The sequence below is a fragment of the Arachis hypogaea genome, chromosome 3 (genome assembly GCF_003086295.3).
Source record: "Arachis hypogaea cultivar Tifrunner chromosome 3, arahy.Tifrunner.gnm2.J5K5, whole genome shotgun sequence".
In the NCBI taxonomy this organism is placed as follows: Eukaryota; Viridiplantae; Streptophyta; class Magnoliopsida; order Fabales; family Fabaceae; genus Arachis; species Arachis hypogaea.
In genome coordinates, this window is record NC_092038.1 from 134210039 (window position 1) to 134282127 (window position 72089).

Consider the following 72089-nt stretch of genomic DNA (forward strand, 5'->3'; position numbering starts at 1 on the left):
TGTATCTTCATATATTATTGTTATACAAAAATGTGATGTGGATATAAAAAATAATATTTATATATAAATATGTGTATTATTTAATTTATTTTTATATATAATTTATAAGAGTGACTAATTTTTTTTTATATATGTAAGATAATTGATTTTAATGTATTTATATTATATGAAAATAGTAAGTTAATGAAAAATTACAGTTTCTCTTTTGGAGGGATAATAATAAAAGGTTAATATTTATTTATTTCTCCCTCCCAAAAATATTTTCATTAGATTAGCTTATAATAATTTTATATTCATCAATCTTCTTTTTTTTTGTGTGTCTTATATATATAGTCACAGAATTAATTTATATTTGTATAAGTAGTAAAAGATTAATTAATTGACGATTATTCTTTTTAAAAGACTGAAGCAATGAAATTCTATCCATGTGGGAAAAAAAATTAGACAATGTATGTGATGTATTTTAAATTGACAATTATTTTGAAAAGAAATAATTTTCTAATAATAATGTAAGATAAAAAAAATTAAGAAATAAAAAAGGACGTAAGACAAATAGTTAACTAAAATAGTTTGTGTTGGAGTAATAATATATTTTAATTAGAGATCTAATTATATATATTTTCTGTTAATTTAAATTTTTAGGATAAGTTAATAATTTCAGATCATTTGGAACGGACTAGGGATAGAAGTGACCATTCATTTCTTTCATGTCATTTTCATCGATCAAGTCCATTATTCCTCTTTTAGTAATTTGTTCTTTATGTATTTATTTATTTACTTTTTGCTCAAATCCATTATATGATTAATTTTTTTGGATATTGGATAAAAATTGGTGTAATCTTTTAATATTGGAAGTTATGGTGTTTTACAAAATTCTAGAAGTTATAGAATTTGCAGAGTGCGAATTACCAAATTAATTTATTTTTAATTTATAAAGACAATACACAGACTGCGTATTGTATTATTTTAATATTAAATTACAATACGCAAACTGCCTATTGTATTATGTTAATATTAAATTACAATACGCAGTCTGCGTATTGTGTTTGCCTAGAACAGCGCCTCCATAACACTGTAAAACTCTATTTTTTGTAACATTAACGTAAAACTCACTTCCCTCTTCCATATTAAAATAAAAAATCCCCATTATATGTCTGTCTTTAAACCAATTGAGATGTTCTTGTTGTCCTTAACCTAACTTGTTAGATTCGACGACCAAAATTGTAAGCACTAGGCATGCTATATATGTGAATAAATACAAAAAAACAATAAGTATATATACAATATTAATTAATTAATATAAAATTTTAAATTTCATTTTGTTTCGGTTAGTTTTCATGGTTTCACTAGTAAAACTGAGTGTGTATATATATGCATGCAGTGACAACAATCTGAAACTATCCCCACTTAGTATACCTATTTTTGCACTTAATAATATTAAAAACTTTGTAGTAAAAAAGAAAGAAATCAAATAATGCCTAGACTCATGCATGTGCCACATTTAATGTGAAAACTGTAGCTCAGGGTCTACTTGTATTTTTTTCTGTAATACTAAAAAAAAGACAAAATTTATTTTATTTATTATTCATTAATTATTACTAAAATTAATAAATATTAAATAAAATAAATTTTTATTTTTTTTATTAAATTTTTTTTATTTACAAACATTTCCGTTTTCCTCCATTGATGTCTGCCCAAACCATCTTCTCCATTGTCTCAACCACAGGGGCAATAATAATTGTATAACAAATTAAACAACTAATTAGTGACACCTTATTATTATTTATTTTTATCTAACATCATATATCTCTTCAAAAATATTTTGAGAGGTACTTAAAATTAATTTTAGAAGTAATTTAAATTTACTTTTATATATTTGGCAAAAATTATTTTGAGTTAAAAATCTAAGCTGAGCATATTATTATTCCTATATAAATAAGTAAACATGATTTAATAATAAGTTTACTTTTATTGTACACATCACCCAAACAAAATAAAAACATTTAAAAAAAAGAATTATTTAATTTTAAAATAGAACCAAACACAAATATATCCGATACTTTCAATATACATATATACTCTCATTTTTATTAAGAAATATTTTTTCAAAATTAATTTTTTCCCAAAGTTAATTCTCCTAATATATAAACCCTAACCCAACCATATAGTACTACTCTAATTATTTTACAAAAAATAATAAAAAATAATCATACTTTATTTTTTTTATTATTATTTAGTCATCCATTCAATTCTCTTAGTCCAATAATTTAACAATATATTTTATCTTTCGATTAAAAATTGATCTAGCAAGAGAGAGAGAGTACCAAAAGAGAAGCAAAGGAAGCAAAAGCAATAGTCCTGAAGCGACCAAAAAAGGCATCAGAAATGAAGGCACCGAGCAAGGGACCAAAGTTGGTCAACCCAAACCAAATATTCAAAACATTTGAAGCGCTGACTTGGTTTAGATGAAGCTGTGTTGTCAAATACACCATAAAGTTCAGAAGTAACCCAAACACTGCCAACCTCTCAAACGTTTCATTCCCTGCACTCATTATTGCAATGCAAATAAATTAGCTTACCAAACATATAATATTAAGCATGCACCACTTAGATAGTTACATATATAATAATATATAAGCAATCTTAGTATAGCTTATAAAAACGGACATTAAGAGCACTTGCAACTTGTAATAATAGAGCTATATATGATGAGACACAACACAGAATTTGTCAACCATCGCTCATAGAGGATTATTCTTTAATTTCAAGCTTTTATATATAAGGGAAACAAATTTTAAAAAATAAAAAAAGACGGTCACCCCAGCACAGCACTACCGGCACAATTGTGATATATTATTTTTTATTTTCATAAAAATAACAAATAATATATATATATATATATATATAAAAACATGTAATGTTTAGGAATATATATGGCCGGGTGAAATCGAATTTGTCTTAATCTAGACTCGATTCTAAATGTACACCGAGTCTATTTTTTAGATTCTAATGATGAAACTTAAATATTTTTGGGCTATAATTATACCTGGTCTAAAACGGGTGAAAATCGGGCTTTTGAAACTTTAACAATAATTTATAAAAAAACTTATTTATGATACACTTATTTATAAAGAAAAAACTTATTGTCGAGAAGTTGATAACCATATTTAAATTTGAATTTGTTTATAAATTCTAATTTGATGTTTCTTTGTTTTATTTTCTAATTCAACAAGTGTGATTAAAAATAAAATAATAAATTTATAATTAATATAACATAATATTGGAGTTAATTTAAAATATATATACTTTTTTTAATTTTTTTTATGGTGTACATGGGACAGGTAAAATCGAGTTCGTTTTGATCCAGACTCAACTATAAACATGATAAAATCATACTAAAATAGCCTTTAAAATATTCGTGGACCGGATCATGATCACCTTAGTGATATCATTTTGACAAAAAAAAATGTTTTTTTTTAATAAACTAATCAGTTAGTTTTATATAAATGGGTGATTGTGAATTGATAACTCGATCTGATAGATGAAAAAGAATGAGAATTATAAGGAGAAGAAGAAGTAGCAGAGTTGATTGAAGAAGAGAGAAATTGACCTAAAATAAAAGGTACAGCCTTCCAGCCTCCATATTTCTTGTTGGTTTTGGTAGCTGAAGATTCTGAAGAAGATATTTTTTCAATCATTGTTGCAAGTTTTCTTATTTGTGCCGCCTGTGATGAACTCAATGAAATGCAAACAGTTTCTCTAAGTAATTAAGAATAGTGATGAGAGAAGCAGAAGCAGTTCTATGTGTATTGGTCGTATCAACAATCAATATAAGATAACTGAGCACTTATTCATCATATATTATATGATCATAGCCATATTATTAAAGGCTAGAGCAGAGAGAGAGGGAACGAGAGAGAGTAATATGCTTCAGGCGTTGGAATTAAAGATTTTCTGAGCTAAGGCACACAATATCATGTGCCCAACAACCTCTTGCATTTATATGCACAAAAAACAAAGATTATATATAATGAATATTAGCCAATGAGTAATAGCTCAAATGGCATAGTCTCCCTATACTCAATTAAGAGGTTGCGGGTTTGAGTCTCCTATCTTTAGTAAAAAATATATATATATATATATATATATATATATAATGAATATTATTGAATGGCCAAGCTTTGTTTTTGGGCACGTATGTATGTATGTGCTGTAGTAGTCTACTGAGTTCCCAAGGTATAGCAAAATATAAAATAAGATTATGCTAGGTAACCAATAATTTTTTTTGAATAACATAAATAATCACTAATTAAATTAAAATATATTATATTTTTTAAATTATTTATCTAAATTTTAATATTAGAATAATTATCTGCATACTTAATAAAATAAAAATTTAATATATTCATATTATTCATATTGTTTAATATTTTCATTGTCTATCTATATTTTTTTTTTAAAATATCTTTATTATTTACACCCTTGCTTGTCCTAGTGACTAGTGAGTCAGAAAACGTCAATAATCAACAGCTATAGCTAGTAATCCCAGTTTAAAATAGTAAATAAGTGTAAGCTTCAATTAATAATATTAAATAATTGACATATATATGGTCATCGCACTTTGAATAGCAAGTAGTATTTTATAATTTATAGTCAAATCATAAATCCCTAAATGAATAATATTCCCATGACACTATATCTACCAAAAATATTTATTTCCTTCCTAATGGAGAAACCCTTCCATTTTATGGAAAACATCCGAATTATTACCAACAATATGCGTAAAACTTTTTAGTCTATTAGACCATAAAAATAAAGTGTATATTAAAATTAAAAGAAAAAGATAAATAGATTTTTAATTTTTTTATTTGTAGATATTTAAATTTTCGATAATTTAAAAATACATTTAAATTCTTAATTTTTTTAAAATTTAGATATATCAATCTTTTATATTCACTTGGATCTGTTAGACCGACCTAATAGAAAAATTAAACGTGACTCTTGTTGTACTGATTTAGTTGGTATGGATGCACACGTAAAATAATTTTTAAAATGGAACAAATTAGATATAAAAATCAATGTGTCCAAATTTAAAAAGATCAAGAACTTAAATATATTTTTAAATCTTTAAAAATTTAAATGTTTACGGACCAAGAAGTTAGAGACCGATTTGTCATTTTTTCTAAAATTAATCACTAATATAAAATATATATTAAAATATAACATATTAAAAATAAGTTAAATGATACATATATTTATATATAAATAATTAAATATATGTAGTAGTTAATTTTAATATAAATGGCATTTTGTATAATAATTATGTTAAAAAAAATCTAAAATTATTTTATATAAAATAATATTCATAATCTCATATACATAACATCTATAATTACATATTTATTATATTACAAATTATTCTAACAATAATTAATATATATTAAATAAAATAATTTTAAATTATTTAAACTATTTTTTTATTATCTTGTAAATGTTATTCCTTGTAAAAATGATAGTAATTGCGTGGTGCGTTTGCCATGCTCATACATTCATTAATAGTGCGTGGAACAGTGGGGACCCTATGCTCCTTTTCTAGATCGATCTATGTGTTTCTTACTTTCTTAGTGTGGTGAACCACTGAACCAGGCTAGGTCGGTCAATTTAAATTTGGTCTATTAAATTTAGAAAGATTTTCAAGTGTACTGTTATACTGGTGTATCAGTGATTTTTAACAGTTGATCTTAATTATATATATTATATATATTTTTTATAATTAAGATCAACGATTAAAAATCACTGAAACGCCGGTATGACGACACACTTGAAAATTTTCTTTAAATTTATAGTTTGTATACGGATTGATTTGCTTATTTTTATTTATTCATGGGACTTCATTTTCAGTTTTGGAACATTTATATATAATAACTAGTTTAACGAATTATACGGACTATCTATTTATTTTTATAATAAAAAAATAAATAAATAATTTAATTTTGGGTTCCAAAAAAATGTTGGACAAAAAGACTACTTTTGGAATAAAAATCGTAAACAAATAAAATTGTTTCAATGGGCGGGTCTTCAGAACGGAATAGATGAAATATTTAAAAAATGTTATTTTTAAAAGTAGTCCCGTTTAAACGGAAACACGGACTAATCCAATGAGTTTGATCCATTTGTGTTTCTATCTCTATTTTCTTCCAATTTGTTTTAATTTTGATAAATATTTCAACGTGCGTATACTTGTCTAATAAACCAATTCGTAATGATGACAACCATTATTGGACCAACTAAAGTACAAAGATGTATTTGCATGTGTTCACAGCTCTTTGCCATTGAAATCCAAACGTAACAAGACAAACAAATTTAAGGTACACGAATCTATATATTAATCTAACCATCACTATGATGTTGTCCCTATTAACAATAATTGACGCAAATGAATTGTGACCATTCTTTACATTACTTTTCTCTGATCTTAATCAGATGGATATAGATGTGAAACAAATCTTAATATATTATCTGTTAATTTATTAATAATAATAATTAATTATTATATTTTAAATATATATTTAAAGAGATATATCTAAAAAATATATCTATAAAAATATTTTTATTAAATATAGTTATAAAAAAAATATTTTTATTAGATACATCTACAAAAATATTTTTATTAAATATAATTATAAATAAAAAATAGCAGAAATTGACAAAAATAATATTAGTAACATAACAAAATTGGTTAGTTTAAGTTTAATTTGTATGTCCACACTACCAAAATTAAAACACCGTCTTTAATTTAGCCATGATTTCGATTATGACTAAATATATACAGGATACGGAGGGGGGACATGAAATTAATTAGACAGGCGCGGTTACGATGACGTGACCAATGAGTAATGAGACATGCGATATATACAATATACAAAAAATAATAGTTAAGATGTAGAGTATTTATTTATTTTTGTTTTCAATAAATTTTGGACCAAATATTTTATTTTTTAACTAAAATTAATTATTCGATTAATTTTTAACAATTAATTTTGTTAGTTATTTGAATTTTTACTCGATTAATTTTAATAGGAGATAAAATAATGCCTGATAAAATAACGCGGATAAAATGGTTCATATCTCATTTGTTCGAAAACGACGCTAATCTCCTCCAATTTTTATCGTATTTTGCATAACTCTAATATTTATACTCTCACCTTCTTCACCTTTATAGTCTTCTTCTCCATCTTCTCCTATTTCTTCTTCAACTCTAAGATCAAGCTATGGTGTAACTGTCATGCATGTCGCACCTACCTCAATATGTCATGTACCACAAACTTTCCAAATCTCTGTGACTTTGACTAGTACACCCACCTCCTCTACACTTTACCCACTATAAACATCCACCTCCACGTCCTCGATAACAATATCACCTCCAACCCCGACAACGTCCACCATATCCTTAAGATCAAGTTCCACAAGTATTCCAAAGGCACGCCTTTCTTCACTTTCCGGCAAGCAATATAGATTGTTGGACATTAGAACATCATCAAAAGATTATCCTTCGACATCATATGCAAAATCTCATTTAGAATGGACCCCGAGTGCTTCATTCCTTCTCTCCCGAAGTCCAAGCTGGCAGACAGTTTCGATCTCGCATCCAAGCTATTAGTACAACGAGCAATACCGCTGTCGCCGCTCATATGAAAACTAAAGCGATTACTGGACATTGGTTTAGAGAAGAAGTTGACGGAAGCGATAAGAGTAGTGGACAATGTGGCTATGGAGATGATAGGGCAGACGCGAGGAGGAAGATGACGACTACGACGCCGGGTTTTAACAAATCAGACTTTGCTGTCTAAATTCATGGGATCCATCGCGAAGACGACAAGTACTTGAGAGATATAGTCATTAGTTTTCTGAGTATGAATTGGTTGAGAACAAGTTGAGAATTTTTTTTCTGGTGAACATTGAAGTTGCAGAGTGTACATTGTATAGCTTGAAGTTGCAGTGTTAGGCTGCTGAGGTTATGCGAGATATGATGAAAATTAGGGGGAGAACAATATCGTTTTCGAGTAGAGGGAGTCAGAGACCATTTTGTCTCTCGTTAGAGTTGCCAGGAACCATTTTGTCCTCCATTAGAGTTGATGGAATAAAAGACCTAAATAACTGCTGACAGAATTAATTATTAGGAACCAACTAAATAATTAATTTTAGTAGGGGTGTCCGCGGATCGGATCGGATCGGATATGGCCGAAAATTCGATCCGATCCGCACAATTTCCATCGAATCAGATCGGATATGATATCCGCACATTTTAGTGTCGGATCCGATCAGATCCGATCCGCACATTTGCGGATCCGATCGGATCCGATATCGGATATATCCGCATAATTAAACATTCTCTTTTTAATCATATTTCTATGTAAAAGAATTCGATAAAAATATTTCTTTTATACTTTTAAACTTATTTATTCCTAAAATATTTTTAATCAAACTCTCTCTAAATAACAAAAATAAAATAATACAATATATGAATAATAATTACTAACTAAAACATACAAACAAGTAAATATAATACCAAACATATATATATTTATTTATTTTTTAATTATTATAGTGCGGATCTGCGGATCCGCGGATCGGATACGTGGATGTAGAGCAGATATCTGCGATTCGATCCACAAAGGGTGCGGATCGGATCGGATCGGATCCGATCAATTTGCGGATCGAATGCGGATATTTACCGCGGATCTGCGGATAGGATCCGATCCATGGACACCCCTAAATTTTAGTTAAAAATTATATTAAATAATTAATTTTAGTTGAGAATTATATTAAAGTATCTAATCTAAAATTCTTTAAAAACTAAAATGACTAATACTCTAAGATATATGTCAATGGATATTATATTAAATAATTTAATATATTAATTTATTTAATATTTTTCGAGCAATTATCATATTCACATCAAAATATAATCACCGAAATGTATTATCAATTGTAAATTTTACTATTTTAGCCTTCGGTATTGTACGTCTAACAATAAAAATTTGATTTTTCTACAAATGCCAAGATGATTTTTAGTTTATTTTTGGATTAATTTAAATGTATCCAATTCTAATATGATATTAGACTAAAAAATAAAAATTGTTACCCCAACATATACAAGCTTAGGTTACGTTGTTAAATTTGATATTTCAAATCTTTATGTAATCTGAAAATATTATAAATATAGAGTTAAATCTCAAAATATTTTTAAAATTGGCGTCGTGCATTAAAATTGTTTTTGAAATTTTAATTGCATAAATTATATCTATGAAATTGATAAAAGTGTACCACGTTAATTTTTGGACCATTTTTTGTTAACGGCGTGATGACATGATATAATAACGTGGATTGTTAGTGAGATATCACTTTATGGTTTGACCATGTGTAATGGTACGATGATGTGTTGATCAGTTACATATGACATTACTGATGTGGACGGTTGTGCCATGTGTCGCAACAATATTCGTCCACGTGTCATTCGCTATATCATCATTGTAGATGCGCTAAATTAGTTCTTCATTTTACATTAAGTGACTCATTTTAGTCTATGAAATTAAATGTCGTGCACTAAATTAGTCCTTTTATTAACTTTTTCTTTTTTATATATAAATTTAAAATTCTCAATATATTTAAATGCATTAATTTTAACTCTATTTTTTATATGTTGTTTAAATATAAATATTTTTATAAATATTTTTTTTCTCTTACAGTACTCTTAATCGCCGTCTTGGAGCTGATGTGAAAACATTTTAAGTATCCTCACTGTCATTTAATTGCAAGTTCTTCAATCTAACCCATTTACATATTACTGAAACGTGTATTTTATAAGAATCGATAAAAAATATTTTGATTCTTAATTTTTCGTTAAAAATATGTATTTTTAGATGAAAAAAGTATCTAACTAATCATATAATTGTTTTTTTTTATAACAACATATTTATATATTACAAAATTTATTAATGTTAAATTATTGTAAAAAAATTATATAATTAAAATTAAAATCTTAAAAATTTTATAAAAATAATTGTATTTAAATGATATATCAAAAAATAGAATTAAAATTACTGAATCAAAGATTTTGAGAATTTTGAATCTTTTAAAAAATGAGAAAAGACTAGTGAATGGTCTAGTTCGGTGTACGTCATTTAATTTTATGGATTAAAATGAGTCACTTAATATAAAATGAGAGACTAATTTAGTGCATGTACAATGAGGACATAACAGATGACACGTGGAAGAATATTATTACGACACGTGACACAACTATCCACGTCAGCATATCACTTGTCATTGATCAACACATTATTATACCATTACACGTGGTCAAATTATAAAGTGATACGTGTCACTAACAATTCACATCATCGAGCTATGTCAACATGCTGTTAACAAAAAATAGGTCAAGAACTAATATGATAGACTTTTGTCAATCTCAATGACGTAATTAATACAATTAAAATTATAAAACGATTTTTGTAAAGAAAAGTATATGGAACCAAGAAGTTACCAGCAAAAAACTAAACAAAACCACATTAATTTATATTAATAATTAAAAAATTTTAAATTGATTAAGTAAACCTAATTAAAACCTATAAAAACCTTCCTTTTCTCTCTCACATTAACCTACCCACCTCCAACAATCACATACAGACCTCTCTCTCTCACCGTCCGGTCCTCTCCGCCTCCCCACCGCGACCCACTCCTCTTCTATCACCGACATCTGACTCGTCGGATTCGCCACCGTCGACAAGAATCGCTTCCTTTCGTGAACCAGATGTGTTATCGGAGCCGCCGTTGCAGTTGGAGTTAAACTTGAGCAACAACATAGTGTGCAACTCTCTCATAAAACTTCAGTGGCTCTTCAATAAGAATAACAGGATCATACCTGGCTTCCCAAAGGTTTCGTTTATTCGTTTTGCGGTCGCCTTGGACTCAGCCTGCACTTCCTTCGCATCCTTCCCTCTTCCCCTTGCAGGATTGGCTATCTGAACCAACACAACCTTTCCTTGCCACTCAGGGTGCTGAATCAGGAGCTGCTCCATTGCCAATAGCTTCAAACTTATTCCCTTAAAGATATTCATGTCATCAACACCAAGTAACATTATCTTGCCTTCATTAGTAAACTCTGTAATGAGCTCAGAAACTTTCTCTTCAGTCTTGGACATGCTTAAAACTTATTGAAGCTGTTCCAAGTGAATCCCAACCAGAAGAATCTTGATACTAACAGTTCTACCATAATACTCAATCCCAAATATAAAAAAAAAATATTCATTTAATATGAAAAAAAAATATCCTAATACTTAACAAAAGAAATATTTAGTTATATTTTAGCAAAAATAATTAAATATCTATAAAATTTAAAAAAATATATGAAATTTTTAAAGAAATAGAGACATTTACATTTGTAATATAAAAAAATTCGAAAAATATATAAAAGAACATTCATTTAGTATGAAAAAGAAACATTCTGATACTTAACAGAAAAAACATCCATATATATTAACTCATAGAGATTTCGAATTCACCTAAAGATATTTTGGTTGGTTTTTAGCTAATACCCTTTCGATTCCCTAGCATTATTCTTTTAGTAATTTCAACGACTATTTTAGAGTTTAACTCTATAAATGAGATAACTCTTACTGCTCATTAATTTTGGGGGTTAAATGTTAAGATGATCAATGTTGTATAAACTTTTGCTTTCGTTCGGCTTAGTAGTGTTGGTTTTGACGTCAACGTTTTCATTTTTATGTTGAATTGGTGCTACTCTCCTTCCCATGTTTGAGTGGCCGGGTCAGGGTAAACCACTGATAAATTAAAATAAATAAATAAAACAATAAAAGAAGAAACACTAAAACGTCTTATAGATAAGTAGTTAAGTACTTAAGTATGACTTTAAATTACAAATTTACAAGTTATCTATATGCAGGGACGGGCATATCAGGAAACAAGTGGAGGCGTCGGTCCCTTCCAGTTTTTTTAAGAAAAATTTAATAATAATAAATTATTAAATATAATTTAATTTTTTTAAAAATTTATTTAATATTTAATCTAATATAAATAAAAATTTAGTCTAATTTAAGTCTAACTTAAATATTAATAATTTCTAATATTTAAAAAATAAATAATAATAATATTAAAAAATTTAAAAAATATTATTACTAATATTTTTTAATTAAATAAAATTTTTTAATTTTATAAAATGAATTTTTTTGTGACCGTTTTTCTTAATTTATTTCTTGATTTATTTGATATTAATTTTTTCTATTTCAACTGCTACAACTGAAAAATCTTTTTCAAATATGAATATTGTGAAAAATGACTCAAAAACAAAATAAAAGATAAATTTCTTATTAATTGTCTTTTAATTATATTGAAAAGAAAATTGCTGAAAAATTTGACACAGATTCTATTATCGATAAATTTTATGATACGAAGAATCGACCACTTCATTAGTAAAAAGTACACATAATTTTTTGCACTTTAAAATATATTCTCTATCGGTATATTTTTGTAATACATCTTACATTATATAATTTTTTTGCATAATTTTTAATATTATATATGTTATTGACTCTCCATAATAATATTTCTACATCTGTCTATACGTATTATAAATTATAAAGATGATAAAGAAGATCAGAATGTTTGTATTTTAATAATTACTTTTTAATAATTTTTAATTTATATAGTTTTTTATTTCTGACAATTTTTAAAAAAAAATTACAAATGTATATCAATACTAACTCTTCCATTTTTTTTGGCTAAAAATACTGATTTCTAGTATTTACTAAAACTATTTTTAGTGAAAAATCAGACATAATTCTCTTAACTTTCCAAACGTTTGATAACTGAGTTATATTGCATTTGTTGTGTCAAAAAAAAAAAAAAAAAAACAGTGGCCCAAGGGTCGAAAAGATCTTTTTAGTTTTATGCATGACCCCAAAAAAATCCTTAAATCTCAAGTATAATAATAAAAAGGCAATTATTTAAATGAAGATGGCAAAAATATCTTCTTATGAAGATGTTTTGTTTAAAAGTGTGGTTTATTTATTTAGCCACACTTTAAATAAAAATAACACTTTTATAAATATCAAAATCTAACCATACAATGCATCATCCAAAGATAAAAAAAAAATATATTCACATAAAGACAAATATAAAATCTTCATTGTAGTATCACCTAATAAAAAAAGAGCACTTTATTATTACATAAATTAGTCCACTCAAAATTTATAGAGAACACATACATATTGAACATTCTCACATGTGAATGCCTACTAATTATTAAGCATAATAATATAATAAGATAAACTTAATTAAACAAACACACACTACCATATATGTTTATGTTGATTGTTAAATTCTCTTTCTTGGTCCTCTCACATTGACCTTGTAACTTTGTAAGTATAGCGACGAGCACAGAAGATGAAATAGCACATATTCAACATCATGAACCCTGCAATGATGAAATAGAAATACTCCAACCTACCCTTATTAATATCACTATAAAGCCAACCATGTTGACCTCCTTTCTTGCCAGTGAAGTTATGCACAACATTTATTATAACATTGCTAAGGTTACTAGTAAATGACAAATTTAGACAAAGCAAAGAGTTGCTTATGCTTCTCATTCCCTCAGGTGATTCTCTATTGAAAAATGTAGTGTTGCCAACTTCTCCGAACACATGAATGCATCCAATTAGCATTGATTGAGGTGCAAGCCACAGGACTGACATTGGTGCAACCCCGTCCGGCGCGTCTAGGGCTATCGCGAGACGCCTCCTCCGGATTTCTACAAATCCGGCTACTATCATGGCCAATATCCCCGCGCCGTGTCCCAGCGAGACTCTCTGGAGGACCGTGAGGCCTCCTTCTTGTTTAGTGAGTTTCTCGAGGGCCGGCGCGAGGAGTTGGTCATAGATAGGGAGGCATACGCCGATTGTTAGCATTGTTATGACGGATACTGAGGCAGGGTGCATTTCAAAGTTGTGTGATAGGTGCCTGTCCATTTTGAGGGCTTGTGAGACTGGGAATATTGATTGTTGTACCACTGGAAGGAAGATTATGATGGTGGATATCCATATTGGTATCATTTTGAGCAAGCATTTCAGCTCTTCTACTTGTTGGATGCTGCATAGTCTCCATGGATCTCTTCTTGATTCATCCATGTTCATTTCATCTCCACCAATAAGAGCAGCCTTGTTTAGCCACCTAATAATGAAACAAATTCAAAGCAAATCAATGACAATACCAATTGCATGTGCAACTAACCCTGAATTATTATTATTATTATTATGGTATAGATCTAATTAGTAATTGTTGAGTGAATAGATGAGTCATATTAATAAGTAGCAATTGTTGATTGGAGTATATGTGCATGAAAAACAGAATTAGACCAAATCCAAACTCAAATTAAAACCAATTTAGGATTAGAGTAATTTTTTCTAATTTTATGCTAAGTATACATCAAAATTAGCTATTAAAGTTAATCATCAATATAAAATACAAGTTGAAATATAAATACATATTAAAAATAAATTAAACTACATATGTATTTATACATAAATATATTAGTTGATTTTGGTATACGAATAATATTTAAAAAAAAATAATGTAACACACAACTAATACCAAGGCAAACTTCAAAATTAAAATTGGGTTGTTAAATTAGTTCAAAATTTAAAATAAATATTTTTTTATTAACATGGAAAAAAAATATTTGACCTACCTGAAGTTATATGTAAGAGGTAGGTTTGGTTCTCCATCGTTCTGAAGCGGACGATCATAAAAAGCTTCCTGAGTTTCCAAATTAGGAGGCAAAGAAAGGTGGCGCTTGTGCACCGCCGCAACCACCACCTGAGCAATCTTAGAGAATATACTTCCCTGTGGCTTAACAAAATCATAAACCCTAGTCCCCGCAAAGAAAACAAAAATGGAAACCAACATAAACATAACTGGCAAACCATAACCAAGAGTCCAACTAACAGAATCCATGATGTAAACCAACAGAGTCTGGTTCATCAGCATGATCAATGTTTGTGTGGTGTAATACACATTAAAGAACCGTGTCGTTCCGCGCCGTCCATCGACCGTTGTCAAGTCGAATTGGTCGATGGCGAACGGAATGCTGCAAGGCCTGATTCCTCCTGTTCCTATCGACAGGAGGAATAGGCCTATGAGTAGGACGGTTAGTTGCAATGTTGTGTGCCCTTTGCAAACACCATCGAGTTGTTGTTGGAGAGTGCATGTTGTTGGATGAATGTGTGGCACCCATGTTGTTAGCATTACTACCACCATGCCCTAATCAATTTTTATCGCCAAATCTTATAATTAGCGACGGATGTAGAAAATTTGAATCGACAAAAATTATATATTATTGTGAATTTAATTTTGATGCGCCATCAGTGTATAATCATTTAAAACAATGGATGAAATTAGATGATGTGCATCAAAATCAAAATTTACTATCATAATGTAAGAATAAAATTTTTTATATTATATTATTATGATAATAGTAAATTAGTAAATATTAAATAAATAAATACCGTAAGACTGGCAAAGGATGCAATGGCAATTGTTGGGAATTTTCCTAAATAGGCATCAGCAAGAAAGCCACCAAGGACTGGAAGAACATTGGTGATGGCATACCAATTGTTAATGATGTTTGCAGCAAACACTTGATCCATGTTATAAACTTTCATCAAATATATTGTCAGGTTTGCTTGCATTCCAAATGTTGCCAACCTCTCAACAGTGTCATTCCCTATACACACATACACATATGTCAGTAATAATGCTAACTATATTAATTTCAGATTATGTATCTTTATCAATATAGAGACATATCAAAACTGTGACAAATTTTATGAGGCATTGCTTACCTAAGATATAAGGCATTGCTTTCCATCCAGGCTTCTTTGCCATCTGTCTTTCTTCGTCTAGCAATTTCTCTTGCAATGACGATTTTGACCTGCATTTTGTTGAACAGAGTAGTGAGCACACTCTTCTACCGTTCTCTCTAAGTAGCCCCATTATATTGTTTGTTTCTTTTTCTTGTTTGTGGTGATGAAATAAGAATGCTTGGGCAGAAAACATTGAAAGCTCTATACATTCTTTTATAGTAAAAATATCTAATTAAAATAATGGGGATGGCAAAATATCTCATATAAATAGCTTGTTTTCAGGGAGATTGATGACCTCAACAATAATGTCCATTTAACTGATCCTTTTGAATAATGTTCATCCAGAGTGTAAGAGAAACTTAGAGATCAATTATTTTTAGAATTTTTTTGTCATCATTTAATCGATATAAATACTAGAGAAAATGACAAATCGATCTCTGATTTTTTAGTCCACGGACATTTAAGTCCCTAAAAATTTTAAAATACATTTAAGTTATTGACCTCTTCAAAATCTGGATATATCAATTCCTGAGACTAATTTGTTCAATTTTAAAAAATCTCTCACATGTGCATCTATATCAACCTGGTCAATAAAACGGAAGTCACATTTGATTTTTCTGTTGAGTCTGATAGTAGCCAAGTAAACATAAAGGACAATATGTTTAGGTTATGAAAATGTCAGAAACTTAAATGTATTTTCAAATTCTTGAAGACTTAAATATCTGCAGATCAAAAGGTTAAGAACCTATTTGTCTTTTTCTCTAAATATTAAATTACTTTTAATAAATAAATTTTATTAATTCTTATGTATAAATTTTGAAAAATATAGGTATTAAACTATATTAGTTTATGTATATAAAATTCAATAAATATAATTACAAATTATATACTTGTTATGTGCAGAATATTTATAAATATAAAAACAAATTATTACTAATCAAATACTAATAAAAAATAATAATATTTATTAGCCATATAAAATTACTTAGAATATAATACTATGCATTGACTTGATCTTCCAAAGTGAACGTTACTTTATAATTCATTACATTATGCATGGACAAAATAAAATATATTATTTGTTTATTTATTTAGTTTTAACTTTGACCAATTTGTGTTTTTTTTCTTTGACCATTTAAATTTGTCCGTACTTTATGAATGACTTTATAGTTTATATTGATATTTATGTAGTAACTTAAATATTAAAATTATTATAAGATTGACTGTTTTTCTTGTGTATATTTAATCTATGTATTATAACAAAATTTTCCTAAAATGTACTTGTTATAAAAAAATAAAATTTTCTGCAATAATCAGTTCTACTACTATCAAGTTTTTTAGATATATTATATTTCGTATAAATCTATTGTCTCTAGATTTATCAACCCTGCAATGATGAAATAGAAGTACTCCAATCTTCCCTTGTTGATATCACGCTATGAAGCCAATCAGGTTTCCTTTTCTTCCCGGTGAAATTATGAACAATGTTTAAAGGTTACTGGCAACTGATAATTGGTTCAGATAAAGCAAAGAGTTTCCAATGCTTCTCATTGCAACCGGGGATTCTCTGTTAAAGAATGCAATGTGTCCAACATCGGCAAAAACATGAATAAACCCTGTCAACATGAATTGTGGTGCTAGCCACAACACCGACATGGCCGCAATGCCGTCTAGCGACCATTGACATGATCGCGGACAAGTGTCCGGCCGAGACCCTCTGGAGGAGGGTCAGACTGCCTTCTTGTCCGCTGATCTTTTCGATTTTGGGGGCGATGAGTTGGTAGTAGAGAGGGAGAAAGACACCGATTTGTAAGAGGCAGCTTGATTTCATCGTTTGAATCAAATGGAGGATCATAATAAAAAGCTTCACCATGTGTGTCTTCCTCCTCATTGTCCTTCTCCTTAGCCTCAACATCAGTGGGCAGATAAACGTGGCGCTTGTGAACCGCCGCAACTATCAACTGAGCCACCTTAGAGAATATGCTTCCCTCTGGCTTAACAAATGCATAAACCCTAGCTCCAGAAACAAACACAATAATCGATTCCGACATAAACAAAACCGGTAACCATAACCAAGAGTCCAGCTAACAGTGTCTAGGAGATAAACAAGTAGGGTTTGGTTGAAGAGCATGATCAAATTAAAGCCTGCGTGGTGTACATTGAAGCACTTGGTTCACTACAAGAAACAAAGGGTGTAGCCACGGAAAAATCGTGACTAAAGATAACGGTAATAACTATAGGGCACGAAAAAATATTTGTGTCCAAGGATTTAATTTTTAATTTGCTACGATTTTTGAGTTATTAGCCACGGTTTTAAATATTATGGAGATCTTCGAAGAGTCACGATTTATATGTTATTACCCACACGTAATGTCGTGGCTAAATAAAAATAAAAAAAATATAATGAGATTTATTTATTTTTAAATTATTAAAATAATTATATTAAATGTACACTAAAATTAGCTATCAAAATTAACTATTAGTATAATATATATACTAAAATATAAAATAGGCATTAAACATAAGTTATATAATATATATATTTACACACAAATATATAGTAATTAATTTTAGTGTCTACTTTTAATATACAAATAGTATTTTTTTCAAATTATTAAAACATAAAAAACGAATAAGCAAGTTCATGTGATCTCTATTTCAAATTATATTTCAACAAATAAATAGAATATATTTTAATATATATATATATATATATTAAAAATAAGTTAAATAATATATTTATACAAAAATATATAATAAATTAATAACTAATTTAGTAGGTAATTTTTTATATATAAATGATATTTTTATATTCCAAACATCATCTATCATATCACAGTTATATTTTTCAAATAGATATATATTCTCTAACATAAATCAGAATGTAATTAGAGCATATTCTTCTGATAAAATTGTTCTAACAAATAAATAATCGGATAATCCTAACTATTTAGCACTATATAATGTTAATTAACGAGAAAAACAATTAAACATACCGTAAGACTAGCAAGAGATGCAAAGGCAATGGTTCGAAATTTCCCAAAACAGGCATCAGCAACAAAAGCACCAATTACTGGGACAACATTGGAGACAGCATTCCATGTGTTAATGATGTTTGCAGTAGGTACTTGATCCATCTTATAAATAATGCTCATCAAGTACACCATGAAGTTTGCTTGCATTTCAAATGTTGCTAACCTGTCATCCGTATCATTCCCTTCCAATTAAATTTATTTTACTCCATGTTAATTCATAGTCCAACATCTCGATTAACATTGCTTTGTCATCTATATATGTATTCAACCTTATTAAAGGAAAAAATGTCACAACTATAATATATCAATTTTATTTAATTTAAATCTGAAAGAGTTTTAATAGTAATCTAATCATATATTGCCAGCTAAGTAAAATTAATTAATTTATAAATTCATTACTTAAAAAATTATCTAATCATATAAAGTTGCTTGAATGATTGTATAAATTTTTTTTTATAATAATTCGTATATTAAAATTATTCGAGATATAATCATTTATATATTTTTTTATCAATTTAAGTTAAAAAAAAAAGTTGTGCTATATTATAATATCAAAGTTTTTATGACTAAAAGTTCAAGAGTTGGATCTCTCTTATACCCAAAAAAAAAAAAGAATATAAACAGAAGACATACAAAAAGAAAACCTATACAAAAAAATTTAAACAAATAAAAAAATACTCTTGTTAAAAAGAGTATATTAAATATATAATATAATTATTTTTGTGCATTCTCTAATATGTCGTAAAAAAATTAAATTCATAATATATATTATGTTTGATAAAGTATTTAAAAAAAATTGGAATGGGATTCTAAAAGAGAGACATAATATAAGGAAATTAATTAGGGTATAGGCAACGAAAGATATATTGATAATCCATATTATTAATGAAATGCATAGCCAAAATTATATACGAAGGTTATTTAATTTATTTTCTTTGAGTAATGTTACACATTAATTTTTTTTTATTAGGAATCAAGTTCGATCAAGTTAAATAATAAAATTTAAAATAATATTACTCTTAACTAATTTTTGTTAATATTAAATTAAATTAATTTAATTAAATTTAATTAACAAAAAATTTAAATATGTATTATTATTCATTTTATTTGTCTGAAAGAATTGAATTTAACGTTTATGTGTAATCACACAAGGATATGTTATTAATTAGCAGTAATATATGGAAGATGCATGACAACCTATTCTTCTAAATACCCGTTGTTGTATGTAAGGCTCAATAGGCTATTAAGTTATTTTTTTATTATTTTTAAGAGATTAATTTTTATATTTTTATTTTTAAAATTATAAATTTAATAAAATAATTTAAAAATAAAAAATAAAAATATTTAAAAATAAATATTAAAAAATTTATTAAATTATTATTATGTATAATAAAATTAAGATAAATATTTATAAAATAATTATTTATAAATATTATATAAATTTCTTTATTTATTTTTTAATAATATTTAATTTAAAACAAAGACAAATATTTATATTCAAAATATTTTTTATCTTCGTGCATAATTTTAACAGATAAAAAATATTTTATTTTTATAATTTTATATTAAATTTATTAAATTATCTTTAATTTTGTTACTTATTTAAAATTATTAATTTATACTTCTATTATATCTTTTCATTGTATCATAAACTATTATTTTCTCTTATTATTATTTTCTATACACATACCTATTATTGTCTCACTCTCACATATTGTCTTGTTATATATGTAGGGGGTGGAAATCGGTTGAGCCAAGTCGAGCTTTACCTTTAACGAGTTTGACTATATCGTAAATAGATGGCTCAAGTTAGGGGTGAACGCGGATCAAATTGGATATGATCAAAATTTTGATTCAATCCACACTAAAATCATCGGATCGGATATCGGATATCGGATGTCGGATATATCCGTAAAACACAAAAATATTTTTAAAAGGTTATTTTTATTAAAAAAATCAATAAAATTTATTTTTTTATTCTTTTAAATATGTTTATTCTTAAAATAATATTAAACATACTTTTTTTAAATAATAAATTAAAAGAATAAAACATATATAATAATTAGTAGTTGAAATAAAACATAAAAAGAATATTTATTTTTTTTTATTTTTGCGAATACGCGGATATGCGGATACCTACATAAAATCCGCAATCCGATTCTATTAGTGTGCGGATCGGATTCATATCCGCAATTTTCGGATCGGATTCGAATAAACACCATGGATAATGCGGATTGGATCCAATCCATGGATACCCCTAACTCAAATCTAGGTTTGTTATCTCTCATAGACTTTTTTCTAGGGTCGAGTCTGGCCTGGTTAAAGCCCGCAAACCTACGAACCTATTTAAAAAGTCTGTTTCGTTAATTATAACTCAAAAATTTGTAAAGCATAATTTGTTTAAATATCAATCATTAATCACGTATCATAACTATATTTACAATCCAAAAACTTTTTTAAGAAAAAGTTGAAACTTAAAAATCTAACATAAGAATAATTTATTTTTATAAAAAAATATTTTAACGAGCCGATTCAACAAATTTTGTAGGATTTTTTTAAAGCTTATTATTTAACTTTTTTTAACTAATAGACTTTACAAAAAATCAAAACTTAACTTATTTAATAAAACAAATTAAACCAAATCAAACCTAAAATAAACCTAACCATGAACTTCCGATAGATAACCCATAAACCCGACCTACTTCCACTCCTATATCCTTGCATTACATTTGCTAAATGCACAAACAAATAACAAAGAGAAAAGAAAATTGAATTTATTTCTTAATTACCACTGTGTGGCAGGAACAAAATGAGGCATCCAAAGTTTCCAAATAAAAATGGCATCTCTGAACATCATCATCATTATTATTATTATTATAAAATTAGATGGTATCATGACTTACTATTTTTAAGCCAAACATACTTGTAGTGGAGCGTGGCAATATCAAGAAGTAATTTATCTGCTCCATTGTTTTTGCCTATGAGTTTTGTTGGGAACTTGGGATGTCATTTTCTGTGTTATGCGTTTCAAATAATGGCTAATTACCTTTATACATTTGCTTTCCGACTTTATCCATTTAAATATCGAATATTATCTTATGGGGAATGTTGGCCTGTCCCCCCAATCTTTCTGTGTTCTTTTCCTCCATCCACTTTCGGGGTTGGCAAGCTCACTCAGCTCCTACGTTACCCTTAGACGTTGTTCTTTTTTCGATAATAATAGATGCTGTCTTGGAATTGGAACTGATGAACCTCAAAATAAATAAACAAATAAAAAAAAATCTCTCCATATGTCTCTGCATATATATATTAAGAGCACCTCCAATGGTGAGTTCCTTTTTGACTTTTTTCTAACATATAGGAACTCTAACCATTGGAGGAGAGAAGGAGTGAGTTCCCGCACAAAGATCAAGGTAAAGGAGTCCCTCTAAGCAGGGACTCAAATTAACCAATAACAACTTGCCATTTGGCAAGTTATTATAAAAAAATAATAATATAAAATTTGAAATAATTAAATAATTAAATAATAATTAAATTAATAATAATTATAATAAAAATTATATTAAATAATTATATTTTTATTTAATTAATAATTTATATTAATTATTTAAATAATTAATTAGATTAAATAATTAAGTTTTTATTTAATTAATTATTTATATTATAATTAATATTAAATATTATTTATATTATTATATTAAATTATAATTAATTAAATTTATTTATATTAAAAAATAAATTTAATTTTTATACCTTATAAAATAATTTTTAGTTGAGTTGGTTATTTTTATTTTTAAAATTTAAAATGCTAATGATATTATTAAAATTAGCAGTTGTAAACACAAAACTATAAATTAGTATAATCTTGAATTATATATTGTGTATTATTATTATATATGAATTTATTTAATATTAATATCTTTTAATAATGAATTATTTTTAAATTTATAAATTTAAATAATATTATTGAAAAAAAATAATTATATTAATTTTAAGTATTTTAATTAATTAATTAAGTGGGATCACAATAGGGACTAAAGTTAGTTCCTCCTAATGGAGAAGAGAGAGATGCTTTGAGTTCCTATTTATTGTTTATGACGTAAAAGCTGATGTGAAATTACTTTTTATGACAGGTGGGCCATAAACAGCAACTGGGATGAGTTCCCTACTGGAGATGGTCTAAGAACATATTCTAGAGCCCGTCCCCATGACACATTTTTATAAATAATACCGCTTATGAAAACTAGCCAAACCTTTATTGGCATTGTGATTTTAATGGTTTCTATTTTTTAAAAAATTGGTTGCTGGCCTAAATATGTGGTGTGCGTCTGTGCGACATGATTTTACTATATAAAAATACTATTTTACACTAAAATTATCTACTAAAATCAGCGGGTAAAAAACGGTTATAAGCAAAAGGGAGAGTATAATTACCCAAATCAGCCAAATGAGATTCTCGTTCAGGTATCAACCAAAGGGAATTATTATGTAATTCGAATCAATAAAATTCGAACTTCACTTCAACGTAATTCGAATCGACCTATGTCGAATCATGCATGGCACTGCTTGTAAGTAATTCGAATCAAGTTCCATCGAATTACACTATCATAGTTCGAATTATATCAATTCGAATTACATGGAACACGTGACACATAGTCATATTGATTCGAATTACTCATTTTTCGTTTCATTAGGTAATTCGAATCGAGTTGATTCGAATTACAAGGGTTTCGCCTATATAAGGAGTTCGAACCAAGGTCATTCGAATCACTTTTACATTCTCATACCCCACAAAATTCCAGAGAAAACGACCAAGAATCGGGCCGACAAAGACTGGAGCGACATATTCAGGCGATGGGGGACGATCCGGGGATACTGTATCGTTTGGATGAAGTTGCTCATATCGCCGGGGTGATCAACGACGAGGTTAGTGGTTTCTGATATTGTTTTTTTGATAGTGTTTTATGATAGTGGTTGATGACAGCGGTTTATAATAGTGGTTTATGTTAGTGGTTTTTGTTAATGGTTTATGATAATGGTTTATGTTAGTGTTAGTGGTTTATGAAAACGGTTTTATCGATGGTTTATTGCAGTTTATTTGAGTTGAAAGGGAGGCTCCATGATGCCCTCACAATCTATCACCTTGGTATTTCCAGGTCAGTGCTGTGTTAAGTCGAATCTTCAATACTTGGTTGTTTTGATATTTCAAGTTGGGGTGCCTTGACTGTAATTTTAGTTATTTGGGTCAATGTTCAATAGGAATGCAGAGCCAATTGAGTGGTTGAAGAAGGCACAGGCATTATGTCACCAGAGAATATCTGAAATTTGGAAGGCTGCTGAAAGGCAGAGGGTATGCCTATTCACAAAAAAGTTAGTCCTTTAGGCAAAATGAGCCAAACTAGTAGGAAAGGAAAGATAAATAAAAATAGAGAAAACACCAACTTCCTTGTACTCTTTTATTGAATAGGCTTTGTGCTTTGTGATCGTTGGTAGGCAATTTATTGCTTCCCAATTAGCCAAAGGTTTGTTCAAGTAGTAGATGAATCAAACACTGCCTTTGCAAAACACATTATTTATTTATTTTATTTCTCACATTGACATATTTCCTCAATGTTGTGTTTCCTGAATTGAGATTTACTAACACTGACTGCGTTTACAGTTTAAGAATTCTTTTGTATATATTTCATTTTATTTTTTAATTTCAGATTGATTATAAGGGATCCACAGAGTTGGGAAACATTGGCATTAATCCATGGGATTCCTCCATTTTGGAAGACCTGATGAAGAAGATAAATCCTACAATTAAAAAATTTTATGTGAGATATTTATATGCTTTGTTATATACATGTTTGATTTACTGCAACTGACAAGGATTCAGGTGCTTTATGCTTGTATAAATGCATTTCAGGGGTATCACTTGAGCACTAAATCTTATACAGGAAAAGTGGCCTTATCTACTTTGAAGAATGCATCAAGGAACAAAGTTATAGAGATAGGTAATATTCATATCCTTACTCTTGTCTTCATCATTGGGACGTAATTGTCTGACTGCTCCTAGCTTTATGATCACTCTGAAGAATTCATTTATATATGAATTTAGTTGCTTTATCTTCTTGTATTTCTGACGGAATAGGAACAGTTGTATCATATATAAATTAATACCATAAATTTCATAGGAGATGCTAAAAAATTGTGAGTTCATGATATGTGCTAAAAATTGACCCTGCAACGAAATTTCCATTGAATCTTAGTTTATGATGTCTCCCCAGAGTTGTTAGCTTGTCTTCCAAAGACAATGTTGTTGCAGATAGTTTCTACAAAACTAGATTTATCTATTGTTAGAAATAAAGAGTGTATATCTTTTTGGATCTCAATAAAAAATCTTAGGAGTAGTTTTGGTTCTTTCTATTATTACATCATCATTTCCTTATTTGTCTAGGACAAGGGTTTTTCCTATTATCAACAGCAGTTAGTGTTCATCTCTTGTAAGACACCACAACATGATCATATCAGTGTATTTCATATAGTTTCATAGTCTTTATTCTTTTTCTTTACTGGCTTCATTCATTCTCTTGATGGTCCGTATCATGATATCCAAAGGCGGGAGGAAGTACCATATCAAAGGTTGCGCTGGACAAGGTGGTTTTGCTCAAGTATACAAGGCCTTTGTCAACAGTGATCCAAATGATGTTGTTGCGCTAAAGGTGCTGATGGTCTTTCAGAATCATTTCCTCTTAAAATGTGATATTTGTCTCATTTGATTGTACTTTGAACCTTAAATGTTAGATACAAAAGCCAGCTTTCCCTTGGGAATTTTACATGTATCGTCAGCTTGATATGCGGATCACTGGCAGAGAAGTATGTGATATTAATATCAATATCAAATTCAATATTTATACCATCAACCTGCCTTTTCTATAAACATCCACATATACTGAATTGTCTGATATCTAACTATATCAGAGGTCAAGCTATGGTTTGGCTCAGAGAATTCATCTGTATGCAGACTGTAGCATACTCATCTGTGACTATTTAGCTCATGGAACGCTACAGGTCAGTTATTTCTACTGATATCCCTTATTATCTTGTTCAATGTTATATAGTGTTAATTCAAGATGAACATACTATGCAGGATGTCATAAACAGATATGCGGTCCAAGGGAAACCCATGGAAGAAGTTTTATGTATTTATTACACGATAGAAATGTTACACATGGTTGAAACTTTGCATGATGTTGGCTTGATTCATGGTGATTTCAAGCCTGATAATCTGCTTATTCGCTATGCTAGGTAAAATTAAGCTTCTCCTTCGTTACCATTAGTTGGTTCGCTTGCACCTTATTACTTGCAGAATGTCATTGTAAAGCTGGTTTCTCATTCTTAATTAATGATTATGATGACATGACTAAGTACATCGTCTTGTTATTATATACTTCTATATCTAAGGAGGACTTTGGGTGTAGAATTGCCCTTTATCTCTGGCAAAGCATCAACTTATGTAGTATAAATAAAACAACAATCAACTCTTCCTACTAAGTAGACGAGTTATACAAACAAAAAAATGACATTTTATTGGAATTATGTGTATATATAAATAATCTTAATCTATATTCTTTTTTTATGGCTTCAGCAGTAGTTTTGTTTTAGTTTACCTGAAGGAGTTCATGACTTTTACATACTTTTTTTTTTTTAATGCATGGCCAAACCACCTGAGATGATGTTTTTCCATTCTAATTTTATATTGTCTAGTGTAACACTTTTCCAGTGCTATATTCTGTTTTATGGCAGCGTTGAAGTTATTGTTACTGCGATTTTCAGTCTCAAAAAACCACAAGTCCTACAAATATATAGTAAAATTAAAACTACCACTTAGATAAAACAACCTTGTTATGTTTACCACTGAAGATCCAGACCATGACGTTTTTACTTTTTAGATATTGATTGAGATAAAACTGACATGCAAATGCGAGCAAATACGAGCTGAGAGAGTTTCTTGTTGTTTAGTGTTTATATTATGCATGTTCCAAATAAGTACTTTGTAAATGCTTTGCTTTTGTAGACAGTGCTCATTCCTGGTTTTGCTACTTTGCAGGGATGACCTTACTGAAGAAGGGTTCTTGGACCGAAGTGGTCCTTGGTGTGATCAGGTCAGTTTTTCTCCAGATGATGATACAACTAAACCGTTTCTGGTTTTAGTACTTTCTGTTGTTGAAAGTTGTTCTATCCATAGGGTCTTTGCCTTGTAGACTGGGGAAGAGGGATTGTTCTGGATCTCTTTCCAGATGACATAGTATTTAAGGGTGATTGCGGAACTTCTGGATTTCGCTGCATTGAGATGCAAGAGGATAAGCCATGGAAATTTCAGGCAAACCACTTCTTAAAACTACACTACAAATGTAATTAACTTCATGATTTACTGTCTTTGAAGTTGTTCTTCTCCATCACTTACCAACAGGTAGACGCATACGGCCTTTGCGTTGTTGTCCATATGATGTTGCATAATTGCTATATGGAGATTGCCAAAGAAGAATCATCTGATGGAGGCTACATGTATCTTCCCAAACAACGCTTTAAACGGTATATGTCCATTTACTTTTTGTTTATCTTTAGTCATGTGATTCACTGTAATGTTGGTGAAGTCAATTTGGAAACATGATTCTACATTTGAAGCACCCTTAATTTGCTTGTCGAATCAAATAGTTACTGGAACGTTGCGCTCTGGAAGAATTTCTTCACCAAGATGTTAAATCAATACCCTGGCAATGATGATAGAAGGTTGCTGCAGGAGTTGAAGAAGTCCTTCCAGGACTATATAAGTTCCGATCCAAAGATGATAAAGACACTAAGGGAGTTACTTGCAAAGCAAAGGACTTCTATGTGTTGTGCTTAGAGTTTCAAAATTCTTTTCTGAACCTGTTTCGTTTTACTTAACTGTCTTCAGCTGCAGGAGGCTATATATATATATGTGTATGTATATTTGAAGGAATATAGAAACAAATGCAAAATGCAAGCAATCCCAGACAGGTTCGGAAGGTGAACATCGATTCATTTTTCTTCTGATTCTGATTTGCATGCTAACAACTGCTCTTTAATGCACTTATCCACTTACATTTGCCTCTTTAATGCTAATATTTATTGTCCTTTGTAGTTTGAGTTGTCTGAATTTGACTTTTCAAGTACTCATGTAGATACATGGATGAACTGAGTGCTGTTAGCACTTAGCAGGTCTAATGTTGTATATGATAATTGTTTGTTGTAATTGGGTGTGAACTGTTTGTAATATCTAAATAGTTTTCCTTGTTTAGATAGTGGATTTTAGCTCTGAAGAGGAATAGAGACAAAAAAAATAGATGAATATTATTTTTTGTTTTTTTTTTTGTTTAGAAAATAGATGAATATTAAAATATATTAAGAGAGACATAGGCTTCACGTAAAAGCCCAAATATACTTAGTTTCGTTGATGAGTACCACCAAGCTCTGGATAGGGCCGGACCACCAGAGTCGGCTCACATGTCGATTCAAGTTTAACTCATTAATAGTTTAGTAAACCGGATTTATGAACTTGTAAGTCGAATTTGAGTATTAATTTGAATTTATATATTAAATGATAAGGGTTGAACTCGAGTAAGTTCAGGTTATTAACTTATAAGTTGGAGTGATTATATACAAAGAATTATTTTCATACTCAATATAAAAAAGCTTGCAAATATAATTGTTCCATGAACAAACCAACTTGGGTTGGTCGAATGGTCAGTCATTTGTCCGTTTAAGCAAGTGTCGAGAGTTTGAATTTTCTCTTATGTATGCAGCAACTCATTGACTAGCGGCGGACCTTTAATACTTGAAACATTTAAATATGTGAATTTGTAGATAATAGTATACAATTTTTTACGTTTTTAGTAGGTTACACATCAACAAAATAAGTTAAATGCTTAAAGACATGTTACTTTATATTTTTAATTTATATCAGATACATATTTGTTAAATATACGAAAGTAAGATATCTCATCAAGTCATATCAAAACAGAAACAATTTTGGTTGTTTTTATTTTTTAAAATTATATGTGAAATAATTGGTGAATTAGAATATGACGTGTCTAAGTAATTTTTTTATAGAGAAAAGTATCGTTTTTATCTTCGACGTTTGAGATAAGTTCCAAAGTTATCTCTAACGTTTCAATCGTTATATATAAGTCCTTAACGTTTTAAAATTGATTCAATGTTATCCTACCGTTAAGGGATCCGTTAACAGGATTGACGGTGGAACAAAATTGAGATGATTTTGAAACCTTAGGGATTTAAATAGGACGGAAATGTTGGGGACAAAAACGATACATAGATATAAATTTTAATTTTATCCTTCAATAATATCAATTTTTTACTGTACATAGTATTCAATTATTTTTTAATCATATCTAAGTAAATTATAGTTAATCACATTACTTTCATTCTAAATAAATTAATTTTTTTATAATTTTATACTTAAAGTAATGTAATTTTTTTATAAATAAATAACTTTTACACTTTCATTCAAAATAATGTAATTTTACTTTCATTACTTAGTCACATTGCTTATAATTTTTTTTTTAATTTTATACTTTCATTCTAAATAAATTAATTTTTTTATAATTTTACTCTTAAAGTAATATAATTTTTTTTATAAATAAATAAATTTTACACTTTCATTGTAAATAATGTAATTTTACTTTCATTACTTAATCACATTACTTATATTTTTTTTTTTTATAATTTTACACTTTCATTCTAATCACATTACATTCAGTACCAGAACTTCATTAAGACAATGGGGCCATAATCCCCCAAATATTTTATAAAACTAAAACTTTGACTATTTATTTTATTTGGTATAAGTTGTTCAATTAATTATTATTTTTGTTGTAAATTTTTCACAAACTCCTTTTTGTGTGTGTAAGACCCGTATTTTTTTAAAATTAAATAATTAACTATTTATAAATTAATATATTATATTAAAATGTAATTTTTAAGAAAATTATTTTTTTTTAACAAAAATAATTAAATAAAATTTTATAATAATAATAATAATAATAATAATAATAATAATTATTATTATTATTATTATTATTATTATTATTATTATTATTATTATTATCCCTTGGCCGAAGCCTTAAGGGAGTTGAGGATTAAAAAAGTAAAGATAAAGAAAGCAAACGTGGCTTGCATGTAAACTTATATATATAAAATCATGACACATATTCATATCATTGTATTCATTAATCATCTTTACTTCATTTGCTTCTTTGTATCACCGAATTAATATGAGGGAATAAGAGAAAGAAAATTGACCGAGAGAGAAAGAAAGAGAACCGAAGCTCCTTTGATCTTCCGGCCTTGATTTCTTGAAATCCGTAAATCCAATAAAAAATTTAATTCGATAAAAGTGTTCGTATTCTTCTCTTCTACATATTGGCATCATTTTTGTTCGATGGAGGCTGACGGTGACGTAGCTCTTCTTCCTCTTGAGTTCGGCTAACTAGATTTTTAGGAGGCACAGATGATTTCTGACGCTTTCCTCTTCAGCAGCTCAGTCAAAAAGTTTTTCTAGAATTTTCGTTGATTTTAATTTCATACGGAGGTAGGGAGTTTGTTTTTAAAGTTAAGTTTTTAATTTAGAATGCCTACAAAGTTAATTGGATAATTGCAAATATATATATAATAGTAATGATATTGAGTATGGATTATTGCTGTGAATGTGACTGGTTTGGTTGTTATGAGAGTTTAATTGGTCGAATTAAGTTTGGATTGAGGTTGTAAAAATGTGATTGTTGAGGAATAGGGAACCCGTAAGGGTGGTTTAGTTCGAATTTTAGAGAAAATGCCGCCGAAATTTTATAAAATCTGAGGTTTTATTTGAAAAGTTATTTTAAAAGATTTGGTTTTGGAAAATTAAATTATTTAAAATATATTTAGTTAAGAAAAGATTTATTCTATTTTAAAGTTTGATTTATTAAGAAAAATATAATGTTTTAAACCCAATCTTTTAAGGAGAGATTTTGTTTTAAGTAAAGATTTGAGCTCGGTTTATTAAGAAAATGAATCTCTGCCACAAGAGAGCAGAGAACAAGGATTTAAAGAATATATTAATTAATAAAGTGTCTGCCACAGGAGAGCAGATGTGACATTGTTTGGGCCTTAGTGCCAAATGTAAAGTGGGGACGCCCACACACTGAGAACTGTTTTTCAGATGTACGCTTATTGATTTGGAAAGTCACACTGATGCGGCCTAGCCGTACGACTTAAAGTCACACTGATGCGGCCTGGCCGTACGACTTATAAGCACACTGATGCATCTGGAAAACCATATATGGGACTTGTGCCCGGATAATGTTGGGAGCGGGTAGGCAACCGACACATGAGCTCATGGCCTGTGTTAGGGATAGACATGCATCATATTGATTGCGCATTTGCATTTGATTGCGCTTGCCTGTTTTATTACTTTGTGATTGTATTGTTTGTCTTGTTGTGACTTGCTTGTACATTGAATTGAATCTCTTGCTTGCACTATTTGTTTGTGAGTATTTGTTTGTGAGTGTATTAAAGTGATTACGAGTTGACATTTGACTGAGGATTAACTATGTGGCTGAGAGACAGAAAATGTGACTAGTTTTATATTTAAAATTTGTTTTGAGTTTATAAATTTAAAGAAAAGTAATTATTTATCTAAAGTAGAAATAAAAGTATTTCCAAAGGGTTAACAAAATAGTTTTACTAAGTAAGTTAATTATTTGCATTAAATTCATTACTTTTACGACATTCCCATTCCCTACTGAGAACGTGTGGTTTGTTCTCACCCCAAAATCTTCCACCCTTTCAGTGACACAGGTTCGAAGATTCAGTTAGAAGATGCAGACGACTAGTAGTTTTACTTGTGATTCCTGTTATTTTTATAGAGTTCCCTCGCCCTTGTTGCTTTAAGTTTTATTTTATCCAGAGGGATAGGTATTGTATTTGAGTTTTATATTAAATTCATTTGTATAGCATTTATTACTATTAATAATTGTGTGATTTTAATTACTACAAAAAAATTTCTGGTATTTTCTTATAAACTGAAACGCGATATTGACCTAAAGGCTCAATATTAAATAATAAATAAGGAGAACAGGTTAGTAACTCCCTACTTTTGGTACGATCATGACGTGTTAAACGTTAGGGTGTTACAGTGTGTATATATATTCTTTTCTTTTTACTTTTAAGGTCAACAAATTTTCATTTTTTCATTTTTGTTTGTTATGTTTATAATAAAAAGATAATCTTATTATTTTAAAGTATAATGAACTAAATAAAATTCAACTATTAAATAATAAATAATACAAATAAATGATTTCATACTATTTTATTAATTTTAATGTTTTATAAAACAAAATTATTTTTCAGCTAAATTATACAATAGATAAACTATATATAAGTATTTATTAAAATTAGTCTAATATTTTAATTTTTTTATATCACTACTATCTTTAATATATTGCACAATATAGTAATTGGTATCATAATATTAAATAAAAAAAAGTCTTATTATATTTTAAGTTTGTCATTTTATATATTTTTTATTGATCTTCAATATTTTTAAAAAAAATTTATTTGGACAAAAAAAATTATATATTTAGTGTAGTTTTAGATGCTATTATGTTAATTATAATTTTTTAATAATTTATTTTTATAATTATAAATTTATAATAATTTAAAAAATAAAAATTAATATATTTAAATTGAATATAAATACTCTTATATAATACACACATATATATATATATATATATATATATATATATATATATATATATATATATATATATATACCTGTCAACTAAAAATATTCGAGATATTGAAGTTAAAAGAAAGAAATGATGAAAAACACAATTATGAGAGAAAAAAAAATATGAATGTCTCTCATCTGTTGGATTATTTATTTTATATAGAAAGAAAAAAAAATTTTTACTATAAAATAGTCAACTTTAGTTACAAATAATATTATATTATTACTATTTCACATACAACTAGAAACTAAAATTGTCAAATTAATCTGCTAAAGAGTGTTTCTCTTTTTTTGCAAATCGTTGTGCATAGTCACTTTTGCGAAAAATACTTTCTTCTAACTTTTTGCAACTAAAAAGTTGCGTTTTTAATTTAAAAAAAAAAAACACCTAAAAAGCATCTTGTTATTAGAAAAAAAAATTTACAATTAAAAAAAAAACACCTAAAAATCATCTTTGTAATTAGCAAAAAAAGGATTTTACAATTTAAAAAAAACATCTCACTCTATGTCAAATAAGTTGAATTCAAACAAAAAATTATATTAAGTCTTTTGGCGATAAATGAGAAGGCCAAGACCACTACACTCAGACATAACACCCTCCGATCCTATCTTGGGGCATAACTACAAAAGTATTTTCATATCAAAATTTTTTGGCCAAAAAATTTTCGGACACCAAATAACAAATGTCCAAATCCCAAATAATCTAAGACAAGGTATTAGTATGAGAAAATATATATATGGATAAAGTATTATTTTAGTCCCAATATGAGTTAGATTTTTATTTAGTCCATAATATTGTAAATGTCTTATTTCAATCTAAAAAAGTTGTAAACGGTTTCAATATTATCCCACAATTAAACTTAACATAAAAAAATTAACATTTAAAAACTAATATAACATTTGATTTCAATACAGAAATAAAATTGACCCATCAATAATTACTAATGTAAACTTTTTTTGTTAATTATTCGAATCAAATTTAATGGTAGGATAACATTAAATCCATTTGAAACATTAGATTTCGATCTCAATATTAGAAACTAAAATAGTACTTAATCCTATATATCTTACATTTTCAGAAAGCAGTTATACTCCACATGATCAGTCTCATTCTTGTTGAGTTCTTGGAATTTATCCCAAATTGATCCAATAAAAGAACACATTTCATCACCTTTCAAACTTTCCTGCAATACTATGAGTTGAATTACATAATTACCGTATTTTATATAATACAAGTTAAATGATACACATCGAAAGTACCAAGCATCAAGCATGCTTTGTATCGAATACTATGGCTTTAGGGGATAATGATCCAGATTCGCGTGACTAAGTATATCGGTATCCATCTATAGTTGTCATTTTCATTATCATTTGCTTCATCAAAACTCCATCAGCCATTGTCATAGTTTGCAGCCCGTTTGGGAAGTAGCTTCTTTGGGAAGTAGCAAAAGCTACTCTTTTTTTTTTTTTTTTTTTTTTTTTTTTTGGATTATGGAAAGTCACAATTTACGTGTTTGGCACCAATTTAAAAAAAGCTTTTAACTTTTTGAAAAGTTAATTTACAGCTTTTTGAAAAAGTAGAAATATATGACTTCTTTACTTTTTGATAAGTCATTTTACCACTTCCTTAAAAAAAATTTAATTTCAAAACAAAAAAAAAATATACTTTCCTTCTTGACTCAGAAAAATACTGACCATTCACCACCATTTTCACGCAAGGCCTACTGAAAGCACTGGCCTTCCACCATCATTCTCACACAATGTTTCAAACCTCATCATCTTCATTGCTTCTGAACAACCTATATATTCCTTCTAAGTATTTTTTTTTATCATTTTATCACTTTATTTTTATTATTTTGTATTTAACTGTGGTATAAATTTCAGTTTTAATTATTTTTTTTATCATTTTATCACTTTATTTTTATTATTTTGTATTTAACTGTGGTATAAATTTCAGTTTTAATTTTATTTTTTTTCACATGTGATTTTATAGCTTGCTATCATTTTCATAGTTAATTATAGCAAGTTTTTTACTTCAATAAAAGAGAAAGAAATTCTAATAAGAGTAAAAAAAAATAAAAAACAACAAAATATACATTAACATACATTTTATATTTATTTTTTATTTTCACCTACCATATCATACACAATATTAGTGATTAGGTTATGTAAAATCAACATTCAATATTGGAAAGTATTTGTTATCATCGTTATTTTAATATTCATTCTCTTCTGTAAAAAAAATTATTTTTTGAGTTATTTATCCAAACGCTATAACTTTAAAATAAGTACTTTTATAACTAAAAATCCAAACACAAAATAACTTATTTATAAGCTGCTATTAATAAAACTCCTTAAAAAGAACTTATTTAAATTATTTATCAAAACTGGGCCTAAGTCACTCTAGCAACTTTTCTCTTTTTCGATAGCCCATTTTTTTTCTCAAATCTCTTTCTCTTCTTATTTTGCTTTTGGAAGGATTGTCCAACTAAGGATGGTTGTTGTTTCAACGCAAAGCTTTTGGCCACGTGCCCCAAGTGAAGTTTCTTGATCATAAATATTCTTTTCAGCTCACCACGATGTGCTGTGTAAGCACGGACCCAAGAGCAAAATCCCTTCCTAGCAAGTTCATCCATCTTGGGCTGAAAAAATGACAACACAACAGTTAGCTTATGATACACAGAAACTAAGATCTCTATATAGAATCGTATTTGTAAACAAAAATTGTCAGTGAAATCATGAGGAACAAGGATGATTGCGTTTTGGAAATTATCATCCCTCTTCGTTATTAGATGTAACATGATTTCAATGGCTCAATTTCGAGAGAAATAGTATTTGTATACTTGACAAGTTGACATATGAAGAGTACAACTTTATTGATGTTTACTGTTACAAGTCATAAGATCAACCTGCAAGTCTAATTTAACCTCTGTGAATACATTAGATGTATAACCACCTAGGTAAACGCGGCATAGTGAATGATCAAACATCCTACCTAGAGCAGCTCACCTCACATGAACAACTAAGATGCAGCACAAAGGCCCTTTTTGGTGGCATTCAGCACAAACGATGATCAAAGGGAAACAAGGCCAATGCAGAGATTCGGGAAGAGACATAAATATGGGGAAATAGATGAAGAGTGGTTTGTAGTTACCGTTATCTAAGTCTAATCGTTTTGGAGTAGGTTAGATTTTTCTCCAGAATCTGCCACCATAAACAATGACTCAACAGCAGCAGGGATCATCCAATCCCACCACTTCAAAAAGTTCCCTTATCAATTCCACCAAACTAAGTTGGTGGCTGTGATTAGGATTGAAGAGCCTAGCAGAAATCATAGAACATTATGAGTTGACATGTGATTTTGACAACCATGACCCATTTCCCTGTCAAGACCCTCCATTTCCTTTAACTCAAACCTATCTGGCATTAATTTAGATCGTCAGCAGTTCATAAGTCCTCTTGCTTAGCATATGCATAAAACCAACACTAGCAACTCCAAATGTTTCATTGTTGTAAAAGCTCTAAGCCAAACAACAATAATGGCTCTAGAGTTAAATTTGGGCACATTTTTCCAAATCAAAATAGGATTAACATGTTAAAATACAGGTTTCTCATGTATCATTCAGTTAGATGGAAATGGAGTATCTATATTAAACCAGAATTCAGAAAGATCAGCAGTGTATCACCTTGGAAATGATGAATGACTCGAGTGCCTTCTGGAGACAAAGGACCCAAGGATGCAAGTCAATGAAAATAGACTTCTTTACTTGTTTGTTATGTCCGTGTAATGTAAAATTATCCAACACTTTGAGAAGAGGATACTCTGCTAGTGAAACACCATGTTTCTCCAAGTCCTGTAAATAATCTATTTCAACTGGTTGCAGAAATAACAAGGACTCTCCCCTTTCACCCAGACGAGCAGTTCTACCAACTCTGCATCATGAATTCATCAAGGATCACAAATCATAGTCTTAACATCATGCTTTAAGACTTTAACATAACATAAAAGACAGCATGGGAGGATCCTTTTGAATCTAGAAGAGATATCCATGAAACAAATTCCACTTCCTGATAGATATTACATTATGTATGTTTTCATTTTCAAAGTGAGTCCTTCTAGGGCTATTTATTGCAGCAAATTTGGATACAATGATATGACAATCATTTAGTTATTCATAATATTAATTGATTTTAAAATCCCTCATGGAATGGATAAGACATTCTTAAGATGCTAGAGTGGCATAGCTGTTAGCCCCTGAATATTTACGAGTGACAAAGTTCTCCATTAACAGCATTGATCTAACTAATTGAAGCTCGGAGATCACTTGTTTTATAAATAAAAGATCAAATAAAATAAAATTATACAATCGATATAAAATGATCCGGGGAGGTTTGTTTGGACTGCAATTAGCATAAAAAACTAAAATTAAAATAAAAAAAAATGCCTTCCACATAACCACCCCTAAAAACATGGTAAAAGAAGCCAAAACAAAAAATAGGTATACATACCTGTGCACATATTCAGTAGCTTCCCCAGGAGAATCATACTGTATGATGCATCGAACCTTAGGAAAATCCAGGCCTCTAGCAGAAACATCAGTGGACAAAAGCAAAGCAGATTTCTCAGTTTTAAAAGCCTGAAAAGTAGATCTCCGGTCTTCATGTTCCATATTACCATGCAATCGAAAAGTTTGGCATCCAAGAAACATCTGTATGACCCTTTCTTTTGTTTGAGGATCAGTCGAGAAGTGGAACTCACTTAGTAGCGAATGGTGAAAGTCTACCGCATCACATGTCGAAAAGAATACCACAACCTGTAAAATCACTAGGTCAATTATGTGAATCTTAAAGCATAATATTTGAATAACAGCATGTTCAATCGGCAAGGGAAAAATAAAGTTAAGGATCGATGCATGCCAAATATAAGTTCCAGTCGTATAAATAAAAAATAATGCCTTCCATTTGTCAACTGTTTTCAAGGGATATCGACAAGCTTTTGTTGTCCCCATCACATAATTCTTCATAAGTACACCAGAAATATTAAATTGTTCACGGTCATGTCAATATTTGCCAATGATAAGAAATACAGCTACTAAAAGAAAGAGAGAATGCGGAGAGTTAAAAATCTTCTAACTCCAACATCCTACATATAATATAGATAAGGAAAGTATCTTTAGAGCAAGTGACGCCTAACCTTTTGTGAAGTGTCTCTTTCAAAAAGATGCTTTAGAATTGAAAGAAGAACAGCAAGCCGAGAACCACAAGGCACTGCTTAGCAAAATTGTATTCCAATTAGGTACTTAGCATCTTGAGAATATTAACCGCGAAATGCAGTGAAGGAAAGATAAAAAAGAAACTAATTATCACATACCTCTCACGTATCTCTGAATTAACTGTGTGGGGATTTTATAATCTACAATTGTTGGTATTTTACTGGAATACTTGACTTCGTCTTCTTCATCAGACTCTGAAGGATCAATGCTTTCAATTGTTGATACTGGTTTTCTTGTTTTACCCTCAAGACCAATCATCACTGGATTGTGTAAACTTATTTTAGCAAGATGGTTCACTTTCTCATTTAAGGTGGCAGAAAAAAGCAAATTCTGCCTTTGAAATTCAGAGTTTCTTGGAACTGTACTCTCCTTGTTATCATTTGCTGCTTTCCTTGAACCCAAAAGATGTAGTATTTCCTGTATATCTTGTCCAAATCCTAATTCCAAAATCCTGCAGAAAACCATACATCCAGCTAACCCTTTTAAAAAAAATACTTGGCAAAAAAAAAAAAACACTATATGCAGAATCATTATCACACTTCCTATGCCAACACATGATAATTTCTATAGCATCAATAGAAGCAAGCCATACCTATCAGCTTCATCAAAAATTATCCAGCGCAATTTTGTGTACAAGAATGATGATGTATTCTTCAAATGATCTAAAAGGCGCCCAGGTGTTGCTATAAGAATTGATATGCCTATAATAATAACCACAGGTTACAAATTTGACCAGGTACAGTGAATGTCCAACCTTGTTCCTCTAACAAGCTAAAGCATATTTTATTTCATAATGTTGTTGCTATCAGTTTGATAATTCCATCGCATGAACAAAAGAAAAAAATTAAAAAGGGACAAAACCTTAAATATGAAAAGATAATAGGAATGCTGTTCTTTTTTTCCCTATTAAAAATGTTATTGATAAATATACTTGATTTCTACCTTTGCGTAGCCTAGCTTTCTCCTTTGATCTATTTTCACCACCCATAACATACCCGGGAACAATCCAATGGAATCGATGCAATAGCTTTTGAAGAATTTCATAAACCTGCAAACATAGCTCACGCGTCGGTACAAGAACCAACGCTATTTCCAACAAATCAATTAAATCTGTAACTGATTCAGACTAAATTAAAGAAAGAAATGCAATATTAATTTGTGTTACAAAAAGGGGAAAACAAACGGTCAGTACAATATTCCCATAAAAAAAATTAACACAACTTTTAGATGATGCATTATCATTAAACTTCACATATGTGCTCCTCAATAGTAGTAACAAACAACACATTATTGGTGAGGAAAAGGCAGGGGGGGAGGGGGGGCAAAAACTCTATATTCAGTGAAGTATCAAAAACTTACGAGCAAGATATATATCACGAAGAATATCATTGAGACAGATAGAAGAATATTTACAAGATGGAGCGTAAGAGATCCTCCATATAAGAGCAAAAACAATCCAAAGGAGAGCTATCGATGTAGTGTAGCTTTAAAATCTCTCAACATGTCTGGGAGGAAAAGACTTATATTATGAGCTTTATACAAAATAGATGCTAGAAGGTCTAATCTTATCCCATAAAACTTGCTTGTCGAGAAACTTTCTATGTTCACCTTTTCTCATTTGAAAGCATTATTTCAAGCTATAGCAGTATACTCAAATCCAGGGCAATATGACATGATACACAGTAACAAGCATGCATAATTGTTATCTGTCTGTGACAAATAAATGGAGAGAAATTGAACAAATAGGTATCAAAAAAAGACTTACCAAATGTTCCATCAGAGCGTTGTATGCAAGTATCATAATTCTGCAAGTGATGAATAAGTGGAGCTAAGTAGGCAACTGTCTTCCCTGTGCCTGTGGCAGCATTAATAAGTCTAAAATTTTATCATTAAGGAACCCAGAAATAAGAAGATATAGCATGTGCTAAAGAAAAGAAGATGAAGGAAGATTTCTAAATCCAGAGAGAAGGAAAAAAGGATACGCATGACGGCCAGCGAGAATAACAGGAATGGCTTGAGCTTGCACCAGAGTTGGAACCTCGAATCCCAATTTTTCTATCAACAAAAAACATATAAACTCTTTTCCCATTTGGAACAAAAAAAAGGGAAAATTGTAGGTTACTCTTAAGCTCAATTCTAACCAGGCATGCTTCTGTGACGCTAGGAATGAAAATTTATGAAAGAAATAAAAATCAAAGAAAGCGGGAGAGCAAGAGTGGAAATACCACGCAGTTCATCGCATAAGGAAGGGCGAAGGCCAAGGCTAGAGAAGGAGCAAGAAGCAAAAACGCTGTCATTTTCTATGGTTGCATTGCTGGCAGCACTGCCAACATCTTTCTTCTCATTCTTCTTATTTTCCATCACTTTTTTGCTGTCTTTTTCACTCTTCTTCATCCCCATTTCTTTTCTTTCAAATTCTCAACTCTATAGCACCATTACACCAAGAGTTTAACAAAAATTAGAGATGGCAGATATTGCAATAGATTATTTGACTTTAACAACAACAACAACAATAATAATAATAATAATAATAATAATAATAATAATAATAATAATAATAATAATAATAATAATAATAATTGTAACGTCCCGTCCAGCAAAATACCTTGCTTAAGTCAAGGTATTTCTGCTAGAAAGAACATTACATAACCTTTTCTAGTATTAACTACTTAATTATGGAGCCTTTGTATCGAGTTCGCGTTTCAGTTTTAAGAAAATGCCAAAAAATTTTGTTTTTATTCATTAAAGTCATGTTTCAAAGATTTCCAACAAATAATAATCACATAAATATTATTAATAATAGTTCTTATACAGAAGAAACCAAATGAAACTCAAATACAATATACCAAACCTACCCCTCTATGTAAAATAAAATCTCAAGGGACAAGCGAAGGGACTCTATGAAAGTAATTAAAACCATAAAGAAAACCCACAAATCACTCGCAGCTTCATATTGCGTCTTCAACATTTTAAGATTCAATCCTTCAAATATTCTCTAAACTCAATTCCAATCAATCACCAAGTCCACCACCATTACAATAAAGAAATAACCAGCTCAACAGTAACAAATTCAATATAATCCATCAAACCCAGAGTTCTCAGCAATCACTCATCAACAATTCACAATTCACACAATCAATCAACTTCACAAAATCCACAAATTCAATCAATCCCCAGCCACAATTCAACATCCATATAGCCAATCAACTAATCACAACAATTAAAACTATTTGCAATTACTCAATAAACTTTATGGGCATTCTTAAATTAAAATCGTTTAAGTTAAACCCCCTACCTCGATTAGCTGAACTCACACGAATTAACCACGATAAGCCCGCTAATTTTGAATTCACAGCATCATAGACAATTTCAACGTAATCCCGCAGCAACAACATTCAGTAGTTCTAACTAAGGGCAGCGGCACCGAGCAATGACAATAATGACTCTGGTAAATTAAACGGATCAACACTAACTGCCTAAATAAAATGGCACAGAGAAGAATCAAGGCGGTCTTACCCATGAACTTACCAAAATGAAAAGTGGTGGCTACAACGTCTCTCACTACAATCAATCAGCAGCAAGGACACAACCTGGTTCATCACCAACAACGACAGTAACCGCGAGCTCCGGAACACCGATAGTAACAGCAGCAGCAGCGGAGGTCTCTATCGCCACCTTCTTCCTTTCCTTGCTCGGATTCCTCCCTGCGACGAACCCAACAGCAGCAGCAACGTGCCCTAGGAACAGCAGTGGTAACAACCCCCTTCGGCTTCAGGCTCCACAGCGGTTTGGCTTTGCGAGCGGCGGCTTCGATTAACGGCAGTGGTGGCGTCTTGCGTGACGACGACAAGGCTCGACGGTGGCAGCGATGGTGCGGGAAGACAGCACGTTCAACTTGCGCGAGCTCCCTAGCGACGTCTCTGGCAGTGATGAGGACGAACAACGGCGACGCGGTTGGCGGGTTCGACGGTGACAACCTGGGTCCCTCGCTCTCCTCTTCTCCCTCGTTCCTCTCCTTTCTTCCCCTGTCTTCTTCGCTCTTTTCCCTTCCGTTTCTGAACGTGGTGCGCGTTGTGTTTTAATTGAAATCAAATTGGGAATTAGGGTTTTATTTGGGGATTTAGGGTTAGGGTAAAATATTTATGAATAATATAACAATTTTATAAAATATTTATAATAGAATAATAATTTAGAATTCAAATATATTACTATAAAGATTATTTTTAAAATGTATAAGATTTTATCTATCAATCTATTAACGAGCTCAAATAATTATTTTTAATTTAAATTATAAAGTAAACATATTAATCACATTTTATAAAATACGGTTAAACTTGAAATATCAATTACCTCAATTAAATTATATGACCTTCCATTATTTTTCTATTATCGAGACTTTAATTTTAATTTATATAAAATAATTTATTATAATAAAAGTTTTACATAAAAATTAATTAACTTAAACTCTAAGTATTTATAAAAAACAATGTAATCATTTCTAATAAATTAATTTCTAAGAACTCAAACTAATAAAATAAACTATAATTTATTTATAATAGAAATTTCTTAAATAAAATTATATAATACTTCCATTACTAAATTTTAATTTCGAATTATACGAAATATCAATTATAAAATTACACAATAGTATTAATTAACTTAACTCCAAATGTTAATAAAACTAATTTGATTACTCTTACTAGATTAGTTTACAAAATAAGGAGTTCAAATTAATAATAAGTCATAGCTTATTCGTAATAGAAATCACTTAAATTAAACTATACAATTCTTTCTTATTTTTTTTAATTACTAAAATTATGCAAAATATTCTATTATAATAAAATTACCTAAAAATATTAATTGGTTTAGAATGAATTTATCTCTGAATCTATTTAATTATTTCTAATAGAATAATATAAAGTTTAAATATAATAAGATAATATTACAATTTATTCATATTTAGATTTTAAAAAATGTGGGATGTTACAATAATAATAATAATAATAATAAGGGTTAAGTATTGAAATCGTCCTTAAGGTCTGGGGTGAAAATCAAAATCGTTCCCAACCTTTTTTTGTTATTAAAATCATCCTCAACGTTACAAAACGTTATAAAATCGTCATTTTTCCACTTCAATTTTATTTTTTTTACCATATTACCCTTCATTATTAATAAAAATAATTAAAAATAATATTAAAAAATTAAAACAAACTCCGCCCCCTCCCTTTCCCTCCCATCCCGTAACTCCCTCACCCCACTCCCTCACTCACCCTCCCGTAACTCCCTCAGCCCACTCCCTCACCCCCCCCACCCCCCACCCCTCACCCCTCACCCCTCACCCCTCACCCAATCTCCTTCCACTTCCTTCCTCTCCCTTTTCTCACCATTCATTACTCATAACAAAACAAATTAACAGCAACATTCACAAAACAAAATAAATCAACAAAAAAATCAGAAGCAGAAGAAGCATAACAATTTCAATAATCACATCAATTTCAATAAACAATAATTCAATAATCATCAACTACAATTTCAGTTTTCAGATCCAAAAGTTCAATAATCATCACGTTATAATTTCAGAAGCAGAAGTTCAAGCAGAGCAGAAGAAGAAGTAGAGGCAGTCACAAAACTCCTCACCGTAACCCCCCACTCTTCACCCCCTCACCTCCTTCTTCATCACCACTAACCCAGTAACCCCCAATTCCCTTCTGCATCAGCAAAATAAATAAAAAATTCAGCAACAACATCAATCACAGAATAATCACAAAATTAGCAACAATCCATCATCAATCATGTATATGTTCTTCAAAAATAAAAAAAAATAAAAAAGAAAAATAGGAAGAACGAAGGGGCGGCGCGCGGGTTGGACGCAGGGGCGGCGCGCGGGTTACGCAGGGGTGAGGGAGTGGGGTGAGGGGTGAGGGAGTGGGAACTGATGAAGATGGAATTGGGGGTGGGTTTGGGGGTGGAGGGAGTGACGAAAGGATGCTGGGTGTGGGTGGGGTGGGGTTTTATTTTTTTTAATATTATTTTTATTAATAGTTAAGGGTAATTTGGTCCAAAAAAATAGAAAATGACGATTTTATAACGTTTTGTAACGTTGAGGATGATTTTAATAACAAAAAAAGGTCGGAGACGATTTTGATTTTCACCCCAGGCCTTAGGGACGATTTCAGTACTTAACCCTAATAATAATAATAATAAGGATTCCTACCGTTATCATTGTTCAGAATCCAATAATAACTAAAAAATAACACACTCCCCTCGTAGATTCTTTAATTGTGCTGCAGGAGTTGTGCATTATTGACTAGAGAATAGTAAATGAACAAACAATATTTGATTCAAGAGCCACACCATCATCAAAACTAGAATGACTCAATAAGCAATTCTACAAACTCTAAAACCCTAAACCGTTATCCAATGCCATACCAACTCAGATGACAAAACAGCATAAAACTTGGTACAGACCTAATACAACTCGTGAATTTATTCTCAATTATAGTTTACAATTGAAGCTGCAACAAACACAAGTATTAGTATAATTTTCTGATTATGCCTCATTGATTATCATATTGACAGTTCCATTTCTTTTAATTGTAAAAAAAAATCTTTTATTTTAATAAAAATATATTATATATATTAGCCATATGACAAAGACAAACATCAATAACAAACTCTCTGTTTTTCTTTTTTTTTTGGTTGAAAAACGAACATAAAAAAGACTTCGATGCTCAATCACAAAAGGTACTGCATGAAACATATTGGCAAAAGAGAATTTAACACAAAGATCAATTACTACTGTAGATATTGATTAAAGAAGAATAAGCTAATAACATTAACTGCTATGGTACCATAAGTAAGAATGTAATGTAATAGCCAATTCAAGAGAACCATGAAATCATAAATCACAAGCAAATAGCACCATAAAGAGTACAAATATAAAAGATCACAAAACTTGCCTCTTGGGAGAAGTCACGCACGAAAGAAGGGGCGGTTAATGCACCGAAGCATTGGTGCATTCACTAGCGGCAACGACGGCGGGGGAGCACTGACGCGGCGGCAGTTTGGTTGGCTTCACCGTTTCACAGCTCGAAACACTCAACTGGTCTCTCTCCTCAATTGCAGTTCACGTTAGGAGAAAGGCGTGATAAAGAAATAGGGTTATATAGCGAAAAGAGCAACTCTGTAATATTAGAGTTTAGAGAGAGATGTTTTGACATTTCAAAACATAAAAGCAAAATTCTAAACACAAAAGGATAGAGAAATTTTCACATGTTCCAGCTACTTTATTAGAGTAACAATATACCATATACAGACGGTTGCCAATAAAAGTATTGTTGTTTAGTGTGCTGTGTAATACTCTAAAGGTCCATGAAAGAAGAATTAAACGACGGTAAAGACAGTGCAAAAAGACTGGCTATGTAGCGATGTGATAACTCATAAGTGTAATTGTAATCAAGTTATTTTAGAATAGACTCTAAACAGTTTGGAGCCAATGGATTGTTTTGATACATGCTAACATATAGTTAGAATAATTATGTTAGGTGTATGAATAAAGGAGCAACATCCATATCAGGTCACGCAACACAAAATTATGACGGAATAGAAAATACAAGTATTTTAATTGAAAAAAATTAATTATAGAAATAGAATACGCAGAGAATGACCCGTTACATTAAGGATTCCTTAAAAAGAAGCGAGAGAATTAGAATTATAAATATTGATTTGGAAGGCTATGAGTAGGGCATAATGTGATATTTTTCTTTTCTTTGATAATTCTGTTATGCTTTTCTCCTTTCAATTTTTTATTCTCCTTCTTAATTTTTTTTCTTCTTTTTCTTTTTAGGTGTCCAAAATTCACAATTAACCCTATAGTTTGACTTCATAACTATCCTCTTAATTCTGCAATTGCTGTCAATATAATTTTCTTGTTTTGTTTTCTTCCTCCATTTACTTTAAAGTTATATGTTACTGTTACATTGATTGGGAATTGTTAAATATTTATTATACCACATTACCATTACACATCAATATATACGTATATTTCATCTTCTTTACAAATTAAGGCATCAGATAAATAATTCTCTTTATCTCATGTCTGAATTTGTTGGACTTTAGGTTTTATGATGTAATGAATTTTTTATTTTTACTTCACCATCAAGTATAGTCTTAAATTGTTTATTGGTTCGTTGAGTCGGTTAGCTATGGGGTGTAACGAGGTGGATCAAGAGCTGAGTATGGGTTCTGAGGTGGGGAGTTGCGCTAGTGAGTAGTCGGTCAGTCGGCGGGTGAAGTCACCTGCAAGGACACTCTGATGCTTAAGTTAGTGTTCGTACGATGAGGCAGCTAGGTTAACGTAATGGTGACGTACTTGGGGAGAGTAAGAACCAGAATCGAACTAAGTGTGTAGATAAAATAAAATAACAATTTAATTGTTCGGAATAACTTCAAAAAATTAGACATCTTAACTTAAAGATTTAAAAGTAAAATTTGAATTCAGTAGATTTTTCTGAGTGGAAAAATGTATCTTTTTGCGAAAATTTTTCGTAAAAATGCGTACTATTACGTATGCCGGTAGTACCGGCTCTAGTATATCCGGTACCACGTATAAGAAAAAAGAATATTTTAAAAATTGAATTTACTAATTTAGAAAGACAAAAATAATTTAGAATTGAAAACAGGACGCTAATCTTAAAGGTTTTGACCCAAAGTTGGGCCAAACAAACATAAAACGTAAAGCGGTTGGACCAGGCCCAAATTGTGCCCAAGTCCAACATATATAAGTACAACTAATGAGCATTTCAACTCATTTTTACCCTAACATAAAGAAAGGGGCGGGAGGTGAGAGAAGAGGGAAGAAGAAACATTATTCACCTTCTCCTTGTTCTCGCCATATCTTGAGCTATAGTGCTCAGATTTGTGTACCGTTTGCGGCCACGCAAAACTCTCGTCGAGCTCTTCGTTTCAACCTAAACAAGGTGGTAATATTTTCGAAATCCATGCTCCAGTTTCTATCCCTAACAGTTTCACATTTTTGGGTTTTGTTTTTGTGGTTTTGGTTATTTAGGGGTGATCTAGCATTAGAATATTGTTGGGTTTTGCCCCTAATATCGTTGGGTAGGGTAAGTCTCTTCAAAACCCTTGTGTACTTTGATATTATTACCTTGTGTATCCTGGAGCTATTTACAAGGTTTTATTGTATATTATGTGTTGTTCCTCTCGTGCCAACGCGTTTGGTTATCGTGTCTGAACGCTTCGTGCTTTGTAATTCTGCTTTATGCGACTTTGAGCTTTTATTCTTTCATCAGGCTTCTAGTACTATTACTTCTTTTCTAGGTCATTTTTTCTTTCGTGCTATTTAGGATATTGATGAATCCATATTTTCCGATAATTTTTTGTTAGAATTGAGAGGATTTCATCATATAAACCTACACTTATTCCATTAAATAGCATGCTTTTGAGCTTTCCTCCTAAATTGTGCTTGATTATAAAAACATTCTCTTTTGTGCCTAATTAATTTATTTTATTCCAATTGCTTTCTATTCAATACCTTGATGTTGTTTGTGAGTGATTTCAGATGTATAACATAGGAATGGTTTGGTGAGGATGGAAGAAGAGCATGCAAGGAGGAGGAAGCATGAAGAAACAAAGGAGAAGAGCAAAGCGTTGTGTGCGTGCGCACAACACCTTGTGCGTACGCATAGGCAGCAGAGCAGCGCAAAGTGTGCGTGCGCACAATCCCTTGTGCATACGCACAGGTGCCCACACATGCCTTCATTAAAAATGCATGTGACTCGCGTTTTAAGGGGCTTGGAGGCCCAATTCTGATGCTAAGAGCTCCTATTGGAGGGGGCAAACATTAAAGAGGCATAGCATATCATTAGGGTAGTTTTTAGAATAGTAGTAGGAGGCTTTAGTTTAATTTTCTCTAAGTTTTCTCTCATCACTATTAGGGTTTATATTAGGGTTTTACATTTTAAGTGCCATTTCTATTTTTTATCTTGGTTTGTGCTAGCCTCCATTGTAAGTATCTCTTAATTACTACTCTTTATAGTTACAATTTTGATACTCTTTCTTGTAATTAAAGTCATAGTGTTAATATATATAATTTTTGCAATTTTGCTTTCTTATTGATGATTTTGATGATTGATGATTGTTATATGCTTGGTTGAGTTGTTATTGTTGCTTTTGATCATTTGTTGCTTATAGTTTCAAGCATTTTCTCAATTTTGTCACGATTTATGTTTTTGCCCACCAAGTATTTGTGGAAATGTCAATTTTGGTTATGGGCCTAATTTCCACCTCTTAGACTTGGGAAACATGAGCAATTGGGATGCTAGAGTTGGAATGTCCAACATTTAGTGATAATTCTTGGATTGTTAATTGTTCTTGTTTTCACTAACGTTAATTTGTTTCTAAGGTAATTAACAAGTGAGTTAGGATTTGTGGATTAGGAACAACTATGCTCACTTAACCTACTCTCTGATGTGAGGGTTAACTAAGTGAGATTAATCTATTACAATTGTCATAGTTGTGGTTCCAACAAGGAAAGGATTCCCTAGCTCATCCCAAGCCAAGATTCCACTTATGTTTTGAATCACACACACACATACATACATCAATCACTTTTATAGCTTACTTGTTCATATTACATAGCTAGTTCTTTAATTCTTTTATTAGTTCATTATTTGCAATTTTGAATGTTCTTTTATTCCTTTAATTGTTTATCTCTTCATTGAAATCTTGTTGCCTTCACAACCGAAATTGCGCACTCATTGATCACTAGTCCTTGGGAGACGATCCGGGAATTAAAACTCTCGGTTTATATTTGTTTTGAAGAGTGACAACCTTTGTACTTCCAAACTTTGGGGGAAGATTTTTGTTGGTTGAGAACTATGCTATCAACGTAATTATTTTTGTAAGAATTCTTAACCGACGATCATCCTCCTACCAAGTTTTTGGCGTTGTTGCCAGGGATACTAAGTGCAATGAGTGCTATAGTTTTGGTTGTTGTGAATATGTGAATAGTGTGAATACTTGATTTTTGTTTGTTACTTGACCTAATTGGTAGATGGCGCCTCTATCTAACTAGTAGTAATAACTAACGTTTTTATTTGTTTAGTCCTAGGTAAATAGAGATAGTTAGGGTATATATTCATCTGTTTATTACTTTCGTTAATATCATTGAGTCTTATCTTTTCTTTTCACCATGAGCTATCACCCTTTTGGCTTGGAGTTTGGTTGTTATCATGTTGTAGGGGATGACAATACCGACATCGGGTCGCATCAAAATATGGGATGCCAATTTGAGGGAGAGTCGCAAGCAAGCAATTCTTGGCAACAAGGACCTTCACATGGACCCTATGATCCTAATTCCTATCAACCTCTCATACCTAGAGGAACCCACCATCATTACAATTTTGCCCCTCACATGTACATGCTCCAGATCCCCTACATGAGACATAACCACTATACTCTCAAGTCCCTTTGCTATTCCCACCACCAACTCCTCTTCATTTATCTTACCAATCACCGCACTTGAAGCAACCTAACCTTCACCATCATCCCACTCACTTCAACCTTCCTCATGAGGAGAACAATCTTCAAGCCTACATTCAAGAACAACAGGAATTTCAAAGGAAACAAGACAATTGCATGACAACTCTTGCCAAGGTCTTGTCCCATTTAACACTTCCCTCTACCTCTAATAACCTTACTCCTCCACAACTTGTGACACCCAATGGTCCACTATTGCCACCTTCTTCAACTTTCAAGTCTAACATCGATACTATAATTTCAAAAGGAGGCGAGCCACTTGAGAAGATAAACCCTCAATCCACTCTTGCCAAAGAGGAGCCTAATGATGAATTGATTGATGGGGAAGAGAACTCCGTTGAAGACGGAGAAAAGGGAAAACTCATAGTAGACACCCAACATGAGCTCCGAGAAGGTTTAATTGTTGAGGGGAGCTCAAGAGTGAGAGAATTTGATGACAATGATGAAAGTACCTCACCAATCCCTCATGACCAAGAGGATAGACTACCACACCAAGAAGCAAGGGAAGATTTGAAGCCTCTTCCACCTCATGTTAAATATGCATTTCTTGATGAGGAACATAAATTTCCGGTGATAGCTGCAAACGATCTTTCTAATCAAGAGGAACAACAACTCCTTGAGGTTATCTTGAAGTACAAGAAGGCGATTGGATGGAGCCTAAGTGACATTGTGGGAATAAGCCCTCAATTGTGCCTTCATTGAATTTTCTTAGAAGAGGGTGCTAAGCCAATCCATCAACCGCAAAGACGATTAAACCCCACAATCCTTGATGTAGTCAAGAAAGAAGTAACTCGCCTATTGGAAGCGGACATCATCTATCCCATCTCCGACAGTGAGTAGGTGAGTCCGGTCCAAGTGGTGCCAAAGAAATCCGGGGTAACCATGGTAAAAACAGAAAGTGGAGAGCTTGTTGCAACCCGAATTCAAAATGCTTGGCGGGTGTGCATAGATTACTGCCGTCTGAATCAAGCAACGCGGAAGGACCATTACCTGTTGCCGTTTATTGATCAAATGTTGGATCGCTTAGCAGGTAAATTCCATTATTGCTTCTTGGATGGATATACTGGATACTTCCAAATTCACATAGCTCCTGAAGATTAGGAGAAAACTACCTTCACTTGTCCCTTTGGAATGTTTGCATATAAAAGAATGACGTTTGGCTTATGCAATACACCGGCAACGTTCCAAAGGTACATGACAAGCGTTTTCTCAGATCTTTTAGAGAATTGCATGGAAGTATTCATGGACGATTTCAGTGTTTATGGTAGCTCATTTGATGATTGTTTAGTGAACTTAGCTAGGGTACTAGAATGATGCACCAATACCAACCTTGTATTGAACTTTGAGAAATGTCATTTTATGGCGAAGCAAGGCATAGTATTGGGTCATATTGTATATAGAGACGGAATTTTTGTCGACCCCGTTAAGATTGATGTCATTTCGAGTTTATCTTACCCCTCCTCCGTGAGGGAGATCCGTTCCTTTCTTGGTCATACAAGTTTTTACCGTCGGTTTATCAAGAATTTTAACCAAGTTGTCTTACCCCTCTCCTGCCTACTTCAAAAGGATGTGGAGTTCCATTTTGATAAGGATTGCAAAAAGGCTTTTGACAAATTGAAGTAAGCGTTGACCACAACCCCTATTGTGCGAGGCCCGAATTGGAACCAACCTTTCGAGATCATGTGTGATGCCTCGAATCACGCCGTAGGTGCCGCGCTAGCACAGCACGATAGTAACGCTCCTTACACTATAGCATATGCTTCAAAAACCTTAGATTCGGCCCAGTCGAATTACACCACTACCGAAAAAGAGCTTTTAGCCATTGTCTTTGTGCTAGATAAGTTTTGACCTTATTTGCTAGGCTCTAAAGTAGTAGTGTATTCGGTCAATACCGCTTTGAAATATTTGCTGAAGAAAAAAGAGTCAAAGCCTAGGCTAATTAGGTGGATATTGCTTTTGCAAGAATTTGACTTGGAGATCAAAGATAGAAGTGGGTCCCAAAATTTGGTAGCGGATCATTTGAGTCGGCTTGAACATTTAACTTTGGACCCTACTCCTATCAATGACTCATTCCCCTTAGATACCTTGCAAGCAATATCCCAAAGTGCTCCCTGGTTCGCTCCGATTGCTAATTATTTGGTCGCCCGCGTTTTCCCCCACAATTTTCGAAGCATCAAAGGATAAATTAAAGAGTGATGCTAAGTATTACCTTTGGGATGATCCACATCTGTGGAGACGTGGGGCGGACCAAGTAATTAGGAAGTGTGTGCCGGAATCCGAGTTTCAATCTATCTTTTAATTTTGCCACTCATCTGAGAGTGGGGGTCACTTTGGCCTACAACGAACAGCAAGAAAGGTGCTAGACTGTGGATTCTGGTGGCCCACTTTATTTAGGGATGTCAACCAATTTTGAAAATCTTATCATCAATGCCAAAAATCTGGAAATACCTCACAAAGAGATGAAATGCCCTAACAACCGATGATTTTTTGTGAAATTTTTTATGTTTGGCGCATAGATTCATGGGACTATTTCCAAATTCCAATGGATTTGTTTACATTTTACTAGCCGTGGATTACGTCTCAAAATGGGTGGAAGCAATTCCTACCCATTGTGATGACGCTAATACCGTTGCTTCATTTTTAAGAAACAATATCATTTGTAGATTTGGGTCACCACGAGCAATCGTGAGCGACCAAGGAACCCACTTTTGCAACATAAAAATTGAGGCATTGATGAAGAAGTATGGGGTTCTTCACAAAGTTTTCACAGCCTATCACCCCCAAACCAATGGGCAAGCGGAAGTATCAAACAGGGAGATCAAAAAAATCTTGGAAGTGGTTAATCCACAAAGAAAGGATTGGAGTTCCAGATTGGGAGATGCATTATGGGCAAATAGGACTGCCTACAAGACCCCAATTGGAATGAGCCCCTTCCGCATTGTCTTTGGGAAGCCTTGTCATCTTCCATTTGAAATTCAATACAAGGCATACTGGGCGGTGAAGCAGTACGATCCGGATTTAAAGGGAGCAGGAATGGAGCGTAAGCTCCAATTAGAGGAGTTAGAATGTCCTAGGCTAGAAGCATATGAGAAAAGAGGAGAAAAATGCCTAAGGCTTGAGTTAGTAAAAGATTAGCATTAGTGGAAACAAGATTATTTAATATATCTACATTATCAATCAACTTGGACATATAATGACTCAAGTTCACCCAAGTTTTTAACCCAAGTCAAGAATGCAAAATCTACTCTATAACTAGTTCAAGTATTTTATGAAACACACCTAGAGTGCATAAACATAAAACTTCATAAATTATAAGAATTTATAAAATCTACAACTATCAAATTCAAGAAAGCAACAATAACATCTTAAGTAAGCAAGAATAAAGGACACTACAAGAAATATTAGTTTTAGCGACTAACTTTTAGTGGCAATAGCTTAATGGCTGCTGTTTGTTTTATTTAAATTATGTTTTTGTGGCAATTATATATTTACCATTAATACTATATATTATAATGGCAATTATTATTATTGCCACTAAAAAATACATAAAAAATATTTTTTTTTTAAAGATTTTAGTGGCCATAATGTTATGGCTACTAGTATTTTTACTAAAATATATTTTTCATAACAATGGACCAATTAACAAACAGAAGGAGAGATTGGGTGAAACAAAGTGAAGAGAGAGCTCACTGCCGCAACTCTAAACTTGTCGCCGTCGCTGCTGCAGTTCCAGAGGCTTCTGGAATCAAGCAAAGGCTCCTCTTCCGCCTATGAGATCGAGAGAAAGCACTTTTTTCGTCAACACATCTCCTCCGGGAATGATTCCTTGGACTTCATTTCGATCCGATCCGCCTCAGATCTACATCGCTGTCATTGTTTGTTCGTGTCTCAGATCTACGTCGCCAAGGTCTTCCAGCCACCGTTGTTGCTCTTGTCGCAACACCACACCTCCGCCGCTTGCACCGCCTCCGTTCTTGCGTGTAGACGCACAAGATCGTCGCCGTGGTAGGTCTTCTCCATTTATCTTTTCGATTTTGGTTTGAATATTCAGAAGTATGTGATTCTCTCTCTGTTATTACTTTTTCTCTGTTTGCTTGCTTGATCCTAATCAATCTGGCAGATCAAGATGAAATCGAAGTTTTTTCTTAGTAATAAATCTTATTTGAGATTTGTTAGGGTTTGTTGATTCTACATTCAATACGCTCTTTCTCGCTTGTTATCTCTATCTCACTCTACCTTACTTGCTCTCTCTGTTTTCAGTGATGAAGAACAAAGAAGAATGATATATCGATGATGAACTGCCATGGTGAACTAAGATAGTACCATAAGGTGTGTATGAGACCTCAAAATGTGAAATCAATAAGAAACCCTCTCTCTCTCTCTCTCTCACTGCACTCTTTTTCAGAAGAAAGAGTGTGTGATATGGTTATGGTAAGAATGAAGAGAAGAAGAATCATAGCAAGCTTGGGTTTTCTAATGTTAATGGGCGTTGCTGTCTATTTCAGGCTTTGGGCCATTCACTATAGCATCTTCTCTGATGACTCTGACCTCCTAAGCTTACCTTCTAACCCCTTTCTCATAATTTAAGATTTATGGCACTTTGATTGTAATTTGCGGTTCTAGTTTGATAGAGCAGATAGATTTGTGATCATAATATCCCCTTGTTTTGTTTGCCAATTCATGATGTTTGCAGGCGACAGTTTGACATTGCTAACGGGGAAGCAATGGACAAATCTGCTGAGTGAAGGCTAAGGTATGACGAGGCTGTAGATAGAGAAAACAAGTGTTTGCAGGAGCTTCAAGGGGTATGCTATCTTCCTCTTTACTTCATTCGACATTAACATTTTCAACCATGTATGCATCTCTATGCAGTAGCTTAAACTTTTGTATCAAAATTTGAATTGTTTTCTCGTCTTTCCTGTAATGATTCTATACTTGTGTATGTGGCAGATTAAGGGTACTAATAATAAATTCAAAATCCTACAAAATGTATGCCTTTAGAAATTATGAATCAAGTTTCATTATGGTGATTTTTGATATATATAAATCTTCACTATTTGTTAAAATTCTCTGCTCTTCTAGTTCATGTTTCTGTGAATGTAATGTGCTTATATCAGAAAGGAAAGTGTTTATTTGAGATGTCAAATATGCTAAATCAATTTGCTTACTACTTCTAGCATTAACCCTTAGACTTTCTACTTGATTGATAGTTTAAAGATGTAGTGTGAAGGGATTGTGAGGAAGGAATGTTTTTGTGTAATAAAGGTGTTTGATGAAATGCCTCCAAGGAATATAAGTTCTTTGAATTTTATAGTTTTCTCCTTGTTTATGTTTACTAGGTGTAATTTTTGGGAAATGGAACTTTGTAAATGAAGCAAGTTCAATTGATGAATTAAATTTAATAGCATTTAAAATTCTCTCAAATTTTAAAATTCTTTATTTATGCAAACACATTTATAATGATCAGTACATCAAGGAACCATTGCTACACTTGAACCTAGATGCCGTTATTAGGGAAAATCATGGCTACTATTTCTTTTATTGATGTTTTTTGTCTATCACTAACATAATTTATGGTTTTTTCCCCTTATAAATGTGCTTACTAATATCATAAATATGCATACTAAAGCATTTGGCCAACAATTTTCTAATTGGATATGACGAATTTTCTAACCTCTACCCACCGTGCCAAGTGGATCTTCACTCCTCAACAGTTGGTACTTGTTTCTTTCTATCATTTCTATTCATCTATGTTTCTTTTCTGGCTGTAAGGACTTATTTGAAAAAGAAACCATAAATCATGACTCATGAGGCATATTATTGTAATATGTGCCTCTAGTTTTCTTTGTGTTAGTCTCAATGCAACAGTCAGCACTAGTATCGATTTTTTGTTATGAGCTAGATATGGGGGGTTGTTTTTTATACTCCAGAATGCTTTCTCTCAAATCTGAGTAATGTAATCAGTATACAAATCTAACTAATACTTTATTTTTTTCGCAAATTTCATTCATCAGGTGGCCTCAATCTATTGTTCCAACTTTCAAAATCCTAGCATGTGAATGTTTGCACAAGGTCCAAATTGGGGAACAAATATCACTAGTGAGGTTTGTCACGATTAGCCATTTTAATTTCCCTTTACTGTGACGAAAAGCTTCACTTTCGAATGTTGATTTTATTCTGAATTTTGGAAGAAAGGATGAAGGTTTCTTGGCCACTGTCTATGAGGGAGGCTATAGCGCACTACTATCTGTTTGAGTACTTTCAAGATGACTTAATAGTCGTTCTTACAAATTCAGTAGGCAACTAACTAGCTCTTCTTCTTTTTCACTTCTTTTGGAAAATGTTAATTCTAAACTAGTTCTAAGCTTTAAGGAATTTGTACTTACTTTGGTTTCAGGTTCCTGAGTCAAATGGTGTCAATTCGATCATCAACGGTTTGAATGAGGTGATTCCTGAAGCAAAGGAGGATTTGCATTGCAGAAGGTGACATCAGAAAAAAGTTACTTTCGGTGAGTTTTAAATATGCTCAAACATAAGAAATTACTTAATTTAAGTGATGCCATTGGTTCCTGTTCGTAGCTTGCTTTTGTTTCCAACTTTAGTACTTTATAGTAGAAATTTGAATGTTAAACTTGCCTTGTTATCTAATTGGTTTAAGGAAACTACCGAAATGAAAATGTATTTTTAATTAAGGAAACCTGATTGAAAGACTTCAAATTTTGCAGGACAATAACAATTAGCAGCAAATATGGACATAAAGCTGGATTTTGTGCCTCCATCTCTCATAAACTTCATTTCGAGGCAGTTGATTGGCAATGGTTTCAGGCTTTACAAGAAGGTCGTAGAGTTTCTCCAGATATCAATTTCTTTTATTTTGGATTGGACTGATATTTACTTTGTTACTACTTTATGTTATCCATAGTAGTTCATTCTATAACAAAGAAGTATAAGTTAATAAAATGTGTATCATCTAATATATTCTATGACCAAATCATCTACCCTGTGGATTCTTTAATTATCATCATCATTACCTTCATTTTGATGCAGACTATGGCTTCTATGATGAGCCATGGTGAAGAAGAATTGAGCAAGGCATTGGGGGATCCATTATATACGTCAGAATTCGTGAATCTTTATATAGCAGTAACGGATCAAAGGCTAAGGTCAATGAAGAGCTTGAGCTTAAACAAGATGCGGATATTCTCCCTGCTGAAGAGGACCTTATTGAAAGTAAGCAAGATGAGGCAAAGGTTGCAGCTGAAGAGGATAAAAGCAATCAATAGGAAAATAGTACCACGTCGATGGTGGTGAATGGAGTAGTAGCAAATAGTAGCAAAACAATAAATAGAGAGCTCATTGGCAACTCTTAAAGCACCAAACACAACCATGCAAAATCCTAGCAGAAGCAAATCACTTTGCTCTCTGATTCAACACATTCTTAATTTTCTAAGATTAATGATACTGCTGGTTGGGAATGCTTGCAACAACCCCTCATATCATGGCAATGCTTCTTGTGATCTTTCATTGGGATTGGTTTATAGTCTAACTTGATGTAACATAGTTATAGGCTTGTAGCATTTTATGTTTAGATTTGTAACATGATTTATTATTTTTCAAGAAAAATTTATGTATTAATATTTTGAGTTTAATGAAATATCTCATTTTGTAGAAATTAATTTCAGTATATTTATATTATGCATAATAATAATAATTGTTGGCACAAATAATTGAGATTTTAGAAAAAAAAAATGAAAATTCGTTGCTTCTAAGAAAATGAGTATAATATAACTAAAAGTAATAGCAACTAAAAGTAAATAACATTCCAATTTTAGAATTATTTTTAGTGGTCATATAAATTGACGGTAAAATGAGTTTTGGCGGCAATAGTAATGGTTGCTAAAATGAATAAAATTGCAATTTTGGAATTACTTTTGGTGGCCATATAAATTGCCAAGAAAATGGCCGCTAATAGTTATATACTTTTTGCGGCCATTAAAAAGATATTTACCAGCAAATGTTATAATTGCCGCTAAAATCTTTTAGCGACGAAGCATAAGACAACTAATGTTTAATTGCCGGTAAATATATTAGCGGCTATTTTTATTGCTGCTAAAAACAAAATAAATGGCTGCTAAAAATGATTTTTTTTGCTAGTGGCATAAAACATCAAATTCATTAAAGAGAATTGAAAATTCAACTAGAGTTCATAAACTAAAATAGCAAACTAGAAAAAGTAACAAGAAATTCTAAGAAACTACAGTAGCAAAATAAGATATTATAAACTAAGAACTACAATTAAACAAACTAAAACCTAAAAACAAGAGATAAATTCACAAGAAACCCTTGAATTCTAGAAAAAAGTTGGAACTTCTTTGTCTAGAATTCAAGGTCCTAAATCCTAAAAAAGAAAGAAAAAGAAAAAATGAGTGTGTTGTGTGTTCCCCTCAAGACTTATTTCAAATATGGTTTTAAAGTGGTTTGAAATAGGCCAAATGGTCCCAAATTGCGAGTCACGTGCCATTTTAAATGAGGCATGTGCTAAATGTGGTGCATCACACCTCATGCGTACGCATCTCAGCAGCTTTGCCAATTCTTTATTTCTTCATGAAATCGTCATTTTTGTATGCTTTTCTTCCATCTTTCCAAGTTCTTGTCTCCTAAACCTCACACAACGTAAACAAACATACCAAGAAATTGAATAGAATAAAAGTAGAATTTATTTGATAATTCTAAAGGCCTAAAAAGCATGTTTCAATTAATTAAGCATAACTAGGAGAAAATTCACAAAAGCATGAATTCACAAGGAATATGTGCAAGTTAATAAATTCTACTCTTTTCAATTCAAAAACATCATAAAATATAGATTTATCAGATTCCGACAAATAAATTTTACACCTTCAGCTGTATATGATATAACGTCACCATCAAAATATACTAATAAACTCACATTGCCTTCCATTACTCTGACGAAAATTTTGTTACACCTGTCAAAACTAAAAATATCCGAGACATTGAAGTTAAAAGAAAGAAATGGTGAAAAACACAATTATGAGAGAAAAAAAAGTATGAATGCCTCTCATCTGTTGGGTTATCTATTTTATATAGAAAGAAAAAATGTTTTTACTATAAAATAGTCAACTTTAGTTACAAATAATATTATATTATTACTATTTCACATACAACTAGAAACTAAAATTGTCAAATTAATCTGCTAAAGAGTGTTTCTCTTTCTTTGTGAATCGTTGTGCATAGTCACTTTTGCGAAAAATACCTTCTTCTAACTTTTTGCAACTAAAAAGTTGTGTTTTTAATTAAAAAAACACCTAAAAAGCATCTTGTTATTGGAAAAAAAATTTACAATTAAAAAAAAAAGAAAAAACACCTAAAAATCATCTTGTAATTAAAAAAAGGATTTTAAAATTAAAAAAAATGTATCTCACTCTATGCCAGATAAGTTAAATTCAAACAAAAAATTATATTAAATCTTTTGGCGATGAATGAAAAGGCCAAGACCAGTAGACCACCACACCCAGACATAACACCCTCCGGCCCTATCTCGGGGCATAACTCCAAAAGTATTTTCATATCAGAATTTTTTGGCCAAAAAACTCTCGGACACCAAATGACAAATGTCCAAATCGCAAATAATATGAGACAAGGTATTAGTATGAGAAAATATATATATGGATAAAGTATTATTTTAGTCCCAATATTTGAGTCAGATTTTTATTTAGTCCATAATATTGTAAATGTCTTATTTCAATCTAAAAAAGTTTTAAACGGGTTCAATATTATCCTACAATTAAACTTAACATAAAAAAATTTAACATTTAAAAACTAATATAACGTTTGATTTCAATACAGAAATAAAATTGACCCATCAATAATTACTAATGTAAACTTTTTTGTTAATTATTCAAATCAAATTTAACGGTAGGATAACATTAAATCCGTTTGAAACATTTTGAAATTGAAATAGAACGTTTGAAACATTAGATTTCGACCTCAACATTAGAGACTAAAATAGTACTTAATCCTATATATCTTACATTTCCAGAAAGCAGTTTGTAGTCCACATGATCAGCCTCATTCTTGTTGAGTTCTTGGAATTTATCCCAAATTGATCCAATAAAAGAATACATTTCATCACCTTTCAAACTTTCCTTCAATGCTATAAGTTGAATTACATAATTACCGTATATTATATAGTACAAGTTAAATGATACACAACAGAAGTACCAAGCATCAAGCATATAAAGCTTTGTTCAGCTCATGTTGACAACAGAACAGTGCCCCAATGGAGGAAGGACTCCTTACGATACTTTATCTCGGATCACTTGGTGTCAGCTTTGTATCGAATCCTATGGTTTTAGGGGATAATGATCCAAATTTGCATGACATAGTATGTCGGTATCCATCCATAGTTGTCATTTTCATTATCATTTGCTTCATCAAAACTGCATCATCAGCCATTGTCATGGTTTGCATTAAGTCACTCTAGCAACTTTTCTCTTTTTCGATAGCCCACTTTTCTTCTCAAATCTCTTGCTCTTCTTATTTTACTTTTGGAAGGATTGTCCAACTAAAGACGGTTGTTGTTTCAACGCAAAGCTTTTGGCCACGTGCCCCAAGTGAAGTTTCTTGATCATAAATATTCTTTTCAGCTCACCACGATGTGCTGTGTAAGCACGGACCCAAGAGCAAAATCCCTTCCAAGCAAGTTCATCCATCTTCGGCTAAAAAAATGACAACGCAACAGTTAGCTGATGATACACAGAAACTAAGATCCCTATATAGAATCGTATTTGTAGACAAAAATTGTCAGTGAAATCATGAGGAATAAGGATGATTGCGCTTCGAAAATCATCATCCCTCTTCGTTATTAGATGTAACATGATTTCAATGGCTCAATTTCGAGAGAAATAGTATTTGTATACTTGACAAGTTGACATATCAAGAGTACAACTTCTTTATTGCTGTTTACTATTACAAGTCATAAGATCAACCTGCAAGTCTAATTTAACCTCTGTCAATACATTAAATCTATAACCACCCAGGTAAACGAGGCATAGTGAATGATCAAACATCTTACCTAGAGTAACTCACCTCACATGAACAACTAAGATGCAGCACAAAGGCCCTTTTTGGTGGCATTCAGCACAAATGATGATCAAAGGGAAACAAGGCCAATGCAGAGATTTGGGAGGAGACATAAATATGGGAAAATAGATGAAAAGTGGTTTATAGTTACCGTTATCTAAGTCTAGTCATTTTGGAATAGGTTGGATTTTTCTCCAGATTCTGCCACCATAAACAATGACTCAACAGCAGCAGGGATCATCCAATCCTACCACTTCAAAAAGTTCCCTTATCAATTCCACCAAACCAAGTTGGTGGCTGTGATTAGGATTGAAGAGCCTAGCAGAAATCATAGAATATTATGAGTTGACATGTGATTTTGACAACCATGACCCATTTCCCTGTCAGACCCTCCATTTCCTTCACTCAAACCTATCTGGCATTAATTTAGATTGTCAGCGGTTCATAAGTCCTCTTGCTTAGCATATGCATAAAACCAACACTGGCAACTCCAAATGTTTCATTGTTGTAAAAGCTCTAAGCCAAACAACAATAATGGCTCTAGAGTTAAATTTGGGCACATTTTTCCAAATCAAAATAGGATTAACATGTTAAAATACAAGTTTCTCATGTATCATTCAGTTAGATGGAAATGGAGTATCTATATTAAACCAGAATTCAGAAAGATCAGCAGTGTATCACCTTGGAAATGATGAATGATTCAAGTGCCTTCTGGAGACAAAGGACCCAAGGATGTAAGTCAATGAAAACAGACTTCTTTACTTGTTTGTTTTGTCTGTGTAATGTAAAATTATCCAACACTTTGAGAAGAGGATACTCTGCTAGTGAAACACCATGTTTCTCCAAGTCCTATAAATAATCTATTTCAACTGGTTGCAGAAATAACAAGGACTCTCCCCTTTCACCCAGACGAGCAGTTCTACCAACTCTGCATCATGAATTCATCAAGGATCACAAATCATAGTCTTAACATCATGCTTTAAGACTTTAACATTACATAAAAGACAGCATGGGAGGATCCTTTTGAATCTAGAAGAAGAGATATCCATGAAACAAATTCCACTTCCTGATAGATATTACATCATGTATGTTTTCATTTTCAAAGTGGGTCCTTCTAGGGCTATTTATTGCAGCAAATTTGGATACAATGATATGACAATCATTTAGTCATTCATAATATTAATTGATTTTAAAATCCCTCATGGAATGGATAAGACATTCTTAAGATGCTAGAGTGGCATAGCTGTTAGCCCCTGAATATTTACGAGTGACAAAGTTCTCCATTAACAGCATTGATCTAACTAATTGAAGCTCGGAGATCACTTGTTTTATAAATAAAAGATCAAATAAAATAAAGTTATACAATCGATATAAAATGGTCCGGGGAGGTTTGTTTGGACTGCAATTAGCATAAAAAACTAGAATTAAAATCAGAAAAAAATGCCTTCCACATAACCACCCCTAAAAACATGGTAAAAGAAGCCAAAACAAAAAATAGATATACATACCTGTGCACATATTCATTAGCTTCACCAGGAGAATCATACTGTATGATGCATCAAACCTTAGGAAAATCCAGGCCTCTAGCAGAAACATCAGTGGACAAAAGCAAAGCAGATTTCTCAGTTTTAAAAGCCTGAAAAGTAGATCTCCGGTCTTCATGTTCCATATTACCATGCAATCGAAAAGTTTGGCATCCAAAAAACAACTGTATGACCCTTTCTTTTGTTTGAGGATCAGTCGAGAAGTGGAACTCACTTAGTAGCGAATGGTGAAAGTCTACCGCATCACATGTCGAAAAGAATACCACAACCTGTAAAATCACTAGGTCAATTATGTGAATCTTAAAGCATAATATTTGAATAACAACATGTTCAATTGGCAAGGGGGAAATAAAGTTAAGGATCGATGCATGCCAAATATAAGTTTCAGTCGCATAAAAAAAATATAATGCCTTCCATTTGTCAACTGTTTTCAAGGGATATCAACAAGCTTTTGTTGTCCCCATCACATAATTCTTCATAAGTACACCAGAAATATTAAATTGTTCACGGTCATGTCAATATTTGCCAATGATAAGAAATACAGCTACTAAAAGCAAGAGAGAATGCGGAGAGTTAAAAATCTTCTAACTCCAACAACTTACATATAATATAGATATGGAAAGTATCTTTAGAGCAAGTGACGCCTAACCTTTTGTGAAGTGTCTCTTTCAAAAAAATGCTTTAGAATTGAAGGAAGAACAGCAAGCCGAGAACCACAAGGCACTGCTTAGCAAAATTGTATTCCAATTAGGTACTCAGCATCTTGAGAATATTAACTGGGAAATGCAGTGAAGGAAAGATTAAAAAGAAACTAATTATCACATACCTTTCACGTATCTCTGAATTAATTGTGTGGGGATTTTATAATCTACAGCTGTTGGTATTTTACTAGAATACTTGACTTCGTCTTCTTCATCAGACTCTAAAGGATCAATGCTTTCAATTGTTGATACTGGTTTTCTTGTTTTACCCTCAAGACCAATCATAACTGGATTGTGTAAACTTATTTTAGCAAGATGGTTCACTTTCTCATTTAAGGTGGCAAAAAAAGCAAATTATGCCTTTGAAATTCATAGTTTCTTGGAACTGTACTCTCCTTGTTATCATTTGCTACTTTCCTTGAACCCAAAAGATGTATTATTTCCTGTATATCTTGTCCAAATCCTAATTCCAAAATCTTGCAGAAAAACCATACATCCAGCTAACCCTTTTAAAAAAAATACTTGGTAAAAAAAAACTATATGCATAATCATTATCACATTTACCATGCCAACACATGATAATGTCTATAGCATCAATAGATGCAAGCCATACCTATCAGCTTCATCAAAAATTATCCAACACAATTTTGTGTACAAGAATGATGATGTATTCTTCAAATGATCTAAAAGGCGCCCAGGTGTTGCTATAAGAACTGATATGCCTAAAATAATAACCACAGGTTACAAATTTGACCATGTACAATGAATGTCCAATCTTGTTCCTCTGACAAGCTAAAGCATATTTTAAATAATGTTATCATGAAACAGCTTTATTTCATAATGTTGTTGCTATCAGTTTGATAATTCCATCGCATGAACAAAAGAAAAAGATTAAAAAGGGACAAAATCTTAAATATGAAAAGATAATAGGAATGCTGTTCTTTTTTTCCCTATTAAAAATGTTATTGATAAATATACTTGATTTCTACCTTTGCGTAGCCTAGCTTTCTCCTTTGATCTATTTTCACCACCCATAACATACCCTGGAACAATCCAATGGAATCGAATTTCATAAACCTGCAGACATAGCTCACACGTCGATACAAGAACAACGCTATTTCCAACAAATCAATTAAATCTGTAACTGATTCAGACTAAATTAAAGAAAGAAATGCAATACTATTTTGTGTTACAAAAAGGGGAAAACAAACGGTCAGTATAATATTCCCATAAAAAATTAACACAAATCTTTCAGATGATGCATTATCATTAAACTTCACATATGTGCTCCTCAATAGAAGTAACACACAACACATTATTGGGGAGGAAAAGGCAGTAGGGGCAAAAACTCTATATTCAATGAAGTATCAAAAACTTACGAGCAAGATTTATATCACGAAGAATATCATTGAGACAGAGAGAAGAATATTTATAAGATGGAGGGTAAGAGATCCTCCATATAAGAGCAAAAACAATCCAAAGGAGAGCTATTGATGTAGTGTAGCTTTAAAATCTCTCAACATGTCTGGGAGAGAAAGACTTATATTATGAGCTTTATACAAAATAGATGCTAGAAGGTCTAATCTTATCCCATAAAACTTGCTTGTCTAAATTTAAGGTGCGACAATTGTGCTCCAACCAAAAGAGAAACTTTCTATGTTCACCTTTTTCCATTTGAAAGCATTATTTCAAGCTATAGCAGTATACTCAAATCCAGGGCAATATGACATGATACACAGCAACAAGCATGCATAATTGTTATTTGTCTGTGACAAATAAATGGAGAGAAATTGAACAAATAGGTATAAAAAAAGACTTACCAAATGTTCCATCAGAGCGTTGTATGCAAGTATCATAATTCTGCAAGTGATGAATAAGTGGAGCTAAGTAGGCAACTGTCTTCCCTGTGCCTGTGGCAGCATTAATAAGTCTAAAATTTTATCATTAAGGAACCCAGAAATAAGAAGATATAGCATGTGCTAAAGAAAAGAAGATGAAGGAAGATTTCTAAATCCAGAGAAAAGAAAAAAAGGATACGCATGACGGCCAGCGAGAATAACAGGAATGGCTTGAGCTTGCACCAGAGTTGGAACCTCGAATCCCAATTTTTCTATCAACAAAAAACATATAAACTCTTTTCCCATTTGAAACAAAAAAAGGGGGAAATTGTAGGTTACTCTTTAGCTCAATTCTAACCAGGCATGCTTCTGTGACACTAGGAATAAAAATTTATGAAAGAAATAAAAATCAAAGAAAGCGGGAGAGCAAGAGAGGAAATACCCTATGGTTGCATCGCTGGCAGCACTGCCAATATCTTTCTTCTCATCTTATTTTCCATCACTTTCTTGCTGCCTTTTTCGCTCTTCTTCATCCCCGTTTTTTTCTTTCAAATTCTCAACTCTATAGCACTATTACACCAAGGGTTTAACAAAAATTAGAGATGACAGATATTGCAATAGATTATTTGACTTTAACAACAACAACAACAACAATAATAACAACAACAACAACAATAACTAGAACAACAACAACAACAATGACAAGAACAACAATAACAACAACAATGACAAGAACAACAATAACAACAGCAACAACAATGACAACAACAATAACAAGAACAACAACAACAACAATAACAATAACAATAACAATACAATAACAACAACAACAACAACAACAACAACAATAATAATAATAATAATAATAAGAAGAAGAACAATAACAATAAACAATAACAATAACAATAATAACAATAATAACAACAACAACAACAACAACAATAATAATAAGAATCAGCATTCCTACAATTATCATTGTTCAGAATCCAATAATAACTAAAAAATAATACACTCCCCTCTTAGATTCTTTAATTGCGCTGTAGTAGTTGTGCTTTATTGACTAGAGAATAGTAAAAGAACAAACAATATTTGATTCAAGAGCCACAACAACAACAACAATAAGAATAATAATAACAATAACAACAACAACCTCAACAACAACAACAACAACAACAATAATAATAATAATAATCAGGATTCCTACAGTTATCCTTGTTCAGAATCCAATAATAACTAAAAAATAATACACTCCTCTCTTAGATTCTTTAATTGCGATGTAGGAGTTGTGTATTATTGACTAGAGAATAGTAAAAGAACAAACAATATTTGATTCAAGAGTCACGCCATCATCAAAACTAGAATGACTCAACAAGCAATTCTACAAACTCTAAAACCCTAAACCTTTATCCAATGCCATACCAACTTAGATGACAAAACAGCATAAAGCTTGGTAGAGACCTAATACAACTCGTGAATTTATTCTCAATTATAGTTTACAATCGAAGCTGCAACAAACACAAGTATTAGTATAAATTTTTTATTATGCCTCCTTGATTATCATATTGACAGTTCCATTTTTTTAATTGTAAAAAAAAGCTTTCATTTTAATAAAAATATGCTATATATATATATATATATATATATATATATACCAGCCATATGACAAAGACAAACATCAATAACAAACTCTCTGTTTTTCTTTTTTTTTTTGGTTGAAAAACGAACATGAAAAGGACTTCGATGCTCAGTCACAAAAGGTGCTGCATGAAACATATTGGCAAAAGAGAATTCAACACAAAGATTAATTACTACTGTATATATTGATTCAAGAAGTATAAGCTAATAACATTAACTGCTATGGTACCATAAGTAAGAATGTAATGTAATAGCCAATTCAAGAGAACCATGAAATAAAAAATCACAAGCAAATTGCACCATAAAGAGCACAAATATAAAAGATCACAAAACTTACCTATTGGGAGAAGTCACGCACGAAAGAAGGGGCGGTTAATGCACCGAAGCAGTGGTGCATTCACTAGCGGCGGCGACGGTGAGGGAGCACTGACGCGGTGGTAGTTTGGTTGGCTTCACCGCTTCACAGCTCGAAATACCTCAGCTGGTCTCTCTCCTCAGTTGCAGTTCACGTTAGGAGAAAGGCGTGATAAAGAAATAGGGTTATATAGAGAAAATAGCAACTCTGGAATATTATAGTTTAGACAAGGATGTTTTGACATTTCAAAACATAAAAGCGAAATTCTAAACACAAAAGGATAGAGAAATTTTCACATGTTTCAGCTACTTTATTAGAGTAACAATATACCATATATAGACGGTTGCCAATAAAAGTATTGTTGTTTAGTGTGCTGTGTAATACCCTAAAAGTCCACGAAAGAAGAATTAAACTACGGTAAGGACAATGCAAAAAGACTGGCTATGTAGCGATGTGATAACTCATACGTGTAATTGTAATAAAGTTATTTTAGCCCCAATACTATGAGTTGAATTACATAATTACCGTATATTATATAGTACAAGTTAAATGATACACAACGGAAGTACCAAGCATCAAGCATATAAAGCTTTACTCAGCTCATGTCGACAACAGAACAGTGCCCCAATGGAAGAAGGACTCCTTACGATACTTTATCTCGGATCACTTAGTGTCAGCTTTGTATCGAATCCTATGGCTTTAGGGGATAATGATCCAGATTCCCGTGACACAGTATGTCGGTATCCATCCATAGTTGTCATTTTCATTATCATTTGCTTCATCAAAACTGCATCATCAGCCATTGTCATGGTTTGCATTAAGTCACTCTAGCAACTTTTCTCTTTTTCGATAGCCCACTTTTCTTCTCAAATCTCTTTCTCTTCTTATTTTGCTTTTGGAAGGATTGTCCAACTAAGGATGGTTGTTGTTTCAATGCAAAGCTTTCGGCCACGTGCCCCAAGTGAAGTTTCTTGATCATAAATATTCTTTTCAGCTCACCACGATGTGCTGTGTAAGCACGGACCCAAGAGCAAAATCCCTTCCTAGCAAGTTCATTCATCTTGGGCTGAAAAAATGACAACACAACAGTTAGCTTATGATACACAGAAACTAAGATCCCTATATAGAATCGTATTTGTAGACAAAAATTGTCAGTGAAATCATGAGGAATAAGGATGATTGCGCTTCAAAAATCATCACCCCTCTTCGTTATTAGATGTAACATGATTTCAATGGCTCAATTTGAGAGTAAAAGTATTTGTATACTTGACAAGTTGACATATCAAGAGTACAACTTCTTTATTGATGTTTACTATTACAAGTCATAAGATCAAACTGCAAGTCTAATTTAACCTCTGTCAATACATTAGATGTATAACCACCCAGGAAAACGAGGCATAGTGAATGATCAAACATCCTATCTAGAGCAGCTCACCTCACATGAACAACTAAGATGCAACACAAAGGCCTTTTTTGGTGGCATTCAGCACAAATGATGATCAAAGGAAAACAAGGCCAATGCAGAGATTTGAAAAAAGACATAATATGGGGAAATAGATGAAGAGTTGTTTATAGTTACCGTTATCTAAGTCTAATCGTTTTGGAGTAGGTTGGATTTTCTCCAGATTCTGCCACCATAAATAATGACTCAACAGCAACAGGGATCATTCAATCCCACCACTTCAAAAAGTTCCCTTATCAATTCCACCAAACCAAGTTGGTGGCTGTGATTAGGATTGAAGAGTCTAGCAGAAATCATAGAACATTATGAGTTGACATGTGATTTTGAGAACCATGACCCATTTCTCTGTCAGACCCTCCATTTCCTTTCACTCAAACCTATCTGGCATTAATTTAGATTGTCAGCGGTTCATAAGTCCTCTTGCTTAGCATATGCATAAAACCAACACTGGCAACTCCAAATGTTCCATTGTTGTAAAAGCTCTAAGCCAAACAACAATAATGACTCTAGAGTTAAATTTGGGCACATTTTTCCAAATCAAAATAGGATTAACATGTTAAAATATAGGTTTCTCATGTATTATTCATTTAGATGGAAATGGAGTATCTATATTAAACCAGAATTCAGAAAGATCAGCAGTGTATCACCTTGAAAATGATGAATGATTCAAGTGCCTTCTGGAGACAAAGGACCCAAGGATGCAAGTCCATGAAAATAGACTTCTTTACTTGTTTGTTCTGTCCGTGTAATGTAAAATTATCCATCACTTTGAGAAGAGGATACTCTGCTAGTGAAACACCATGTTTCTCCAAGTCCTGTAAATAATCTATTTCAACTGGTTGCAGAAATAACAAGGACTCTCCCCTTTCACCCAGACAAGCAGTTCTACCAACTCTGCATCATGAATTCATCAAGGATCACAAATCATAGTATTAACATCATGCTTTAAGACTTTAACATTACATAAAAGACAGCATGGGAGGATCCTTTTGAATCTAGAAGAAGAGATATCCATGAAACAAATTCCACTTCCTGATAGATATTACATCATGTATGTTTTCATTTTCAAAGTGGGTCCTTCTAGGGCTATTTATTGCAGCAAATTTGGATACAATGATATGACAATCATTTAGTTATTCATAATATTAATTGATTTTAAAATCCCTCATGGAATGGATAAGACATTCTTAAGATGCTAGAGTGGCATAGCTGTTAGCCCCTGAATATTTACGAGTGACAAAGTTCTCCATTAACAGCATTGATCTAACTAATTGAAGCTCGGAGATCACTTGTTTTATAAATAAAAGATCAAATAAAATAACGTTATACAATCGATATAAAATGGTCCGGGGAGGTTTGTTTGGACTACAATTAGCATAAAAAACTAGAATTAAAATCAGAAAAAAATGCCTTCCACATAACCACCCCTAAAAACATGGGAAAAGAAGCCAAAACAAAAAATAGGTATACATACCTGTGCACATATTCAGTAGCTTCCCCAGGAGAATCATATTGTATGATGCATCGAACCTTTGGAAAATCCAAGCCTCTAGCAAAATCATCAGTGGACAAAAGCAAAGCATATTTCTCAGTTTTAAAAGCCTGAAAAGTAGATCTCCGGTCTTCATGTTCCATATTACCATGCAATCGAAAAGTTTGGCATCCAAGAAACATCTGTATGACCCTTTCTTTTTTTTGAGGATCAGTCGATAAGTGGAACTCACTTAGTAGCGAATGGTGAAAGTCTACCGCATCACATGTCGAAAAGAATACCACAACTTGTAAAATCACTAGGTCAATTATGTGAATCTTAAAGCATAATATTTGAATAACAGCATGTTCAATTGGTAAGGGGAAAATAAAGTTAAGGATCGATGCATGCCAAATATAAGTTCCAGTCGCATAAATAAAAAATAATGCCTTCCATTTGTCAACTATTTTCAAGGGATATCGACAAGCTTTTGTTGTCCCCATCACATAATACTTCACAAGTACACTAGAAATATTAAATTGTTTACGGTCATGTCAATATTTGCCAATGATAAGAAATACAGCTACTAAAAGCAAGAGAGAATGCGGAGAGTTAAAAATCTTCTAACTCCAACAACCTACATATAATATAGATAAGGAAAGTATCTTTAGAGCAAGTGACGCCTAACCTTTTGCGAAGTGTCTCTTTCAAAAAGATGCTTTAGAATTGAAAGAAAAACAGCAAGCCGAGAACCACAAGGCACTGCTTAGCAAAATTGTATTCCAATTAGGTACTCAGCATCTTGAGAATATTAACTGCAAAATGCAGTGAAGGAAAGATAAAAAAGAAACTGATTCTCACGTACCTTTCACGTATCTTTGAATTAACTGTGTGGGGATTTTATAATCTACAGCTGTTGGTATTTTACTGGAATACTTGACTTCGTCTTCTTCATCAGACTCTGAAGGATTAATGCTTTCAATTGTTGATATTGGTTTTCTTGTTTTACCCTCAAGACCAATAATCACTTGATTGTGTAAACTTAATTTAGCAAGATGGTTCACTTTCTCATTTAAGGTGGCAGAAAAAAGTAAATTCTGCCTTTGAAATTCAGAATTTCTTGGAACTGTACTGTCCTTGTTATCATTTTCTGCTTTCCTTGAACCCAAAAGATGTAGTATTTCCTGTATATCTTGTCCAAATCCTAATTCCAAAATCCTGCAGAAAAACCATACATCCAGCTAACACTTTTAAAAAAAATACTTGGCAAAAAAAAAAACTATATGTAGAATCATTATCACATTTACTATGCCAACACATGATAATTTCTATAGCATCAATAGATGCAAGCCATACCTATCAGCTTCATAAAAAATTATTCAGCACAATTTTGTGTACAATAACGATAACAACAACAACAACAACAATAACAACAACAACAACAACAATAACAACAACAACAATAATAATAAAAATAATAATAATAATTACAATAACAACAACAACAATAATAACAACAACAACAACAACAACAACAATAATCAGGATTCCTACAGTTATCATTATTCAGAATCTAATAATAACTAAAAAATAATACACTCCTCTCTTAGATTCTTTAATTGCACTGTAGTAGTTGTGCATTATTGACTATAGAATAGTAAAAGAACAAACAATATTTGATTCAAGAGCCACAACAACAACAATAACAACAACAACAACAACAATAATAATAATCAGGATTCCTATAGTTATCCTTGTTCAGAATCCAATAATAACTAAAAAATAATACACTCCCCTCTTAGATCCTTTAATTGCGATGTAGGAGTTGTGCATTATTGACTAGAGAATAGTAAAAGAACAAACAATATTTGATTCAAGAGCCACACCATCATCAAAACTAGAATGTCTCAATAAGCAATTCTACAAACTCTAAAACCCTAAACCCTTATCCAATGCCATACCAACTCAGATGACAAAACAGCATAAAGCTTGGTAGAGACCTAATACAACTCGTGAATTTATTCTCAATTATAGTTTACAATAGAAGCTGCAACAAACACAAGTATTAGTATAATTTTCATATTATGCCTCATTGATTATCATATTGACAGTTCCATTTTTTTTAATTGTAAAAAAAAATCTTTCATTTTAATAAAAATATGCTATATATATCAGCCATATGGCAAAGACAAACATCAATAACAAACTCTCTATTTTTTTTTTGGTTGAAAAACGAACATGAAAAGGACTTCGATGCTCAGTCACAAAAGGTGCTGCATGAAACATATTGGCAAAAGAGAATTCAACACAAAGACCAATTACTACTGTAGATATTGATTCAAGAAGAATAAGCTAATAACATTAACTGCTATGGTACCATAAG

General features: G+C 31.5%; 6 protein-coding genes, 1 long non-coding RNA gene and 1 pseudogene across 24 annotated transcripts in view; 3 read left to right on the top strand and 5 right to left on the bottom strand.

Annotated features, from left to right (window-relative positions):
• LOC112734015 (protein NRT1/ PTR FAMILY 2.13) overlaps positions 1-3994 on the bottom strand; it is a 6278-nt gene extending 2284 nt beyond the window's left edge. Inside the window, exons 1-2 of the mRNA XM_025783182.3 lie at positions 3611-3994; positions 2325-2542 (exon numbers count right to left, since the gene is read on the bottom strand). Coding sequence (XP_025638967.1) covers positions 2325-2542; positions 3611-3698 — 306 coding nt within the window. The 5' untranslated portion in view covers positions 3699-3994. The remainder of the gene's footprint in view (positions 1-2324; positions 2543-3610) is intronic.
• A 9303-nt stretch (positions 3995-13297) lies between these two features.
• LOC112734016 (putative protein NRT1/ PTR FAMILY 2.14) lies at positions 13298-16096 on the bottom strand. Its single transcript, XM_029291775.2, has 4 exons — positions 15921-16096; positions 15585-15802; positions 14768-15339; positions 13298-14250 (listed from the first exon to the last, which is right to left on the bottom strand). Exons 1-4 carry the CDS (start codon positions 16069-16071, stop codon positions 13419-13421), a joined length of 1773 nt encoding a protein of 590 aa, XP_029147608.2. The 5' UTR covers positions 16072-16096; the 3' UTR covers positions 13298-13418.
• Positions 16097-23751: 7655 nt separating this feature from the next.
• On the top strand, positions 23752-28264 carry LOC112734017 (mitotic checkpoint serine/threonine-protein kinase BUB1). Of its 10 annotated transcripts, none has more exons than XM_029291776.2 (13): positions 23752-23902; positions 24070-24132; positions 24236-24346; positions 24682-24792; positions 24855-24972; positions 25577-25680; positions 25763-25834; positions 25940-26029; positions 26109-26266; positions 27069-27123; positions 27207-27341; positions 27432-27553; positions 27677-28264. In XM_029291776.2, the coding sequence occupies exons 3-13, from the start codon at positions 24329-24331 to the stop codon at positions 27864-27866; spliced, it is 1173 nt and encodes a 390-aa protein (XP_029147609.1). In that variant the 5' UTR covers positions 23752-23902; positions 24070-24132; positions 24236-24328; the 3' UTR covers positions 27867-28264. The 10 variants fall into 10 exon arrangements, with proteins under 10 accessions (XP_029147609.1, XP_072089692.1, XP_025638974.1 ...); XM_072233591.1 differs by having other exon boundaries at positions 23753-23902; positions 24236-24326; XM_072233590.1 differs by having other exon boundaries at positions 23754-23902; positions 24885-24972.
• Positions 28265-35049: 6785 nt separating this feature from the next.
• LOC112734018 (DEAD-box ATP-dependent RNA helicase 17) lies at positions 35050-42166 on the bottom strand. 4 transcript variants are annotated; one of them, XR_011880398.1, is made up of 13 exons: positions 41573-42134; positions 41340-41489; positions 40270-40468; positions 40027-40099; positions 39810-39919; positions 38987-39130; positions 38637-38745; positions 38143-38495; positions 37966-38039; positions 37281-37585; positions 36458-36704; positions 35926-36092; positions 35050-35413 (listed from the first exon to the last, which is right to left on the bottom strand). XR_011880398.1 is itself a non-coding variant. In XM_025783195.3 (12 exons), the coding sequence occupies exons 3-12, from the start codon at positions 40442-40444 to the stop codon at positions 35165-35167; spliced, it is 1839 nt and encodes a 612-aa protein (XP_025638980.1). In that variant the 5' UTR covers positions 40445-40468; positions 41340-41489; positions 41573-42134; the 3' UTR covers positions 35050-35164. The 4 variants fall into 4 exon arrangements, 2 of the variants coding, with proteins under 2 accessions (XP_025638980.1, XP_025638981.1); XR_011880397.1 differs by lacking the exon at positions 41340-41489 and having other exon boundaries at positions 41573-42166; XM_025783195.3 differs by lacking the exon at positions 35926-36092.
• An 11077-nt stretch (positions 42167-53243) lies between these two features.
• On the top strand, positions 53244-57266 carry LOC112734020 (uncharacterized). Of its 6 annotated transcripts, none has more exons than XR_003168319.2 (8): positions 53244-53605; positions 53861-54405; positions 55230-55317; positions 55615-55704; positions 55792-55895; positions 55998-56109; positions 56326-56438; positions 56648-57266. It is a non-coding gene; the product is annotated as an uncharacterized lncRNA (long non-coding RNA). The 6 variants fall into 6 exon arrangements; XR_011878970.1 differs by having other exon boundaries at positions 55796-55895; XR_011878968.1 differs by lacking the exon at positions 55230-55317 and having other exon boundaries at positions 53861-53929; positions 54106-54405; positions 55796-55895.
• A 2493-nt stretch (positions 57267-59759) lies between these two features.
• Positions 59760-62971, bottom strand: LOC112735539 (DEAD-box ATP-dependent RNA helicase 17-like; annotated as a pseudogene).
• A 4304-nt stretch (positions 62972-67275) lies between these two features.
• On the bottom strand, positions 67276-70005 carry LOC112735540 (DEAD-box ATP-dependent RNA helicase 17-like). The gene is made up of 3 exons (XM_025785072.2): positions 69710-70005; positions 68883-69129; positions 67276-67839 (listed from the first exon to the last, which is right to left on the bottom strand). The coding sequence occupies exons 1-3, from the start codon at positions 69907-69909 to the stop codon at positions 67591-67593; spliced, it is 696 nt and encodes a 231-aa protein (XP_025640857.2). The 5' UTR covers positions 69910-70005; the 3' UTR covers positions 67276-67590.
• Positions 70006-70151: 146 nt separating this feature from the next.
• LOC140183922 (uncharacterized) lies at positions 70152-70716 on the top strand. The gene is made up of 3 exons (XM_072233753.1): positions 70152-70226; positions 70406-70467; positions 70571-70716. Exons 1-3 carry the CDS (start codon positions 70152-70154, stop codon positions 70644-70646), a joined length of 213 nt encoding a protein of 70 aa, XP_072089854.1. The 3' UTR covers positions 70647-70716.
• Positions 70717-72089: the final 1373 nt, after the last annotated feature.

Coding starts and splice junctions, on each gene's coding strand:
- LOC112734016 (XM_029291775.2), bottom strand. CDS start 16,071: ATGGGGCTACTTAGAGAGAACGGTAGAAGAGTGTGCTCACTACTCTGT. Junction 15,803..15,920: donor AGCAATGCCTTATATCTTAG/GTAAGCAATGCC, acceptor ATGTGTGTATAG/GGAATGACACTGTTGAGAGG. Junction 15,340..15,584: donor CATCCTTTGCCAGTCTTACG/GTATTTATTTAT, acceptor AAAATTGATTAG/GGCATGGTGGTAGTAATGCT.
- LOC140183922 (XM_072233753.1), top strand. CDS start 70,152: ATGCCTTCCATTTGTCAACTATTTTCAAGGGATATCGACAAGCTTTTG. Junction 70,227..70,405: donor CATCACATAATACTTCACAA/GTACACTAGAAA, acceptor CCTTTTGCGAAG/TGTCTCTTTCAAAAAGATGC. Junction 70,468..70,570: donor CAAGCCGAGAACCACAAGGC/ACTGCTTAGCAA, acceptor GATTCTCACGTA/CCTTTCACGTATCTTTGAAT.
- LOC112734017 (XM_072233589.1), top strand. CDS start 24,225: ATGTTCAATAGGAATGCAGAGCCAATTGAGTGGTTGAAGAAGGCACAG. Junction 24,327..24,681: donor AGGCTGCTGAAAGGCAGAGG/GTATGCCTATTC, acceptor TTTTAATTTCAG/ATTGATTATAAGGGATCCAC. Junction 26,030..26,108: donor TAGCTCATGGAACGCTACAG/GTCAGTTATTTC, acceptor CATACTATGCAG/GATGTCATAAACAGATATGC.
- LOC112735540 (XM_025785072.2), bottom strand. CDS start 69,909: ATGTTTCTTGGATGCCAAACTTTTCGATTGCATGGTAATATGGAACAT. Junction 69,130..69,709: donor GCTACTGAATATGTGCACAG/GTATGTATACCT, acceptor TTCATGATGCAG/AGTTGGTAGAACTGCTTGTC. Junction 67,840..68,882: donor AATCATTCATCATTTTCAAG/GTGATACACTGC, acceptor TCATTTTTTCAG/CCCAAGATGAATGAACTTGC.
- LOC112734018 (XM_025783196.3), bottom strand. CDS start 40,444: ATGGGGATGAAGAAGAGTGAAAAAGACAGCAAAAAAGTGATGGAAAAT. Junction 38,040..38,142: donor AATTCAGAGATACGTGAGAG/GTATGTGATAAT, acceptor TTTGCTAAGCAG/TGCCTTGTGGTTCTCGGCTT. Junction 36,705..37,280: donor GCTACTGAATATGTGCACAG/GTATGTATACCT, acceptor TTCATGATGCAG/AGTTGGTAGAACTGCTCGTC.